This window comes from Hermetia illucens, chromosome 6 (assembly GCF_905115235.1).
Source record: "Hermetia illucens chromosome 6, iHerIll2.2.curated.20191125, whole genome shotgun sequence".
In the NCBI taxonomy this organism is placed as follows: domain Eukaryota; kingdom Metazoa; phylum Arthropoda; class Insecta; order Diptera; family Stratiomyidae; genus Hermetia; species Hermetia illucens.
The window spans coordinates 31,942,403-32,014,491 of NC_051854.1; the positions used below are offsets into that span (position 1 = coordinate 31,942,403).

The following is a 72,089-nucleotide window of genomic DNA, read 5'->3' on the forward strand; positions in this document are numbered from 1 at the left end:
AATCAATCACCAATTTATTGGCTCGAACGGCTTCCGATTTTCTTAAAGACTAAGCTCAGGGTTCAGCATCCCTGCGAGGATAGGACTTTTACCCAATAAAAGAGAAGACCCTGTGGTCCACCTCAGCACTTTCGTTGGCTTCGCTCAGTAGTTTATATCTTTAGACACCCTTGATCTTTGCTAACCTCACTAACCAACTGAACTTTCAGGTCCCTATGCAGATCCTCATTACGAATGAAGCAGGGAGTGTCTCCTATGCTTTTATGCCCCAAAACTGGATGCAGTGTGTCCATATGCGCCTTAGGATCTGATTATAAATTACCAGCTTGTTGTCCATGGTCGGCTGAGAATTCCTACCCAATAGCCAGTACATCTGTCTGTATCCGGCATTTAGCTTGTCCTTGTTTCTTAGGATGTGCACTCAGGCCATTGTTAGGCCCATTGTACTATCCCCGAAAATCGCCTATTCAATGGCTTCCCGCCTGAGACGTTCACAGGCTTTCGCGAATCTGAGAACATTTTCCAGAGGCACAGAATGTGCAGATTCTTCATTGGAGAAAACCTTAGCAAGGTGTCTTCGTCTGAGATCTGAGGAGGCCGGGCAGCTGCATAAAAAGTGCACGACCGTCTCATACTCCTCCTCACTTTGGCTGCACATAGCCGAAACCGCCACCCCAATCCTTTTCATATAGTAGTTTAAGGAGCACTGTCCCGTTAAAAGCCCTACTAGGGTTTTCATGTCCCACTTCTTAAAGGACAACAAAAATGCCGCTCTGGGAAGGCCAGATTCTTTCACAAGGATTTTCGCCTACCGGCAAGAGTTCAATTTATCCCCTCGGCTACGTGAATCCTTGTAATCTCACCTTCAGAGTAGACTTGAGAGCAGGTGGCCGGATTTCTAAAGCTGTTTCTGGCCAATCATTGTGGATAAGGACCATCGGCGCCAGTCAGCCTCCTCATTACCAGCGATGTTTGAGTGCCCCGACACCCACATCAGGAATGTTTCGTTCAGTCGATCAAGTTTCGGCAGCACCTCATGACAACTACACACCAACTGGCTTGATATGTCGTTGCTGTTTAGTGCTGATAATGCTGCCTGACCACCTTATTTTTGCCGCAGACATTTTTCTGCTGCCAATGAAATGGCGTGTAACTCTGCTATGGTCGTCATTTTTTCCGAGGGATCGGTCCAGTTCCATAATCGGATTCCCCGATAACCCCCGCCTCCGATCCGCCTTCTATGACTGACCCGTCGGTGAAGATTATTAAGTCTATAATCTGAAGAGACTCACGGCCATTTATCGACCATTCTTCTCTTTCAGTGATTACCGAAGTGTATGTCTTTTCAAAGTCGAATCTAGAAACCATATGATCGGCCGGCATCAGAGCCCCTGGATTTTCCAGGAAGACCAAGGAATTTCCAAATAGACGCCTGACCGCATGATTGGCCGCCCTTCCACGCTCCCATGGTATCGAGTCTACATGGGTCGTTGGCTGCTTTCCGTTTTACCTCGTAGTGAATGGGGGGTAGATTTAAGATCAAGTGCCGCAGTCGACGTAGTACTCATTGCTCCAGTAATATTTAGGCAACCAAGCCTCTGGATATGCGTTAGCACCTTCCTGTTGTTAGCAAAGCTCAGTCTCGGCCCCCAGACGATGCATGCATACGTCAAAATGGGTTTTATTATGGATTTATACATTCAATGTATTCGTTTTGGTGAAAGTCTCCAAGTTTTACCTATCGTATTCCTACAGCACAAGAGCAATCCACAGGATTTCTGATATTGTTCCTTGATATGGTGCTTCCACGTTAACTTGGAGTCGAAATGTACTCCTAAATACTTGACTGTTTGTACCCGCTGAATTTCCGCCCCTGCTAAGGTGGGTAGCTTATAGCTGCCCCACCTGACGTTCCTAGTGAACATAACTAGTCGAGTCTTCCTGGCGTTCACCGTGAGTCCCTTGCGGAGATACCAACTGTGTTTTCATGCAGAGTTGCATTCACACGGTCACATACGTCCGCGCCCACAAACGTGCTGGTAATGATTACGAATAGATCGTCCGCAAATGCTTGCGCGAAGACTGTTCTGTCCTCCAAGAGCCATAGCAGGTTATCCATTACCAACAGCCATAACAGAGGAGAGAGAACCGCTCCCTGTGGGCAGCCCCTAAGAAACCTGCCTCCATAAACTTCCGGCCGACCAATATGTGGATTTTTCTCCATTCTAACATGTGAAGAATCCAACTGATTAGCAGCTGTTCGATTCCATGCTGTATTGCCGCATGACAAATTGTCACGAATGAGGCATAATTGAGGGCACCTTCGATGTCCATGAATGCGCCTAAGGCCTACTCTTTTTCGGATATGGTCTTTTCAATTTTTCCCATGAGTTCATGGAGTGCTATTTCCGTGGATCTGCCTTTCTGGTAGACATAGTGCCCATGGTGCAGTGGCCACTTAGGAATATACAAGTCTTTCTAGTCTCGTTAGTAGAAAGAGCGCTAGACTGACCGGTCGGAAGCTTTTTACATCCGTGTAGGTGGGTTTCCATGGTTTATGAATAAATATCACCTTCATATCATGGAAGTTAATTGAAATATAAGCGTGTAATAGACATGTAAAATATATATTCCGAATATGTAGACCGTGGGCATCCATTCTCTCTATTACTAGCGCAGGATTGATGCCATCTGGACCTGCAGACTTGTATCTTAGGAATAAATTAAATGCCCATTTTACTCCCTCCAGTAATCAGCCTGAAAGTCTGTTGAGATCACCATGCAGAAGCGGGGTCGATCATTTGCATTGGCATACAACAGATCAGCATATGGGAAGTTTAGGTCCCTGACTACCCCACCAATAACCACCGCTCTTGTATCAGGTATATAAATGTTTTGCAGCTATTGATCCGACGACTGATAAGTCGATGCTGCAAATTTATTTGGGAAATATGGCACCTCATCTACGCTTCAAATAAAGATGCCGAGGGCTGCACGTCCTCCCCCCCCCCCCCTCCGGTTTAGGAGCCGACGTAACGTGACGGCCCCTAACCCGTAGTAGAGCCGGCAGTCCGATTGTTCCCGAACCTTCTTAACATCTGCTTCGGGAACGCCGATAATAAGGAAAGTACCCGGCCAATCGGCTCTCTCCAGTTTTGCTGCCTAACAGCATCCAGGTGGAGGTGTTGAGGTTATTCTGGACACCAAGTTGTTCCAGAACCTCAGCACCATAACGCCTTTCTTCTGGAAGCACTTTTTGAAAGATGCAGCTCAGAGACCCTTTTCAGGGTTAGTCACCACCTTCCCCTTGTTGAGCAATACTGCCCACTCGTTCCTGTCTTCGTTGCCAAAGTTTTGCCGTAACATTTTACTGTATACATCCACCAAATCAACGCAAAGCTTAATGCCTTGCGAGGCTGCAGTCCTTACAACTAGGTAGAGTTTCCTCCTAAGCTGTTCGCGCTGCTTAGTATCGTAGCTGGATGGATTAGAGTCGTCATACAAGACCCATCCATCGGCTTCGATTGCCGTGGCTGCATTCTCAGAAACTACTCAACCGCAAAAATCTGAAAAAAAAATCATGAGGCTACTAATATATGGTCCCTAAGCTCCAAAATACCCTGCATACCGATATCTGTTCAAATTAAGTTATTAATAGTAATAATAATAACAATAATCATTGCCGCAACAATCCATATTGGATCAGGGCCTTGAAGTGTGTTAGAGTACTTCATTCAAGACCGTAACGGTCCACTACAGGACACTGTAGGAGGCAATATGGTCAGCATAACTAACTATAATTTTGAGAAATTGGCCGCAAAACCCCCCTTAACCTCATCTTAAAATCAAGAAATGCGGCAATGTAGGTTCTAATATAGAGAATGATCCTACCCACCTAAGTTTGATGCAAATCCCACTATTACTAGCAAAGTTATAATAAGTCAAAGTTGTCGCTTCTGTTCAAATTCAAGGCTTTGAATATCAATATGCATATTACGTGCTAGGCTCTAATGAGACAAATGTCCACTCAAATATTTTTATAAAAAAAATACACAAAACCTTTCATACCTGAAGCGTCCAGCTTCCAGTTTCTCGACTTGTTTGTTTGTGAAGTTAGTGCACGTCAATTTGCTTTCGTTTAATTTTATTTTCCGTTTCCTGGTCCATTCTACAAATTTGTCAATAGCTGTTTGTAGCTTTACATTTGCTCCTTCCGTAGTTTTACTCGTGGTAAGGATAGCAGGGTCGTCCATAAATATCGCTATTTTGGCTTCTTCACAGCAACGATTATCATTGGTATACAGGAGAAACAGTGTCGGCCCCAAAACACTGCCCTGCTGCAATTTTGTTCAGTTCAGAGTAGGTTCCTTCGTATTCTACTCTGAATAGGCGCTCCGATACATATGATTTTAAGATATCGAAAAAATCCTCATTAAGGTCCCTTCGCAATTTATATAATAGACCTTGATACCACGGCTTATCAAACGCCTGGGGTTCATCGAGAAAAATGGCTGAGCACACCTGCTATTTTCAATCGGATTCGCGATCCGCGATTCTGACTAGACGCTTGTGCATCTAGAGGCTAGAAGGTACTTTCAGAACAAACCGATTGCCGTTTTTCTGTTTAATGAATGGAATTTGTTGTCTGGGTCTTTTCAAATGTTTCGCGGCCTCCCACATTTGTGCTGTAAGATTTGAGGACTCATTTCTGTATTTGTTAATTAAGCCTTCAGCTTGTTTGCCAGGAAGTTTAAGGTTTTTTCTTTTCCGTTTTGCGGTTTCTTTGCCATAGTTTGTGAGCTCTACGTTTCTCTTCAATTAATTCACTAACCTCTGGTGGACAGTCAGTATATTTTTTATTCAGAACATGATGAGCAGGAGTGCTTTTCCAAGCCACCTATTGTATCTTTATTGTTAGCAGATCGATTTCCTCCTCGAGTTGATAGGCGGTGTTGATTTAGTCATTTATGCAAACGTTTTTTTGGATGTGCTTTTTTAATACTGCCCACTTTGTCTATAGTCGGTTAGACAGTCTTTTCTCCTCACTTTTTCGCTAATCAGCGCGTAACCCGCGAATAATCGGACATTATATTTTCATTGTTGACAACATGGATGTATTCGTCTGAGACCCCTTAATTACAAAGAAATCAATAACATCGGATGTTTTTGTTATGTCAGTTGGCCAATATTTAGGCTTACCGCTGGAGTAGAAATTGCAATTTTGTGCTCTTTCTGCTTTAAATAATGCTCTATTTCTGGATGTCGTTAACCTAGATCTGCAGAATCCATTTTTGTGTTAAAGTCATCTCCTAAAATGAAGGAGTTTTCGATGAAGAAAAGAAGAGTCGTGCGAAATCTTCCTTTTTAACATCGTATCGCGATGGACATTATACTGAGTAGGTCTTTACAACTTTGTTAAACAGTTGTAGTCACACGCTGCATTTTTTCATCATCAATTGCCTGTTCTTTACGGTGTCTGATATTCTCTTTAACCCTAGATTCATAAACTATATTGATGATTACATTGTTCATAAACATATGTCTCTGATACACCTTACTTTTAAGGTCGCCTAACTTAAGTATTATGGAAGATATTTATAAAAATCTACAATTATTAGTTAGAAACAACTTTTATTGACAATTTAAACATGAAAAAATCAATCTGAGCTTTCTATGTGAAAACTACCGCGATTTTCCATACACATGTAACGTTTGCAGGAGGTGCAGATAAATCTGGTCACATATTTTTTTTTATAACAGCAGAAATTTCACGGTTGACTGGTACATCAGGCAAAGTATCGGCATCGATGTCCCGTTTTATGCAACATCTCAAATTTGATGTATCCAAGGCTCCATCATCTCATCTGACACTTCTTTGGTGAATGCTCGTCTTGTCAGTGGTTTTTTATTACTATGGCTATTAGTGTAGACATTGATGACAAAAGTCTTAACTATGGACATATTTACTTACCGTAAAAATAGCAAAGTGGCCATTGTTGGGTTTTTCTGTTACACAATATATTATGGCACATTTGATTAAAAGTGTCAACAGCACCTTTGGTTGAGTTATAAAACTCTATAATATCCGGCTTACCAGATGGCGCTAAAGTGCCAATTCCATGACCCGTGGATCGAAGCAAAATATTTTTTTTTTTTTGCCTGAGGTACTGAGACGGATATATTTGCATCTCTTTCGCGCCATAAGAATTCTTTTAATTGAGGGTGTATGGCAGACGTGTGTTTGTGAATCTAGGGTTAACGAAGGCTGTATTTCCCCCTCAACTGTCAACTGGCATGTGTTTCTTGATGCATGAGCAAAAGCCACAGATTTTAACGTTCGTAGGCCCCGCGAGGTGGCTTTCTGAGATAAGGCATATGTCTATTTTCTCAGTGTTAAGAAAGACTTCCAAGTCTTGTAAGTGCTGTCGTAGTCCGTTTGCATTCCACGTTATGATTTTCAGGACATTTGTTAATTTGGGTTTCTTGTTATATTTCTGTCTCCTTACCTTATACTGCTTAACTTTCTCAAAAATTTATTTGTTCACTATTTGTTACTCGTCTTCTATTTAAAATGTCAAGTCTATCCAAATTTGATTAACATCGTCCTTTTTTTGGTACCTTGCACCTTGCTTTAGCATCTGCAAGTATTCTATTTGCTCGGATCTTACAACAGGCATTGAGCTGGTTTTACGTGGCTCAGTTTCTCGCTTTTCAGGAGCAGCCAACTTTGACTGCAGCGGTCGTTGACGTCTTAGCTGCTGCAATTCTTTAGCTACTCCACAGCATCTGTAATTGGCTAGGTGTTGGCCCTTACAATTTACACATTTTGCCGGGGAAGCTCTGTTGTTTGGTCATTTTGAAACTTTATGGTCATCAGCACATTTCACACAGCTTCGATTTCGATTACAATACCTTTGTATGTATTGGGGTATTAGGTCGCTGGCTTTTCTCAATTCTTCTATTTTGACCTTCATATTGCGGATAGCTCTTAAGTTGTGAATTGTGTATTTGTCTTCACTATTGTCGAACGTAAGTATTATTGTTCTCCCTTTTCATTGAAATTTTATTCGTTTTTCAATATATTCACAGCGTCTAGAATTTTAAAACCCCTTTCCACATAAGTCCCCTAGCCATAACCCTGAGAGGTTTGTTGTTTTTCTCTTCATACATGTACCATTGGATTTTATCCATTCAACTTTTTCAAGAGGGCTCTGTAGTCATCAGCGTTTACAGTATGTCCTTTCCAAACATTGTGGTTTAGAGCAACTATTGTGTACTCCTCTATAATGGCGGCCGATAGGAGGCTTAACAAGCTACAAAAAATTCACCTTTCGATTATTTTTAATGATCCTAGTTTGCAAACTGGGATATGCTCCATACGTTAAGATGCCGTTTGTTCTTTTTCTTTAAGATAAGCAAAGTGCCCTCTAGTGAAAAGCACTTTTTTGGAGATGGGTGGATAAGTTGCCGCGTACTCCAATAACAAGCACCGATCGCGGAAAAGTTGCGAGAGAGGCGTGTTCGATTGCATGGTCATGTAATTCGTGCTAACAAGAATTCACTTGCCAAGATTGGTTTGAACATAGAAGTCGATGTCAAACGACCAAAAGGCAGGCCTAAACAACGGTGGCTTGATAAGCTGGATGGGGATTTAAAAGCCTCGAGATTGGACCCAGATCAAGCATTCGATAGATCCAAATGGCGAAACCGATCACGACGAGTCGACCCCGCTTGTGAACGGGAAAAAGGCTGAAGAAAAAGAAGAAGATAACTGAAGCCGGGATATAAATTAAAAAAGCGCCCTATAATCAATTCAACACCCAGTTAGAAACTGGTCGGTTTCGGTTGTCGAGTAGAGGTTTCGATTATCAAGTAGAGGCGATTTCATCAAATGTTGCCTCGCGCCTCCACCCTGAGGAGCGGCGTGAACGCAAACGCCTGCAGGTGGCATTTTGCTCTATTTGTTTTTAATTCAAAACCTGACAACGGTATGAATTATTGTTCGAATGTGCCAGGTTTGCACCTAGACTGATTTCACCTGTTACAACAAATACATCCTGAACCCGCCATTAGTAGCATTTTAATATTTAACTCAAATGGCAATTATTCTCATTACTTATGACGTCAGTATTTTATTTACATGGAATAAGATGCAGTAAATTCACGGGAAATTGATAAGTTTGAACTACTATAACTTTGATACTAATAGCCCAATTCTCACAAAATTTAACAGTATTGTATGCCATTCTGTCCTCTATCCTGCTGCTGGCTAACCTAAGACAAACTTCAGGGGGATCTTCCGGCCAACTTCAGAATGCTGGTAATATATCACAAGTAAGTTGAGTGGTCAATGGATAGTATAGGTTCCAGGGCGAAACTTCCATTGTATTGTATATAAAATCCAGGAAACGCATGCTGAACCAGCACCAACGGCTCTACTGTCAAACCCTATCCCCATCTCCATGTGGTGCCCACTGCGAGCTTTTTCTTAACGAAAAGCTGCAGAGGGAAAAGATGAAGGCGAATCTCCGCGCCTAAAAGCGGGACAAATTGTCTAGTCCTTCAGGTTGGCAGTTGGGTAGGGCTGACAACCCTACACGGAAAACAATCGATACGAAGCGACAAAAGTAGCCTCGGACTGGATTGACACGGAAGGACACGGTGCAGGACCCCGCAGACACAAGACCGATCACTTGCTTACCAACCCTCTACAAATTCATAACGTCCATTATTAGTGGAAGGATCAATGCGCACCTCGAGACCAACAACATTCTGTCCGAGGAGCAGAAGGGCTGCCGAGTTGGGTCAAGGGGTTGCAAAGAGCAACTCATCATCAACTCGGTAGCTGTAGACCAAGCAACTAGAGGTCAAAGAAACCTCTTCATTTGCTACATCGATTATGCCAAGGCTTTTGATAGCGTTCCGCATACCTGGCTAATCGACATCCTACATCTGCATCGCATTGATTCGAAACTAATAAAGTTTTTGGCGATAGTCATGGAAGGGTGGCATACCACCTTATCGATGCGTACATCTGAGGGTGCTAACACCTCAGGGGGATTCATTGAGTCGCCTTTGGTTTTGTTGTCACTGAACCCCCTTTCATGGCTACTGAATGATGCTAGAGGGCATGGTTTTGCAATAAAATATGGCCTACGTGCTAAGTGCGAATTGACACACTTGATGTACCTAGATGACATCAAGCTGTATGCTGGTACTGACGACCATCTTAGAAGTCTGTCGCGAATAATAGACATGTTCAGCCGTGATATTCGGATGGAGTTTGGATTAGACAAATGTCGAATCCAAACCATCCGCAAAGGTCATCACGAGCCGCATGCCGAACATAGCATTGGTGACCTCCACATCGAAGCTATGACCGAGACAGACTTCTACAAGTACCTAGGAATTCTGCAAGGAACCCATGCTCGAGTTGGTGACCTGAAGGATGCTCTGCTGTCCGAATGCCTGCGACGTGTAAAGCTGGTGCTGAAATTGCATCTCTCGGGGAAGAATAAAATAAGCGCGTTGAATGTATTCGCTATCCCTTCACTGGCTTATGCATTCGGAATATTGCCGTGGACGAAGACCGACCTGGAAAACGTCCAGCGGCGGATACGGACAACTATGTCCAAATTCCGAATGCATCGTCCAAAGTCTGCCGTGGAGCGGATGAACCTGCCTCGTGACGTCGGGGGTAGGGGCGTGGTTGACGTGGCGGCACAACATCATCGCCAAGTCGACTCGCTGCGCGCTTGCATGCGGCTGTCTGTAAGGAAGACTGTGGGCTGACTCCACTTAACTTGAAGGATCGATCTTTCAATCCTCTGAGTGGGGTGAAGTCGGACCAAGAGCGGATCGATGAATGGAAGTCGAAGGCAATGCACGGTAAACACGTGAATTGTCTTTGGCAGCCATTTATCGATTTGCATTTGTCGAACAGATAACTGTGTGCTGGGGAGCTCTTTACTGAAACGGAGGGATTCATGTGTGCCATTCAGGATGGCGTGGTTCCCACCCGAGCTAATAAAAATCTGATCATGAAAGAACGGGTGGAGAACGACCAGCGCAGAATGTGTGGTTCGGCGTTAGAGACGTTGGACCATCTCATTTCTGGTTGTACTGTTATGGCACCGGTGCAATACATCACCAGGCATAATGCTGTATGTAAGGTTATCCATCAAAACCTTGCATACAAGCATGGGCTGATCACGGGGATATGTCCGGTTTACCGATACGAGCCACAAGCAGTACTTGATAGTTCGGCTTACAGCATGTATTGGGACCGGCAAGTTCTGACTGATCGCCATGTTGCACATAACAAGCCTGACGTACTGTTAGTTGACAAGACGGGTCGCTCCGCGTATATTATTGATGTTGCTATCCCACACAATAGCAACATTGAACGGAAATACGTGGAGAAGAAGGTGAACTATGAGCCATTGGCTCGGGAAATCAAAGAAATTTGGTGTCTCGAGCGGGTGGTTGTAGTTCCCATTATATTGTCAACTACAGGTATTGCACCTAAATCCCTCACGGATTCCCTTGATGTCCTGAGATTTTCGCACAGTCTGGTTCATACCATGCAGAAGTACACCATTCTGTATACGTGCTAAATGTTGCGGGGAGTACTCGACGGATTCTCCCACTGACCTACCACCGGCCATCACCACCAGCGCCCCTTTAGTTTTCAAGTAGGTAGGATCGTCCGAGCCTAAATGCTTGGCACTTAGTGCTAGTATTAGGTAAAATCCGGCATCTGCCGAGATTGTGATAACTCGGAAATAATAATAATCGTTGGCGCAACAATCCATGTTGGATCAGAGCCTTGAAGTGTGTTAGAGCACTTCGTTCAAGACCGTAACGGTACACTACAGTAGACTGTAGGAGACAATGTGGTCAGCATTGCGCTCGCCCGAGATTATTACCCTGATTTGACTCAGTTACTCATTCACAGCTGAGTCGACTGGTATCCGACGTCAAATCACGATACAAATTCCACTGCCACCAGTGAGATTTGAACCGCGACCTTCCGTACGACAGCCTTGCGCTCTAACCACTCAGCTATCCGGAGCAAAAAATGTTTTATGAAAATTTCTCGTACAAGTAGTTCTCGAGTTACTGATGATCAATCATGTCGTTTTTTCATAATAAAAAGCATATTTTTAAACGGTTTTTCCCAAATAACTCAACAACCGTGCGTTTTTTTGTTAAATAATAAAAGCAGAAACACCAGCAGTAGCACAAGCAGAAATAATAAAAACAGAAAGATCTTTTTATTTTTTTGTAGGTGCAATATAGACTGAGTTACAGCTCGTCAAATGTAAACTGGTAATAGCTAAAAACAAGTCGGGAAAGGTTTTGTGTATTTCTTAGTACGTAACACGTAATATATGCATATATTATGTGAGAATAACCACTTTCGGATGGTAGTGAAATTCATAGTCTTGAATTTGCAAAGAAGCGACAATTTTGACGTATTATAACTTTGTTAGTAATATTGCAGTTTCCACCAAACTTGGTGAGGTAATGCTCTATGTTATACCCCATATTGTTGCGAAATTTCCTGCATGAACTTAAGGGGGGGGGGGGGGTTTGCACCAATTACCTAAAATTATAGTAATATACTATTATTAACTTTATTTGGACAGATATCGGTATGGAAGTTATTTCGGAGCCCAGGCACCATATAGTGGCAGCCTGCTGATTTTTTTCAGATTTTTCGGTTGTGTAGTTTTTGGGAATGACCCCCTTAAAGGTATGATCACTTTCAACCCCCCGCACTCCCCAGCTTTCCAAAAAATGTCAAAACTTCGAAAAGTACTAATCGAGACCTCTAATTTGATACTCCACATGAGTATATATATGAGCATGTATGGGGACCCCCCCTTAAATTCGTCGTAAAAGGATGTAACTCACTATACGCGGGAGCGTTCACAGTTCCCAGCTTTCTACCAAAGTTGGTGTCAATCGCTATAACCGTCTCTGAGAAAAATGCGTGTGACGGACAGACAGACAGACAAACAAACAGCAGGAAAAATGATTACAAAGCGTAATCGCCAAGAAGCGCTGGTGATGACAGCAAAAGAGGGTATCTCCTATGCTGTTTTTGCGAAGGGTTAAGGCTGATCCTACCCTAAAGGAGCTTAGCGACAATGTAACACGAATTAAACGAACAGAAAAAGGAGGATTGCTATTCGAACTATCGAAGGAAAAGAAGGATCACGCTGACTTTCAAAGGAATATGGACGCTTCACTCGGCGAGCAAGCGAACATCCGCGTAAGTCGGCCAATGGTAGCGATGGAATGGAAAGATCTTGACGTAGCGATAGAATGTAAAGATCACCCTTCAGGAGGAAATTTGTGCAGCACTGAAACACCAACTGGAATTGGAAGACGTGCAGGAAATGGACATCAAGAGCCTAAGGAGTATGGTGGAACGCAGACAGCGACCCTAACTATGTCTACGACCTCAGCTACAAAAGCACTGTCTCCAGGTAAAATCCGCATTGGTGTGGTCGTGTATAGGCTACGTGAGAAAATTCCACTAAAAAAGTGTTTTAAATGCCTCGGATTCGGACATATGGCGAAGGATTGCACTAGCACCATTGATAGATACAAACTGTGTCGAAGATGTAGAGAGGAAAATTATCTGGCGAAGGACTAAAAAACCCTCATTGACTTCTATGCAGGGAAACCAAAAATCACGATTGTAACCACATAACGGGTAGCCTACAGGATAGCTTTAAGTGCACTACGTAAATGAGAGTCATTCAGCTGAATCTAAATCACTGCCCAGCCTCCCAGGACCTGTTAGCACAGAAAGTATATGAAGAGGAAATCGATGTGGCTATTGTCTGCGAGCACTACAAAAGCCTCCATCACGGCGTCTAGGAAGCAGACGTAGGTGGAAAGGCTGCGGTGTGGGCTTACCGCAATCGAGTCTACACTGGCATGATAGCGAAGAATACACGCATAGCGACCACCAGGGCGATATATATTACTATTGAAAAGGGACTCAGAACAATAAATCCTTTCTTTCTTCAGAAACAAGTTGGTCATCAAGAGCTCTTGATGAGGATTCATTTCTCGAGCTATTGCAGTGGAATACCGAGTTTACTGGAACGGCCATAAGAAAAGCAACGCAGTTGTCCCAACAGATATATCGAGCATGTGACACTTCCATGCCAAGACGTGCACACTCTCAGAAGCGTAGCCAAAACTACTGGTGGAACGCTGAAATAGCGAAGTGTCGTACGGAATGCTTGAAGACCAGAAGGCGGAGCCAACGCCGAGAAAACTTGCCAGAGTATGAACAACGGTACCTCGAATATAAACAGGCACGAAAAAAGTTGCAATAGGCCATCATGAAAAGTAAAAATGATTGCTTCTAGCGACTCTGTGATGATGCAGACTCAGATCTATTGGGAAGAGCGTCCAAGTCTGTTATGTCAGCAATAAAAGGCAAAAGGTCCCCTCCTTTTATGTGCCCTACATTATTGTGGAAGATAGTTTTGACATTGCTCCCCAACATCCGGAAACAGTCTTTCCAATGATACCAATGAGCGCCGAAGACCACAGACTCCAGTAACCACAGAAGAAGTTTTGAAAGCGGTGAAAAGGGTCCGGGATGCGGCAGCCCCCGGCATGGATCGAATCCCCAACAAGGCGCTGAAATTGGCATCCTTCCCCACAGAGTGGAAAATACAAAAGCTTGTATTGATCCCGAAGGCAGGTAAGCCGATTGGTGAACCAACAATCCACTACCAAACAATAGACCAATCTGTCTTCTGAATACAATAGGCAAGGTCCTCGAGTGGGTGCCCTATAACCGGTTATATATAATAATTGATAGTGGAGGTTATTTATCGAATAAGCAGTTTGGCTTCCGGAAGGCTCGGTCAGCGGTTGATGCTACCAAACTGGTTTTTGAACTAGCCAGAAAAGCCTACAATGAAGGAAGATATTGCGCATTGGTGACTATTGACATCAAGAACGCGTGCAATTCTGCCAGATGGAACCATATCATCGAAGCGCTCATCGCAGCACAATCACCAAAATGCATATTAAATATGATCTTCGATTACTTCCGACAGCGGAAGCTACTTTATGTAATAACGGCAGGAGTTCCGAAGGGGTCTGTTCTGGGCCCTTTGCTATGGAACTTAATGTATAATGGCGTTTTACGGCTTCCAGTAGCTAAACAAGCCATTGTCGTCGGATTCGTAGATGAAGTTGGAGTGGTCATAAAATCCAATCTCCCCGACGAAATACAGATATATGCGAACGCGACTATACGGACGATCAAGTCTTGACTTAAAGACCACGGGCAGGAGTTTGCCGAACACAGGACAGAGTTGGTGCATCGAAATTTGCATCGGTGCACATGTTATTAGCCCTCAGCCATCGCTGAAATACCTAGGAGTAATATTCGACTCCAAGCTGAGCTTTAAACCCCACCTAAAGCTTACTGGGCAGAAAGCGGCGACAATCTGCTCAACACTGGCGAGGATGCTTCCAAATGTAGCTGGCCCGAAGTACAGTCGACAATTACTCTTATCGCGAGTCGTCAGCTCTATACTTGTATGGACGTGGGCGATAAAAATCGGAGAAAATCGTAAACAGCTTCAAGCTACATATCGATTAAACGCTCTCCAAACATATTGCGCCTACCGAACAACATCTTATGAGGCAGCATGCGTGATTGCAGGGATGATCCCGGTAGATTGTCTAACCGATGAGGCAAGTAGTCTGTACGAAAATCAGGAAGCAAACCTAAACAAGCAAAGTGAGCGTTTGCGGTCACTGGCTGCTTGGCAAACCGCATGGGACCAGGCGGAGAATGGCCGCTGGACACACAGGCTTATCCCAGACATAAGCATATGGACTATGCGGAACCACGGTGAGACGAGTTACGATCTGACTCAGTTCTTAACCGGACACGGTGGATACAGGAGTTACCTCTGTAGGTTCGGTCTAGATGAATCGCCCGATTGTCCTATATGTGAAGGTACAGCCGATAATGCATAACACGTTTTCTTCGCCTGCCCCAGATTTAAAAGCTCAAGGAAAAAGCTTGAAACAGAGGTAGATACCCGTTTAACGGTGGAAAATCTAATAAGGTATATGGTGCAATCAAATACAGCATTGGACGCGGTAGTTGCAATGGTGAAACGGATCCACCAGCAACTAAAAGCAGCAGAAGTACAGCGGAGACATAGAAGGGAAGCTACTGCAATTGACGCCGCGCAAAGCGGGAGCAGCTCGCTTAGAGTGAACAGCTAAGATCTGAACAGTCCCGCGGAGCAATACCGGAACGGTGGTCCCGCGGGGAGAGTCTGGAGAAAATCTGGGAGGTTTTAGTCGGTAAGAGTCCGGCATGTGTGTTCTAGATTCCAGATGCGTATCCATGATGGATTTCTCCCGGCCAAAACAAAAAAAAAGACAGATAAACAGTAAACCGATTTTGATAAGGTTAAAAATGAATAGCAAATAACGCAAACCAGGCACTTTTTCGTGGAAATTTAACTAAAGCTTTTCGTATTTCATAATTATTATAGTAAAAATTTTTTTCAACGAGAATAGTCGTATGGTGTAGTAAATAAAAGGTCTTATTTAGTATTTTCCGAAATCGATGTTAATTTTGACATTGGTTTCAAAGGGGAGGAGTGCAGGGCCCGACTTTGTACCTTGAATGTCAGTATCACGCTCAAGTGAATGGTCTGATAAACTAAAGACCTAAACATTACAAGCTAGATAAAAATGGAACAAATATCCACTTAAACATGCTGAAACATTTAGCTTCCAGTTTCCCGACTTGTTTGTATCTCTATCTATTATTGTAGGAGGTGAAATGCATTTACGCACAAAGTGTCGGGCTACTACCGCCTAAAACACCCCACTGGAGCGTCATAAACTCTGACCTGGAACCGTTTGACACAATGCCTCAGGTCAGGCCTATTCAGTATAGGAGCTAAACCTCGGCCGGGCGACCTTGATTTTCCGATTGTGTGCCTTTAGGATTGAAAATACCTACTCTGCTGTAGGTTAATTTCGTCTTTTTAAAAAGTAGAGGGTAATTGAATTTTTTACTACGTACACACGGAACTGTTATGCACTCATCGTTCCTCATTCGTACATTCCTACATAAACACAAGTTTGAATAACAGCTACATAGTCTATTATAGCCTGCGACAAGTCTTTCTCCAAAGCTAACATATTACCGAAATTTATGGCCCATAATCGTTCTCTTCTATGATGACGCTATGAAGTTTGAGAGTATTCTTAAATTCTTAAAAATATGAATTTCCATGAAATAATAATCAGCCGATTTACATGCAAACCGCGTCCACATATGATGTGGCAATTTTCACTGTTGTGGAATCATTTTATCGTTAAGATGAAAAACATCAAGAAAAATATATCAGAGAATTTCTTTATTACTCCACAAATAAAAATTTAATTTGTTGCCATGGAGCTTGGTACTGGAAGAGAAATCCTCTTCGGTGAGCAAAGCCTCAACATTTCGAATGCAACCACGTGTTCCTGTAAGTACAAAAATCCATATGTCCATGCACTTCAACTTTTATCTATAAAAATACCTTCACAAAAAAAAATATGGAAAAAATCGTAAATCAATCTGAATATCTATTGGATATTTGTGCAAGCACAAGAATTCATCGACAGCAGTCAAGACCTTTTTGGCACCATATGTTCCCGGTCGATTCGATGCGAAATGATTCAACGACGTAAACAATATTCTTTGCTCCTTTTTTCAATTCAATGAGTTTGCAGTTCGCTCGACTCCATATCGAAAAATACACAAATCGATGGATACTCAATTTGCAAATGTTCCCTATAATGTACACCTGCTGGACGACAATGAATGTGTGCCGACGAAGGACGGTCAAGGACCAAAAAAAGGTTTTGGTCAGACCCCACTTTTTCGGCTGTGTTTGATTTTCATATTTGTATCGATGATGAGGAAGGATGAAGTGTTTGGTGAAAATATTATGAAGTAATGTCTACGGCATTCAATAAATAATTCGAGAAGAGAAGCAGAACAATTAAACAATCACCTTTCATCGCTCATGTTGCATATGTGTACATACATGCTTCTATAAATAGATATTTGTTAAATGCGCCAAGCGGTAATTCTATAAAAATATGACTGAAGATCTCAGAATGAAAACGAGAACTGCATGCGGCTTCTCTGACATCCTTTTTAATTTGGGAACGACAAAGGATGGTCAAACCGACGATAGTGGTAAGTCGAAAAAAAAAATGGTGCTATAGGAATCAGTGACATTGTATAAGCCAATTGTCCAGAAAATCGCATACACTAAAGAACTGATAGAAGGTCCAATCCACGGAGAACTAGCTCCAATAAATAACAAATCGGAAACGGAAAGCACTTCAGGTATGAGAGGCTTTGTGAATTTTTTACGTAAGAATATTTCGGAACATGATAATTCCATTTGGTCATAGCTCACATGTCCGACTATTCACTTCAAAGTGATATTGACGTCTTTTTTCCTCGAATGAAGTAATTTCAAAGAAAACTGTTAATAATCAATCGGATTCCACCAAAATTTTTAGGAGTTCAGTAAATTCAAAAATATATTAATATACAATTACTATTTCTATTTGAGTAGACACCGGAATGAAGAGCATTTTAAGGGCTAGTAGTCATATAACCAATTCCATGACTCTTTTGTAAGTACATACACTCTAAAAAAATTATTTAAAAACCTTTAAAAAAATGTGATAAAGTAAAATTACTTTTTTATGGTGAATTGATTATTTTTAGAGTAATATTACACAAAATTTAGTGTAATTTTGAAATTATCATATACAGCAGTAAAGTTACTAAAGTTTCAGTACGTTATTGATTTTGCTCAAAGGTTCATATAAAATTACACCAGAATGTAACTTAATCGTAATTTATTCACTTTATTAAGCCAAACGTTCTGTGTGAGTTGATCTGTGTGGACGAAATCGTCAAAAGTCCAAGTGCAGCATTTGTAAACATTGAAAAACAATCGCTTGATAAGTTATAAACAACTTATAAAATCAAAAAAAAACAATCGTAAAATCAGGTGCACTTAAGTTACAATGATGGATCTATCTGAATTTTTCAATTTAACCCGAACGCGAATTAAATTATTCCTTTTTCAAAATGCAATATCTTCTTCTTTTTCTTCAGCCTTTGTCCCGTTCACAAGCATAGTCGGCTCGTCGTGATCGGTTGCGCCATTTGGCTATATCCAATGCCTGATCTGGGTGCAATTTCGAGCTTTTTAAATCCCCATCCAGCGTATCAAGCCACCGTTGTTTAGGCCTGCCTTTTGGTCATTTACCATCGACTTCGATGTTCAGACCAATCTTGGCAAGTGAATTCTAGTTAGCACGAATTGCGTGACCATGCCATCGAAGACGCCTCTCTCGCAACTTTTCCACGATCGGTGCAAACCCATAACGATCGCGGATATCCTCATTTCGGATGTTATCAAAACGTGTCACCCCACTAGTCCAACGTAACATCTTCGTTTCCATCGCCGCAAGACGCAGTTCATTGTCTTTTATAGTTGGCCAACACTCAGAACCATAGAGAGAGACAGGACGGAGGACATTGCCGTAGATTTTAGATTTGAGACGTTCGTTGATATGTCGATCACAAAGAACACCACTTGTAGAACGTCACTTCATCCAGGTTGCGTTAATGCGTGAAGCAATTTCATAACGCAGTTCTCTATTGACTGATAACGTTGACCCGAGGTATTTAAATCGCTCTGTTCTGGGCAGATCACTGCCGCTGACAGTGATTGTGCCTGTTTTATGGGGATCGGTCGTCAAAAATTCAGTTTTGTTTAGATTCAATCTGAGACCGTGTTGCATGAGGCGATCATTCCATTTTTGAACAAGTTGCTCGAGATCATTTTTGCTATCAGATGCTAGGAAAACATCATCTGCATAAAGCAGTGGGTAGGGCGCTGAACGTTGGATATCCCGTGTGACGGTGTCCATAAGAAGAACAAAGAGGAGTGGTGAGAGGGCGCTTCTCGATGAACACCAACAGAGACACGAAGCGGTTTTGATACACCCGCCATACTTAAAACTTTACTTTTCGGATCGTGGTAGAGCAGTTCTTCTAGTACTAAGTGTTGTCGTAAAGCATACCAGATGAGTTCGTCTGGCAGACGGTGAAACGCTTTCTCTAAATCCAGAAAGGCAGTGTAAAAAGGGCGATGCTTCTCACGGTGTTTCTCCATGAGTAACCGCGCAGCGTGTATTCCGTCAGTAGTTCCGCAGTTTTTCACAAATCCGGCTTGATTCACGGTTATTTCAAAGATTTCGCGAATACGGTTGTCAAGAATGCGTTCAAAAATCTTCATGGTATGGGAAAGTAATCGGATCGGACGGTAATTTGAACATTCTGCTGGACTCCCTTTCTTTTTCCATATTGGAACAGCGGTCCTTTCTTGCCAGCCAGATTGTGTTCTTCCTTCCAGAATAACCCGATTAAAGAATTCACTGAGCCGCAGTGTTGGGTCCCAGTTCTTCGCTTTCCAGAGTTCAGATGCGATGTCGTCAGGGTCATGTGGCTTTCCCCGATTTCATTCGTTTTATTGTCTCCTCGACTTCAGTTGCGCTGACAGTTAAGTCCTTGGGGTTTTAACGTAGGTACTTGTCGTGGAGACTTAATCATACGGTCTTCTTAAGACACGGATTGATTTTGGGACCACAATCAGAGCCCGCTGTGACAAGCAACAACGATACCAGTCTATACCAAGTGCATGGCTTACAATTCATACTGGTGGATGCAAGAATTACCTAAATCTCTACCGAACTAAGGAGTACGGCTTCCGTGTTGAAAAACAACGCCACGCCGAAGCCCGAAGGTCTCCTCTCGCTTGAGCATCACCAACAACCCCCATGAAGCTCCCACTAGAGGGCCAACCGCAAACAACCGAGCTGCACTCATATACGACAGGAATTCTCCCGAAGTATATGAGTCCAGGCGCTACCCCGGTTCCCATGGTACCAGTATACCGCTGGGAAGGTTTCGTGGCCGAAGCCACTTCAGATGAGTCCCCGTGCAGACTCGGGTCTGATCGCCCTAATTAAGCCTTGGAGCATTCGCCTAATGCATCATGGCCGGCAGCCAATGCGATACAGCGTTTCCCGGTGCCACGACGTGGAGGTTCTCCTCGGCCATTTGGTTTTGATTCAGCCGACAGGGTTGCCGCCCCGCCTTCCTCCCCGCCACCTCAGAGCACCCGCGAATACGGTTGTCAAGAATGCGTTCAAAAATCTTCATGGTACGGGAAAATAACCGGATCGGACGGCAATTTGAACATTCTGCTGGACTACCTTTCTTTTTCCATATTGGAACAGCGGCACTTTCTTGCCAGTCAGATGGTGTTCTTCCTTCCTGAATAACCCGGTTAAAGAATTCACTGAGCCACCGTGTTGGGTCCCAGCTCTTCGCTTTCCAGAACTTAGAGGCGATGTCGTCAGGTCTTGTTGCTTTCCCCGATTTCATTCGTTTCATTCAGGTGGAACTGGTCCAAATGATTGTGCAAGTGGAGAATGAGCAAATTCTTCAGTTGAAATCTGCTCGAAATATTCTCGCCACTTATTCGTTGCGGCTCGACGGTTGGTAAGCAAAGTACCGTTCTTGTCATTAACGCAACAGAATTGTTCGATATCCTGTGTACGTTCGTTACGGCTTTTAGCAAGTCGATACAAATCTCTCTCGCCATCCCGAGTGTCCAGTTTATCGTAAAGATGTTTGTAATGGTTTGCTCGGGTGACAGCGACGCTCAATTCGCAGGACAGCAATCAACAGCCGATGTTAAGATGCGATGGTCTCATATTGAACGGCTTTGCAATCATTGACAGTGGTAAAATATCTATTTGCATTTTACCTTTCCTACTATAAAGTGTGGGAAGATGAGACAATCGTTTGATGAACCATGTATTCATAAGTACAAGGTCATGGATGTCTGCAAAATCGATTATACACTCACCACCTTCGTTACGCGCTCCGAAACTCCTTTCCCCCATGGCACCTGCCTTTTCACCCACATGACCATTAAGGTCGCCGGCAATGATGACGTAGTCGTCAGCAGGCATGTGACAAGTCTTTTCATCGAGAAGTTGCCAGAAGGCGGCTTTCTCGGCATCAGGTCGACCTGTCTGTGGTGCGTACGCGCTGAAGAAGTGAATAGTGCGATCAGCTGATGTAATGGTAAGCTTCATCAGCCGATCATCAAATCGTTCGACTTCTTTAATGGCATCACGGAAACCCCCTGAGATGGCAATGCCAACACCATATTGAGTGTGTGGGCTACCAAAATAGAGAAGTTTATAGCCATTTTTACCTCGTTCGCGTTCAATGTCGCAGCTTCTGGCACCAGACCATCGGCATTCATGCAGAGCGCAGATATCAATGCGCCCTTTCTAAAGAGCTCTTGCGAGTTCCTCGGTCTTTCCAGTTAAGGTGCCAACATTTAGCGTCCAAACACGTATTTGTTTTGTTCGGACTAACTTGTTTACGTCCCGATGCCGTCCATGCGTCAAGAACCCTTGCCCATTTCTCGACAGGACGGGGACCCGTCCTGGCGCTTCGACTGAGGTGGACGCCATAGCAGGCTTGCGACTCAATCCGATCATGTTGTTTCTAACGACATTGTATGCATTTTCTTGGTCGGCCTGTCGCGGGACCTGTCACGAAGAGAGATCAGGATCAGTAGAATTTAGCATAGTAGAATAACTCCAACTATACTTTATTTATCTCTTTCCCTGATCTCAGTATTTTATTTTTGTTTCACTGAGGATAGTAGAGAGTACGTTGCCTCAAACCTTGTTCCTTTACCTGGGCTTGGGACCAGCATACTATGTTAATAGCATGGCGGAGTTCTACATCTGTATCGCATTGATCCCAAACCAATAAAGTTTTTGGCGACAGTCATGGAAACGTGGCGTACCATCTCTGAGGTACCAATATCTCAGAGCCTATCCATATATGGAGGAGTATCTTCCAGGGGGGATTCGTTGAGTCCCCTTTGGTTTTGTATGTCACTGAACCCCCTTTCATGGCTACTGAATGATGCTAGAGGGCATGGTTTTGCAATAAAGTATGGCCTACGTGCTAAGTGCGAACTTACACACTTGATGTACTTAGATGACACCAAGTTGTATGCTGGTACCGACGACCATCTTATAAGTCTGTTGCGAATAGTCGACATGTTCAGCCGTGATATTCAGATGGAATTTGGATTAGACAAGTGTCGAATCCAAACCATCCGCAAAGGTCATCACGAGCCGCGTGCCGGACATAGCATTGGTGACCTCCACATTGAAGCTATAACCGAGACAGATTTCTACAAGTACCTAGGAATTCTGCAAGGAACCCATGCTCGAGTTGGTGACCTGAAGGATGCTCTGCTGTCCGAATGCCTGCGACGTGTAAAGCTGGTGCTGAAATTGCATCTCTCGGGGGAAGAATAAAATAAGCGCGTTGAATGCTTTCGCTATCCCTTCACTGGCTTATGCATTCGGAATATTGCCGTGGACGAAGACCGATCTGGAAAACGTCCAGCGGCGGATAAGGACAACTATGTCCAAATTCCGAATGCATCATCCAAAGTCTGCCGTGGAACGGATGAACCTGCCTCGTGGCATCGGAGGTAGGGGCGTGGTTGACGTGGCGGCACAACATCATCGCCAAGTCGACTCGCTGCGCGCTTATTTTTACAGCAAAGAGCAGGCGAGTCCCTTGCATGCGGCTGTCTGTAAGGCAGACTGTGGGCTGACTCCACTTAACTTGAAGGATCGATCTTTCAATCCTCTGAGTGGGGTGAAGTCGGACCAAGAGCGGATCGATGAATGGAAGTCGAAGGCAATCCACGGTAAACACGTGAATTGTCTTTGGCAGCCATTTATCGATTTGCATTTGTCGAACAGATAACTGTGTGCTGAGGAGCTCTTTGCTGAGACGGAGGGATTCATATGTGTCATTCAGGATGGCGTGGTCCCCACCCGAGCTAATAAAAAGCTCATCATGAAAGAACGGGTGGAGAACGACCAGTGCAGAATGTGTGGTTCGGCGTTAGAGACGTTGGACCATCTCATTTCTGGCTGTACTGTTGTGGCACCGGTGCAATACATCACCTGCATAATGCAGTAAGGTTATCCATCAAAATCTTGCATACAAGCATGGGCTGATCACGGGAACATGTCCGATCTACCGATACGTGCCGCAAGCAATACTTGATAGTTCGGCTTACAGCATGTATTGGGACCGACAAGTTCTGACTGATCGCCATACTCTACATAACAAGCCTGACGTACTGTTAGTTGACAAGACGGGTCGCTCCGCGTATATTATTGATGTTGCTATCCCCCACAATAGCAACATTGAAGGGAAATATGTGGAGAAGAAGGTGAACTATGAGCCATTGGCTCGGGAAATCAAAGAAATTTGGCGTCTCGAGCGGGTGGTTGTGGTTCCCATAATATTGTAGCTACAGGTATTGTACCTAAATCCCGCACGGCTTCCCTTGATGCCCTGGGACTTTCGCACAGTCTGGTTCAAATCATGCAGAAGTACACCATTCTGCATACGTGCTCGATGCTGCGGGGAGTAATCGACGGATTCTCCCACTAACCTACCACCGGCCACCACCACCAGCGCCCCTTCAGTTTTTAAGTAGGTAGGATCGTCCGAGCCTAAATGCTTGGCACTTAGTGCTAGCATTAGGTAAAATCCGGCATCTGCCGAGATTGTGATAACTCGGAAATAATAATCGTTGGCGCAACAATTCATGTTGGATCAGAGCCTTGAAGTGTGCTAGAGCACTTCATTCAAGACCGTAACGGTACACTACAGAATAGCCTGTAGGTTGCAATGTGGTCAGTGTTGCGCTCGCCCGAGATTATTACCCTGATTTGACTCAGGTACTAATTCACATCTGGGTCGACTGGTATCCGACACATAGTCAAGATAACAAATCCCTCTGCCTGCAGTGAGTTTGAACCGTGTCCTTCCGCTACGACAACGCAGCGCTCTAACCACTTGAGCTACCCCGACACGGCAGACAGGATGTTTAAAATTAAGTATCATAAATAGAAACAATTAGTTAAGGGTAAAAATAAAAGAGTAAACCATGAGTAATATAAAGTTTCCTCAGCAATTTGTGTGTAAGTTATTAAACTTAATCATGTAAACAAATGAAATTAGCCAATCCCGCTTGTAAACGAGACAAAAGCTGAAGAAAAATAAGATAAACAAATGTAATTCGCGAATATTGCAAACACAAACTGTTGGGTTGTTCAAGTGATCAAAACTTTGCTAATTTTGTGGTAATTTTCCCACTATGCACTAAATCAACAGGACCGGCTTTTGGCATCAGATCATCCGGCTTCTTGAAAAACGCAAATATTAATGCGCCTTTTCCGAAAGGCTCTTGTAAGTTCCTCCATCTTTCCAGTGAGGACACTAATATTTAGCAAGCAGACACGTATTTGTTTTGTTCTGAATAATTTACTTACGTCCTAAAGCCGTTAATACGGCAAGAACCTTGTCCACTTATCAACGAGACCAAGGGCCGTCCTGCCATGTCGACTGAGGTGATCGCCCTATGAGTTGTGCTAGTTAAATTGCTGAGTTTTTGAAACAACCTTGATTCAAACCGTCCTCGCTGGTTTCAGGTAATACAAAATGGTATGTCGAATCTCAAGATCCATGCCTTGGGGAATGCTCTGGAAACTGTAGTGCTACCTTCGGTCATCGTGAGAAACCGATATTGGTTTTGCCCATCGTAGTAAAACATAGTGTTTAGATCGAGATGCACATGCTCGAATTTAGATGAGGCTTTCGCAAGGGTGTCGAGTAGCGTATTTACACGACGTAATTTTTTACAATTTTTGTAACCACGCGTCCAATTCCTACAGCCGGTTTTGACAGATTTACTATAATAATTTGTCGGTGGATTTTTTCTGGGTTTCGATAGACGGTGTAAGCTAAAGTCAATGGCTTTTCAGAATGAACGAATAATGTATGGTCGAATATTATCAATAGATACATCACCCCATACCTTGCAGCTGGCCATAGATCCTGAAATTGCTTTAGTCGGAAGGCTGCGCCTCCTTCTTGCAGCTCTTCGTCAGCCAACTTCAAATTTATTTTACAATAGCATTACCCAATCTTTGGGAAAATGTTGTAAATAACGATGAGCATTATTTTTAATAAATCTTTGCTTGGAATTTTGATATTTCGTTCATTCTCCAAACCTAATAATTTGTAGGGAAGATGACTATGTATATACGTACAATAACACACTAATAAATAAAACGTGGAGCCCGTTCAATAACAGTTCAAAGTTTTTCGGAACAAACAACGCTAAAGCGGTTTTTACGACCAAGAAAATTCTATCACTGCATACAAATTGAAGTTTTATTTCAGTTTACACCCATCAAAAACAATTTCCATGGAAATTCCTTTTGATTCGTTTTCATAGATGGCAAGGAAGTCCCTACACACACTCAGTCATACGTAGGTACACATATGTATGTAAATATGAACACTTTCTTACATACTATATTCCCATGGAAATTTGAATTTGATTGCAAAACTCACGGAATAGATATGCGACTTGTGGAACAATAGTAATAATGACGCCACATCATTTTTATTACACATAGCATAGTGTACAGGGTGGTTGGCTATAAATGTAGAACGTAAGGTTCAGAGGAACGCTAAAAAAGACTCAAGTGTCAAATACTTCATAATATGGATGGACAACTCTAAAACACCGGAAATCGAAGTTTCTTGTGCACGATCATTCGATTTATATGTAGCCAGAACTGTAATTTTGTACTATTTTTCAAGACTTGGTTAGACTCGACCCCGTCCTTTGGCGACGGTTGGTTGAGCATAAGCCCCTCGAGATAGTTGTCCTGTGATCGAATCTTGGTCGTCATGAATATTTGTGTTTGTATTTGTGCTTGACCTGCTGCTGTAAGCTTACCATTTCCTCAGAACTAACTGTTATTAAAAATAAAATGAAGGCAGCAATAATTCCCATTCCTCCCCTCCATCTATTTAAGGACTATCCATTCAACAAATGATACTTAACGTCGACCTCCTTTCAAGAACCAGTATTTTGATTTGATTGTGACACTGGCAATCTTTGATGTCGTACGGGTGCTGTAAATTCACACGAAAAGCCCGATTTTAACCAACTAGAACTTGCTCAACTAGGGCACGATTCACGCCAAGCTTTTCAAAATTGTATCCTGTGCTTATATTGCTGTACTCAAAAGTTTTCCAGTAAATATCCAACATATCATAATTTATTATTATTTGCTTTATTTTCTAAACTATAGTTTTAATCAGCCTAGAATATTGAAGCCGGTTTTGAAAATTATGAAGAGTGCTGATTTACCTCCTCTGGATAAAATTTGTGTCCTTTCATTCGATGAAATGAAAGTAAAATAGGCATATGGTTAGAACCATTATTATACCATCATTACAATAAATTATAGGTAAATGACTGGTTCGACGTTCTAAATGTAAGAGTTCCAAGCGCTGATTGCAGAGATAGAGTGAAAGCGTTCGGTCTAGCGAATTAAGTGCAGAGCAAAATCGTGACGGACTTGAACCGGACAATGCAGGACATGCGTGTAAAAAGAAAGACAACACCACTCCCTTCCCAAAAAGGTTCTACTTTGTAGAAACCCTGTAAAGTAAAATAAAATGTATATTGCAAACGAATAAAGCATTTGCCGAACTATTCTACTATTTGCAGCAAAAATAGGACAGGAAGTATATCCTTACCTCCCTGTTAAATCAAGATGTTTTGGAAAACTCCTTTCGACTCTAAGAAGTAAAGGCGGTCTTAACGGTCATTCTGAGCAGTTGCAATTCGAGTACAGACTCCGACTCTATGTTATGGGCCATAAAGAAGGAGCCGTGTGCAATTCGACACCGACATAGACGATAATCCTGAGTAGGATCATGTAGTTAAGGGTAAAATTTAAATTTACCTTATAACTTCCGACATCTTTACTCATCTTACATATCTTTTCTGGTAACGTGCTCCGCTCTTTAACACAGCTTCTACCACTGGTGGAACGATGATTTCAGTGAGTTTGAGTACGATGGACTTGAAAACTTGGCAGGCTTTATTTGCCATAAAATGATTACCTTAAATTCAGAAATTTCTTCATTTTATTAAATACATTAAGTCTGGAATTTATTTTAGAATGAGGACTTTCTTCTCCTTTTTTCAGTCTTTGTCCCGTTCTCAAGCGGTGTCGGCTCGTCGTGATCGGTTTCACCATTTGCGTCTATCTATCTCAATTGGCTGATAGCATTGACTCGATATATTTAAATGGCTCCGTTTTGGGCAGGTCACTGTCGTTTACAGTAATTGGGCCTGTTTCATGGTGATCGGTTGCCAAAAACTCAGTTTTATTCAGATTCTATCTGGGACCGTGTTGCATGAGGCGATCATTCCATTTTTTGACAAGTTGCTCTAAATCATTTTTGCTATTAAACGCTAGGAGAACATCATTTGCATAAAGCAGTGTATAGAGCGCTGGACTTTGAAAAGAAATATAATAGAAAATAAGAGTTTGCTGTCTAAACGAAAATTAACATTAAGTGATGATGCTTTTTCCCTTCACATCTTGTTTATTTATCGTGTTATCTTGCAAAGTTCCATTACTTAGTTTAAATACCCTCTCATTAACTATAAACTCAGAGATCTCACATTCAGCAGCTGATTTAAGGTTTTTAATGACGTCACACGCAGAACGATGACTGAATTTTGCCCGAAGTGTCGCGCTCTGGTTTTCTTTGATTCATGGGCAACTACCAGCCAGGAGAGCTTCTAAAATGCCTGATGAGCGAAACTCACGACTGGAAATAGAACGAATCAGATCATTTTTTTAGATCGGCTGAAGCATGAAAAGAATAAAACCCACGCCGAAAATATAGCTGGAATAAAGGTTCTACTTCATCAGAAACATCGGAAAAGCGAGATGCATGATTTGACAACAAGCGAGTTTGAGCTTTTACTTCAATGGCTGCCGAAGTATCCCAACAGCATTGTGTACGAATTACAAAACTTTAAGCAACAGCGTCTCCTTGCTGCTGCAATTTTCAAAAAGAAAGACACACTGCGTAAAGCTCATGGCAGGCTCGAACAAGATTAAGGATCGATCACAATAAAGCGGTTTTCAATTACAATGGAGACTATGAGCACAAAATGCATCGAGATGTCCTCTTTGATCTAATGGCTATATTGTGCTTACATCGTCACACTTTGAAGTCTCAGTAAGAATTTGCCACCACTGACCGGTCCGCTAGATACACTTCTAAATCATATTGCTGGAGCTACTCAGGAATCCAAACATTTTTTACAGCATATTCGGAAATACAATGCATGCTTTCAAATGGCGTTATTTGGAGCGACGAATATTGCAAAATGTGGTAATTTTACACCCACATTCAAGCTGCCAGGGGGGGTTTCACGTAAGAGCCTCTTCAGACTGATTGATTTGGAGACCATCATCGGAGTCCCCTCGATATTAGCACTGAGGTACTGGTTTATACTGAGTGTGTGAGAGGCGTATATAATACCTCTGCCGCAACTAAGCTGTAAGGTGTCCGAGTTGTACAGTGCAAGTCCACGCTGGAGCGCACAAGGAACTCTGTTCGCGATATGGACACAACCACAATCACCTTGAAGCCTTGAGACATCTCTTACTGAAACTTCCAAGCGCGATAATGTAAGCACCATAGAACCATTAGATGAATAAGAACATTTAATCTTCATTGTAATTGGATGCTGCTTTATCGGGATCGATTGTCAATCTTGATTGTGTCTTTCGTGAGCGTACAGCTTCAAGTCGTGTGTCTTGCTCTTCGGGAATTGCAGTAGTCCTGAAAGCAGATGCCTTTGCTCGAAGAACTGTAATTTGTATACCATGTTGATGGGATGCTTCGGCAGCCCTTGAAGTGAAAATTAAAACTTGCAGGTTTTCAAATCGTGCATTTTGCTTCTCTAATTTTTCAGTAGCTCTTGAAATAGAGACTCTGATCCATCTAGCTAGCCTCATCCTTCAGGTATTGCAGCTACTATATTGGCTGGCAGATGCCGTGCATGTTCGGTTGATCCTGAGTGGTATCTTCAATAATTTCCAGAATGTAATGCCTTAGCACTACAAGAACGTTAATGGGACCAAAATATTTTCCATGAAAACATCCATATATACACAAATTTTCATGGTCATCGGGTGGACGGTGTAGAAGTTAATGCATCCCAGCATGAAACCAAAATAGTTTCCATGGGGAAGTACTTATATATATCAATTTTCGGGGCAATCAATTGAATGGTTTCAGAGTCTATCAATCACAAACGGATATACATACCAACAATTTCTATTTTTAAGGTTTTCTTGAAAACAAAACCTTACTAAAATTGGTTCACTGTCTATCTGTCAAACCTACCAACGCGAAATTTAGTAAGAAAGTGGCATCCGCGAAACCCCATACATATGGTCAATTACATTATTCCAGGTTGAACTTAAGGGGATCCCCATACATAAAACAATTCCCCGAATATAGCCATGTAGAGTATCAAATGAAAGATGTTGATTAATAATTTCTGAAGCAGAGAGTTTTGATGCAAAATGAGGAGTACGGGGTCCAAAAGGGGTTAATTAATTCTACCCATTCTCAGAAACGACCCTACTGGTCCATGCATATTTATTATATTTAGATATTTAGGCCTCAAAATTGTATAATTATATTTTGAAAATTTATCACCAAACCCCTTATGTTCACACCAGATACATGCAGTGGTAGGGTTCCACGTGAAGCACGATACTGGAAAGCTTGATGGGGAAATTCTACTCTTACTAACAAAGGTATAATAGACTAAAGTCGCCCTTTCTCGTCAAATTATTACTCCCTGGATCATATCATATCCCTCCCTAAAAACAATGGCCAAAATGTGTTACATTATGAAAGAGACAGTTATTATATTTCATATTCTATAGCTTAATCTAGTTTTATAAAATTTGTGTACTTGCAAAAGAGAAATGTTATGATTCCACTTTATGTTGAACACAATGTTACATTTCATCAAAACACGTTATTCTACAACTTCAAGATAAGCAGTCAGTTCTAAAAGGAATGAACTCCACGCCTCTCAAACAATCGTCAAAACTATCAGCTTTGGAAAGTACTAACTGAGACCTTTCATTTGATACCACACATGAATATATATTGGATGAAATTACACCCTTACATGTATGGAGACCCTTTCAATTTGACGTGGAATGATATAACCCATTGTTTACGTGAGCGTTCACAGTTCCCATGAATTTGGTGTCAATGCTTATAACCGTTTCTGAGAAAAGTGCGTGTGACCGATAGACAGACAAACAAACAGACGGTAAACCCATTTTAATAAGGTTGTGTCTATGGAAGAAAAAGAAGACGATGCACACCCTGCCTGAGATGGAGCGATGGCGTAGGTCAGGACGCCAGACAGCTTTTAGGGATATCGAATTGGTAGACCTCGGCGCAAAACCGGGATGTCTAGAGTTCCTTACTAATGCAGGCCTAGACCGGATACCGGTTGTTGCGCCGTTGAGAATGATGATCATAGGTTAAAAATTTTACATCCCCTTTTGCATGTATGGAGAGCTCCCCTTTAGATTCCACATAAGTTTATGTCACTCACTATATGCGTGGGATTTCATAGTTCCCTACTGTTCACCAAGTTTCGTTCGGATCAGTTTAGCCGTTTTGGAGAAAAGTGCCTGTGACCGACAGAGTGAATCTATTTTAATAAGGTTTTGTTTTACACAAAACCTTAAAATAGGAAAAATAAAGATATTGGCATACTCATAGTTCATTCGTTGACAATACATGTGTACAATAAGTGGTAGGGATTTCAAAAGACTGGGTGAAACTTTTTATCTGATGACTCCGCTCCCATCCAAAGCATTATTAACGTTCAAAATATAGGCCACCTTTTTCTTTTGAAATTCAATATTGCAGTACATTATAGTTGTTTTCATTCGCATTAATAACTATAATAATAATGCCCGAATTTTTCGGAAATCTTACTACGATTATTTTCCATTTCAAATTTTTAAGCCTTTGTCCGTTCATCGCAATGGGTTGCGCCATTATTCTCCATTAAATTCCTTATCTGGATGGAACCGAGAGGGTCTTTTTAGTGGTTTCCCATCGATGTTCAAACCAATCTTGGCAAGTGAGTTTACACTACAAACAGTGAGGAAGTGATTACTCGACAGACGCTGAACAGCAATGCCAGGTCTGCCTTGATGAGATGAGCATCACAACCATATCGGTAATCCTTGCTGTGGCCTAAGAGCCTTAAGCAATTATCCTAAGGATTTTTGCTATACTTCGACCCAACATATTTTTTGGCCCGTCGAGCCGGATCCGGCATCTGAAGACACAGAATTTCTACGCTACGTTGCGAACATCTACATTTAGTTGGCGCAGTTAAGTGGATCATCGCAACTGCGAAGGAAGTCCTAAAACCGACTTAGGATTTCCAACATACTACTTCGTTGATAATTGGAACCATCTACAAGGTTCAACACGTAATTTTACAACTACTTTTGACCGTGAGAGCAGCGTGATGCCAACCAGCAGCGGAACGGATTCGGCCATCACCGTCCTCCGGAAGCACAATCTGGAGGAGTTCCTCAAAGTCATACGGAACTTCAAGAAGGATGCTAAGACTCGACATAGCGAGCTTTACTTCCAAAGGAAATTGGAAGCACTCAATCGAAAATGGAAGTCATGCGAAGACAACCATTTCTCAGCCAAACAGAACTTGGCTCAAACTAAGGAGCTTCTGCAGATGTATCTGACGGAATACGACGAAGCCGAGGCCGAATACGAAGTGTACAGCATCGAATTTGCGGAAAGGCCGTCAGAGTTCAGGAAGCGAGCGGGGCACACCAACGACTCAGCCGATGGAACCTTACAATCAGTAGAACCAGATGCGGTCAGACTGGAGCGGATTAAGGTTCCAACGTTCGATGGAACTTGTTCAGCTTGGATTTCGTTCAGAGACCTCTTCAAATCTCTTGTCCACGACAACGGGAGACTGTCAGGGGTGCAGAAGCTACAGTATCTTCGGGCATCAGTAAAGGGAGAAGCGTCTCAGCAAATTAGGCATCTTAATATGTCGGATGCCAACTATTTTGCAGCTTGGAATCTCATGACGAAGAAACGACACCAAGCGCATTATTGCACAGTCACTTTTGGCCCAGTTTTGGAACATGAAAACTGTGGTAAACGCCGAAGGCATCAAAAGAATGATTGATACGACCAACGAGCTGATCACGAATTTCCAAGACTTGGAGGTTGACCCATTCGACGCAGTCATGATATTCATTCTGCAGAGCAAGCTTGATCCAGAGTCGAGAGCAGAATGGCAACGGAAAATTGGCGCTACAGCGGACGTACCTACCGTAGGGGCATTCCTAGAATTCCTAGAAACCCAGTGCCACATCATTGAAGAAGTTAACAAGTGCTCCTCCTCTAAGAAGTCCAAGAAAGTGGGGATCCATACTGTTACCCATAACGAATATGAAAAGTGCACATTGTGTAAATCAGGCCACAGTCTATACAAGTGCCCGACGTTCCAAGGCTACACCATAGACAAGCGAAGAGAAGTTGTTAAAGCAAGCAACTTGTGCTTCAACTGCATGCGTGCGCATCGAGTGTACGAATGCACATCAAAGGCAGCGTGTAAAACTTGCGGAAAGAAACACCATTCTATGCTGCATCCTACGACTACGGACAAGTCTGAAGCTCCGAAAAAGTCAAACCCGAAGCATTCTGACCAGTCTCAGCGCAATCTCGTGAATCAGGAAAACATGTGGACGGTGCTATTGGCAACCGCAATAATTGAGCTGCGCAATGTCAACGGCGACTTCATCAAACTGCGCGCGCTAATAGACCAAGGCTCCCAGAATTCTTTCATTACGGAATACGCTGCAAATTTATTGGGGTTGAAACGAGAGCGTGCCTCAGTGATCATATCCGGAATTGTAAGTGCAACCAGGAAATGTAGAGGACAAGTACCAATAACCATGAAGGAAAAATGGTCAAATGGTGAAATAGGTACCATCGCATTAATCATTGATACTATCACGAAGCCTCTTCCTTCGGCGACGATATGCAATGATGGTGACATTGGGCTGACCCCCGTAGACCTAGCTGATCCAGATTATAGAACTAAGGGCAGAATCGATGTTCTCCTTGGAGCAGACATATGCGGGGATATTCTATTGGACGGAATTATTCACGGAACCCCAACAGCCCAAAAAACGAAGATCGGATGGATTCTCTCTGGTCCGATAACAGCCTCACCAAAAGACAATATTAGCATCAGTTTTGTAAATACCAACGATTTGGACAAAAGACTTGAAAAATTCTGGATTCAGGAAGAGGTAGTTCCCAGAGGAATGCTTAGTAAGGAAGAAGAGGAATGTGAAGCGCACTATCAAGCGACCACCAAACGATTGGAAGATGGACGATTCGAAGTGCAGCTCCCACTCAAAGCTGACCCAAGGACAAACCTGGCACCATCGAGTAAGACTGCGATTCTGAAGTACGAAGCGCACGAGAAGGGGATGCTCAGAAACCCAAAATTGCTTCGATAGCACAACGAATGCTTGCAAGATTACCTAGATTGCGGGCACATGGAGGAAATACCAAAGGATGAAATGTGTTTCCCGTCATATTATCTACCACATCATGCAGTCATCAAGGAATCCAGCACAACGACTAAGGTGCGAGTGGTCTTCAATGCATCAGCAAAAACTGCATCTGGGAAATCCTTGAATGACTTGTTGATGATAGGGCCAACCATACAAGATTCAATAATCGCACTTCTTTTGCGATGGCGTTTGTATCCCGTCGTGCTAACACCGACAAATACGAGTCCGAAGTAAGGATGCAGATTTCCAACGGATCGTGTGGCGCCCAAACGAAGCAGATGTAATTCGTCATTACCGGTTAAAGACAATTACTTTCGGAACCGCAAGCGCCCCGTTCCAGGCTACCAGAACACTGCACCACTTGGCCATGAACGAGCAAGATCGATTTCCGAATGCAGCAGCATACCTGCAAAGGGATTTTTATGTTGACGACCTAATAACCGGAACAGACACTGTCGAGGAGGCGGTAAGCCTCTACACGGAATTAACCCATCTGCTTAGAATGGGTGGGTTTGATCTGCGCAAATGGAACTCGAATCTAGATGAAGTGTTGGAAGCCATACCAGAGCATCACCGGAGATCAGCACACCCACTTAGTTTCAACAAGGAAGATCGCGTTAAGGCGTTGGAATTGCAACGACATCCTCAACGAGACATGTTTATGTTCCACATTCATGCAAAGACCCTATCTACAGGCGGGCCAACTAAAAGGACAGTGGCATCAACGATCGCATCTTTATTTGATCCACTCGGATGGTTGCAGCCCATTATGATCAAAGGACAGGTCTTTATGCAAAAAACTGGAATGGGATGACAAGCTACCGCCAGAATTAGCACAAGAATGGCAGACATATCTAGCGGAAATTACAAATCTTCGAGTTATTGAAGTGCCAAGATGGATTGGGACTACCTCCAAGCACCGAATCTAATTACATGGATTTTGTGACGCATCGAGAACGGCTATCGCTGCTGTGATCTACATTCGGATCCTTAAGCACTCGGAAGGGCCCAAGGCTAGATTACTAACGGCTAAAACGAAGGTAACACCGCTTGCTGTACAAACCATACCACGACTTGAGCTCAATAGCGCAGTATTGTTGGTCAAACTGATGAATCAAGTTAAGGCCTCAGTTGTCAGTTGGACTGATACTGCCACCCACTACTGGACAGACTCAACGATTGTACTCTCTTGATTAGCCGACCATCCAGCTCGATGGAAAACTTATGTCGCGAATCGAGTGAGTGAAATTCATGCAAGCAGCACACCGGAACAGTGGCATCATGTGGGGACGCACGAGAACCCTGCTGATTGCGCTACACGAGGATTGACCCCATCACAGCTAAACGAATTTGGGTTATGGTGGAATGGCCCAAAGATTCTCACATCCGATACTGTTAGCTTCCCAACAATGAAGTGCATTGAACCCATGGAGCTAGAGAAAAGAAACACCCTACACACGTTACGGACAGAAGAACAGGATCTAGTGATCGATAAATTCTCCAACTATACGAGGCTAATCCATGTAGTCGCATACTGCAGACAACTATTGCCGAGTAGTAATGGTTATCGATCCTGTGGCTATCTCACCGCGGAAGAACTGCGAACAGCCAGAACTGCGTGCCTTAAGATAGCGCAAATTCGTTCATTTTTACCCGAGATCCAAAGATTAAAGAAAGGGCAGTCGATCGATAGTAAATCACGAATCATCCAATTACGTCCATTTATTGATTCCTGCGGTATCCTCAGGGTGGGCGGAAGGCTACAGAATGCCAACAACGTCAACAAACATCCCATTATATTGGATGGTAAATGCAATTTCACTGAGATCATTGTGCGGCATGCTCATCATCAAACGATGCATCCATAAATACATCACCTGTTACAAAAGTAACGCACAACCACAAGCTCAATTGATAGGAAGCTTACCATCCTCCAGAGTGGTACTAAATCGACCATTTTGGGAAACCGGGTTGGATTTTGCAGGGCCATTAAGGATTAAATGGTCAAACGGTCGAGGAGCAAAGACTGCCAAGTCGTACATTGCGGTATTCATCTGCCTTGCGACGAAAGCTATGCATCTGGAGTTAGTCAGCGATCTCACGTCAGCAGCATGCATAGCAGCGGTAAAACGATTCGTATCCAGAAGAGGAAAATATAAAGCCATCTACAGCGATTGTGGAACAAATTTCATAGCAGCTGGAAAGGAGATAAGGACCATGTTTCAAACCATGACGCAAGAAACGCAAGCGTGGATGACGGAGTCAAATCGGTGAAACGACACCTCTTGAAAACCTTTGGAGAATCCCTTCTAAACATCGAAGAGATGTACACCGCCCTCGCTCAAGTAGAAGCATGCTTAAACAGCAGGCCTTTAGCACCATTAAGTAGAAGATGCGCTCACTCCTGCACACTTCCTAATCGGAAGTTCTATGTTTGCACTACCAGATAAAACACCGGACAACGTCAAGGAACTATGACGGTGGCAGCTAACACAAAAATTGTCAACCGAATTCTGGAACCGATGGCATCAAGAATACCTGTCCACATTACAGGAACGTCCAAAATGGTTAAAACAAATCGCCAATTTACAACCGGGCATGCTGGTATTGGTGAAAAGTGAAAAAACTCCTCCCACAAAGTGGCCGCTGGCACGAATAATCGACGTACATCCAGGACAAGATGGATTGGTCCGGGTAGCAATGATTAAAATGAATGGACATATCACAAAGCGACCAGTAATGAAACTGTGTCCTTTGCCAATATACGACGAATACCCACGAGAAGCCATTAAACCTGTACAAGAGGCAGATAATGACGAGCACCACGAACCACTTCCTTAGAAGCGAAGACGTGGAATAACCAACCATTCTATTACGCCCTCGTGGACGTTAATGTTAGCAACTATAATATCACTCTGCGTATCACATGTAACGGCCATCGTGGGCGTGAAAAATTCGAGTGGAGGTTTCTACCAAGAACATCAAGGAAAGGTCATGCTAAAAGCAACTCAGATGTTAAATGACCCTAATAACCGAATCACCACCCAACTTCAGCATTTCAACATACATCTAAATGAGTGCATACAGCGAATCAATGAGTTCAAAAAATGGTATGTTGCGGTCGACAAGAATAAAATCCATGTTCATTTCCTGAACACATACCTAAAGGCTTTGAATTTTTTGAATGAAGCACTGGCTAAATACGATTGCTTGTGGCGAATTGTATCAAACCAAGCGTCCAGTTGGGAATGTTCGCACATAACTGAAGTAGTTGCAACATTGAACCACACTATAAGGCTGCTAGCACCATCGGTACAGATTCATCATCAAACCAACGCAGCAACCCAGACCAGTTACGACCAGCAAAAAATCACGATACAAGGATATTTGCCAATATTCGACGTACATCACTATGATTTTATACAAGCATCTGCAATTCCACAACGACTCAACAATAATCTGTTTGTTATACCTGAAATTCATGAAGGTATCCTCGGACTAAATTATGACGAGCAATTGTACTTCGAAATCAGCCGGGAAGAACTTGACAATAGCTTCGCATTAAATACGACAAGTTATATGATTCAATTACGGGCACTTTACAATATACAAATGAATTGCCTCATCACTCAAGTGTACAATAGCTACGAAGGAAAAAATTGTTCCACGCAACACTTTCAAATGCAGTCTATAATTTTGAAAAAATTGTACACCCCGAACCCCTGGATATATGCAACACCGTCACCGACCGTTGCGTACGCTCTGTGTAACGGACAAAGAAGCGAAATCGTCCTCAAGGAGGAAGGGATCATCCAATTGACTTCAGATTGTTCCCTAACAATGAAAGAGATAATCCTTCTTTCCGAACAAAGAGACTTATCAGCAACTCTGAAGGTATATTTTAAGCCTTTTGCGGCCAACATCAACTCATCAGTGGCAATCAAAACAGTGCCGATACTCAATGGATCAACTCTCCTTGAAGCGACAGGGTCATTCTCCACAATAGTGCAAGAAGCATATAAGAACCAGGAGTTAAGCAAGAACATGGCATGGAAGGAATTTCGTTCCCACGCATTCAATTTTCCAATAAACCTAATTATCGTCATTGGTTTAACCAGTATCTTTATCCTAATACTCATAAGAAAGAACATCCAGTCATTCTGTAAGACGCAGCAATCATCTCAAACCCAAGAACCAAATTGGTACGATCCCACACCAGCAGCCAACAATGAAACAAGTATCTAAGAACCCAGAGGTTCTTGGTGGGCGGTATGTTCGAGAAACAGATCATCGAACAGTTTTCGCTGCAGAAATCAAAGAATTAATCCACAACAAGAAATAAACTGCATGAAATGCAAAATGTAAACAATTAATATCTACTGCAACAATTCTTACCGAGTACTAGCAAAATCCAACAAAAATTGCCCAAGAAACAGATCATCAAACATTTCTTGCTCCACAGCAAAATGTTTATGATGGACACACGACACCCACACAATGCCCATACTCAAGTCAGCGACCTTCACCTTGCACCACAAACGTGCTAACCAGGTAATCGACCCATATCAACTGTGCCTGCAATAATATAGGGAAGAAAACGCTGACGGAAGTTCATCACGGTCAAGGCGACCGAATTACACCTAAGAATTTTTGATGAATATGCAATTTAGCTTTCATGAAGAATTATAATTTGTCGATAAAGCATTTTAAACTAAGCAATAATTTTGTATATAAATCAGAAAGAAATTAATAAACCAGGCTAGTCATAATCAATCTGTGGTTTTTGATAGTCTCATTACCCGTCCCAAGGATCGGTAATCTTTGTTGTGGCCTAAGAGCCTTAAGCAATTATCCTAAGGATTTTTGCTATACTTCGACCCAATAGACGGATTGATATGTTATGATGATGTCATACACGTTTTAGAATGTCCGAAATTCACGCAAAATGTAAAAGATTCACCTTCTATAACTTTGTTAGTAATAGTTGGATTTCCTTCAAACTTCCCAAAGTTATGTCATCCCTTATACAAGCGCCAAATTTTTTACTTCTAGCATGAAGTTAAGGGGATTTCCGGCAAAATTTTTAAAATATGCTAATAAAGTACCGGCTTTACCAGCGGCATGGAACCGTGAAACTCGGGACCGGTGTACGGCAATCGAGAATGCAGGGTGGGAGTCCTTAAATGAAATTTTTTAATCTAATCCAACAATTTCAGGAAAAAAAATAATAACAAGTCGGAAAACTGGAAGCTGGACGCTTTAGATATGGTTTTGTGTTACGTTATGTGAGGAACCTTCAGTACACGGCAGTTTCACTTGTACATACACTATTTCTCAAGAGCCATTTGCACAAATGATTTGCTCTGGAAGGTGCAGCATCGACAATAGTCAATTTCATACACTTCATAACATTATTAGTAAGTATGCAAGTGTGTGAATTCCTCGGGAAACAGATACAAACAAATCAGAACACCTTCAGATATAAAAGTTTTGTGTTCATCTAACGCATGGGTGCATCTTTTTGAACTGATAGCTAAGTATAGAAAATATTCCTTCATATATTTCCGAACTCCAGATACATATCTATACACATTAAAGACTTAAAAACATAAATAGTGTGCTTATCCTAAATAAACAAACATTGAATATTATCGCATACTCGTGCATATATATTGTATATATGTATACTCATTAAAATTGCGTGCACAAACCCATACATACTTCTCTTTCCTCAGCCTTTGTCCCGTTCATAGGCAGGGTCGTCTCGGTTTGTCATTTGGTTCTATCAAATGCCTGATCTGCATGAATTCGCGCGGCTTTCAAATCCCCATCCAAGGTGTTAAGCCAAAGTTGTTTAATGTTCAGACCAATCTTAGCAAATGAGTTCTCGTCAGCGCAAATTACGTGACCATAGCATCGAAGACGCCTTTCTATGATCGGTGCAATCCCATATCGATTGCGGATATCCTCACTTCGGATGTGATCAAAACGTGTCACGCCACGTCAGTAGTTCCGCAGTTTTTGAAAAATCCGACTTGATTCACGGTTATTTCAACGATTTCGTGAATATGCTTGCCAGGAATGCGTTCAAACTGTAAAGAAATTTCAAAATGGATTTTATATCTAAATTTCATAACGCATTATTGTAACTATATGTAAGTTTAAAGCAAGCCTGCGAAGTTGATAAAAGTTGCCTCATTATGCTAGCTTTCAAATAAATGAAATGATGGGCTTAATTATGAAAAATTTAGGAATTCTACGTACTAAATAGGAAAAAGCATACCGAGCAAATTCACCTAAAAATGGTGGCTTAACTTCGGACCTAACCCTCCGATCTTTATCAAATTTGGTGAGGGTATTTTTGACATAATGTAATGAATATGAAATAAAAGCATTTTCTATTTCCACGACCATCATAACTGTACATAACCCCTTAAGTGGGGGTGTAAATATTTTTCTCACCGGGTATAGCTGTGGGCATCAAATGAAAGGTATCAATTAGCACTTACCAAAACCGATATTAGTTTTCACATTGATTGTAAACGCGAAGAGTGCGGAGGTCAGAAATGGGTCAGATACATCAAGGACCTGTTCTCAGAAAAACTCAGCCTAAATATCAGAGAAAATATGGTGGTCCATGCACATGGTAACACATCGTTCAATAAGTCCCGGGACTAACTATGAAAAGAACATTTTATCGGCAAAATTCTTTATTATTCATCAACATAATCTCCTTCAAGGGTTATACAATCATTCCAACGCTTCTCTAACTTTTCAATGCCATGTTTGTAGAACGATTTGTCTTTTGACTCAAAATGAGCCTCAGTAGTAGCGATCACCTCCTCATTTGAGCCAAATTTTTTCCCCGGAGCATCTTTTTGAGATCCGCAAAGAGCCAGCAGTCGCTGGGGGCCAGATGCGGCGAGTACGGAGCATGAGGAAGCAGTTGGAAGCCTAATTCGTTGAATTTAGTCATCGTTTTGATTGACTTGTGGCACGGTGCGTTGTCTTGATGAAAGATGACTTTCTTCTTCTTCATGTGTGGGCGTTTTTTCGCTATTTCGGCCTTCAAACGATCCAATAACACCATGTAGTAGTCGCTATTGATGGTTTTTCCTTTTTCGAGGGAGTCAATGAAAATTATACCATTCGCATCCCAGAATACGGACGCCATCACTTTGCCGGCCGACTGTTGTGTTTTTGGACGCTTCGGGCCGCTTTTACCGGTCATACGCCATTTAGCTGACTGCCGACTTGGTGAAATGGCGAAATGGTGAATCCATGTTTCGTCCACTGTCACATATCGATGCAAAAAATCCTGTTTATTGCGAGTAAACAGTGCCAGACAGCTCTCCGAATCATTGATACGTTGTTGCTTTTGTTCCATTGTGAGCAAACGCGGTAGCCATTTGGAAAAAACCTTTTTCATAGCCAATTTTTGGTGCAAAATAGTAAATGCACTACCAGTTGATATGTTCACCATCTTAGCTATCTCGCGCACTTTCATTTTGCGGTCACCCATAACGATTTTCAATACTTGCTTGGTGTTTTCGGGAGTTACTCCCTCATTTGGCCGACCTGAACATTCCGCATCATTTGTATCAGCACGTCCGCGTTTCACGTCGAAAACCACCGACAAATGGTTGGTTTCGACGGAGTAGAATCGCGGTAACGTTTTTCAAGCCATTGCTGAGCTTGAACAGTGTTTTTCCCTATTAGAAAACAATGTTTTATCAACACACGAAACTCGTTTTGGTCCATTTTTTCACGATTGCAAAGGTAGCGTCAGTTTAACCACTATAGCTTTCTTAGTTATGTTTCGAATTACATCAAATTTTGACACATCTTATCTGAAGGTTGGTACTTCTGAACCTTTGTATATAAATGGCATTATTAGCGCCATTTCTACGCTAGTCCCGGGACTTATTGAACGATGTGTTATCTAAGGCTAAAAGTACTCCCCAATTCAGTATCTGTTTAAATACAGTTAATAATAGTATGTTACCATACACGTTATACACATATTTTTTATAAATTGACTGTGGGGTTAAGTTCATCCTCGAATCAAGTTTGTTGCAATAAAGATAGAGCATAATATTACCAAGTCTGGTCAAAATCTCGCTATCACTAACAGAGTTATAATAGGTCAAAATTACCATGTGCAAATTTATTGCATAGGTTTTTAATGTGAGCATCATACTAAAGTGAATGATCTGACAAACTAAATGCATAAACATAGTTCGTGTACAAATGGGGCAAAAACCCACTCAAATATACTTATATCATATATATATACAGGTCCCATTCACCCTTTGGTGGGATATAGGGCGTAAAGACACCTATGCGTCATCGCTCACGGTTATTTGAAATGCTTTTGAGTAACAGTGAGTTTACTTTCCATATATCCATCCATAGCACAGAGCAGTCTCAGCTTGATGCTTGCATTTCTAGATTTTAGACAGGGCAGCGGAAGTACTGTTAATGCATCGGGCAACATCTAGCTCGATGCCGGCGTTGGCAGAATCCTTGCTTCCTAACTATACAAATTGGTCGACGCTTTCGATGCTCTGCCTATTCATGCAGATAGAGAAAGTGCGATGACCCGAATGACTGAGAACCCTAGTTTTGTTGGTGTTTATCTTCAGTCTAACTCTATTTTCCTCTCTATCTAAATCCAGAACTATTTGTCCAGAAGACATGATGGCCCTGCTGTGGCCCACCCCAACCTAAATGTGTAGCTCTTGCCACTTCACACATAATGGGGGGAACCCTAAATAAACACGAGGACTGACGCTTTCCTGGGTAGGGAATTGCAAAACAATTTATCTTCTATTCACGCTTATCATATTTATATATACTCAGAATCCATTCTTTTTTTGTTCATTTCCATCTTCGTTTATACTTCACATGCAAACCGCCCCAGGTTAGTACTGGAAACTCAGTACCGACCGTCTGTCGAACGGACTTGATGATGTGTACGGATAAGCTTCCCCAATACATTCCCAAGTCCGGTCCATTGGTTCTGGGTACAGCCTATTAGATATACTGCCACCAACCCAGTTGCGGATTCGCTACTCCCGGCGTAAACATTTCTCATGAGCAATCTAGATTAGATAAAGCAGTGACCGAATCGCGAAGTCTAGGAGTATGAGAGAGATTCTGTTTTCCAGGTGAGATTTATGGCCATCAGTCTGTTAACTCACAAAAAATTGACAAAAATTGTGCGTATTTGTGACATATAGAAGATCACGCGCCAATGCAAAGCAGAAATAAATTAACTCGCATAATTGCACACACAACATTATGGACTCGGAATGGTCCATCAAAAATAGATAATGACCACAGGATCATATATGAGCATAACAAACAACAAACTTCTTCCGCCAAGATTGCTCCAACTGTTCGCTGATGATCTGATTTCTCACCACACGCACTCGCCTTTCTGCCTTGAGGACGTCTAACTTTCTGGTTGTTTTTAATTGTTCGCCAATATGGCTGTATGCAAATATTTCAGAACATTACTTTCCGTAGAGTTTTGGTGCGTTCGCGACACGGCTTTCAGATTCCGAAACAACTGCACCGAAGTTAGTTCTCACTCTTCCGACGTAAAAAATGTCCACTTTCAATCTTCTCCCATCTCTCTTCCCTCCTCCAAAAGTCCGCCGCCATGTTACATGGCAACGCGGAACACTGCAGCGACAATATTATGTAAATTTCCCCTCCTTGGCCGAAGCTTGACTCAAAATTGAAATTTCAAATTTGAATCTCCAAACCTCGAAAGCGAACAGGAAAATTACATCGATGTAACACACGTCCGCCATCACTCATAGTGATCAGTAGGGCCTTCAATCCCTTCCATTCATCGATCCGCTTCTTATGACGTCCCTTCGGGACGTGGCCAACCTGTGCAGCACCCGGGAAAAGAGCATTTTTCATGGCGGCCCAATGCTTATAGATATTGTCAGGCGTGTTACTCAGTAGATCTGCATTTTGGTCAACAAGATAGCTCGCCCATTGTCGAGCGACAGCTGGGTCGTATAAACAGTCGAGGTTGAACTAAGGGTTCCACAACCCAGGAAGAAGTGGTGGACGCAACACGCAAGCGAACGTAAGCGACCATCAGATGGTGATCCCTTTTGAGGCCGACGTCAACGCCTCTCTTGTTACGCACATCCAGCAGACAACTGCTAAATCTACTTCTAATCATGAAGTGATCGATATGATTGCTCATACGGTGTCAGTCAGTTGAAACCCAACTGACCTTATGGCAGGCTCTATGCTCGAAAAATGCGCCATCAATGACGAGAGAAATCCACGAACCTCCCATCATTACCGTGTGTCCCCATCACATGTCCGAGCAAGGGTGATCATCACGACCTCAATGTCACTTTTAGGAAGTGTTCCCTGAACCGCGTTTGATTGTTCGTCGAAAGCATCCTTCTGCACTACATCGGAAGTCTCCATTGGTACATAATATTGTACAATTGTAATCTAGACCGAAATCTTGCAGTTAGAACCCTGTTAGAAACCAGTTCCCAGCCTTGGGGTAGAAGTCAGAAGCAACCCGACACTGAATTCGCGTCTGCTACCGCTCCCCTTTCCATAATACAAAAGAACATTGCCATTAGTGTGGCAAGAGGAAGAAGAGTTCTCTCCAGAGTTCCACCATCTTAATTCGTATAGGCCCAGAATGTCCAGTTTATATCGCTGGAACTCCAGCTCAAGTTGGAGAAAGTGAACGTTCTAAGAACCTTCACTGCCGTTCCTAAGAGATTAGATATTGTCTGCTATTTGTAGTCGCTATCGCTACCGCACATTCCAAAAACCGATCATAGTCCGTTTTCGATAGCCAAAGATCGTTGCCATGAGGTCAGTTCCTATCCGAAGCGTTGTTGACGTTTTGATAGCTGTAAAGTTTCAAAATTTGCAGGTTGCCAACCCACAAATTTTTAACCCTTTTTGTCGCCTCTTACGACAGGCAAAGAAGACTTTGAGTGGATTCTTAAGCTCCAACTAACAGGGCACAAGATATAATAAAGACAATTCTACAGAGCATGATATTATCAAGTTTAAGTGGAAATCCCACTATTACTAACAGAATTATAATAGGCGTCCTTTCTGAACACTTATGTATTTCTTACGATGGTATCCAGATTTAAATTTTGGTCACTGTATGTTCGATAGTAGCGAAATGTTCGATAACATTTGCTATTACCCGCTCAGAAAAAACTAAAGTGTCCTGTTTCTCCTGCCTCGCTCTTCCGTCCAAATTATTGCATAGATCGTCATCAAAATTTTTATCATCTATCCACTAGCTCTTTAGGTAAGTAAGATACTAATAATAATTGTCCTTATTAAAAAACCAATTGCGCCTACAATAAAAACTAACTTCATTAACAACCACAATCAAAATGTTCTTTTTCCACATAATCAAAAGCAATTTTGCGACAGTAATCAACGAAACTGCTATAAAAACAACCAAACATTTCAACATCCTGACACCTCCAACCTCTCAAAAACCATAGAAAACATCTTTCAATATAAATCTTTCCCCTTGGCGTTAAGACCGCAAAAGTGTCTGCTGTCAGCGATTTCCTTCTTTCCCTAAATTGCCTTGTTTTTCTCGAAATAGAGGCGTTTATCGCATTGTACCCAATGTGTTCCTGGCGCAAAAATGGCCGGCGGTCAATTTTATATAGTATGGTGTGCGGTGTTCACAGTATCTCAGTAGATGGTGTAGAAAAGCAGTTCGTCTTCGTCGCCTCTCCTTATTCATTCTCGGGGTAGATTTAGCAGAATAAGCAGATAAGATTCCTGCGTTATTGGTGGCACTGCTGAACAGAAGTACAAAAGACTCATTTTGACCAAGACTGGACTGAATAGAACTCATGAACATAAAAACCAATTTTCCGACCGTGATAGAATCTTTCCACATTATGCAGACCTAATTTATCGCTTCTAATAAAATATTTTTCGGGTGATTCGATAGGGAAAATTTGTATGTACATCCGTACTTGTAGAATAAAAATAGGCATATGGGATAGAAATAAGTAGATTGCTAATTTAGAGTAGAACTCCGGGCCCGGCGAAGAATTCCCCCTTTCCAAACCCTTCTCGTCGTGCCTAATGAATATGAAACATTACCACGTACTTTCTTCTGATTTCCCTAAAACTCAAGGTCATGGCCATGATAAGAAATGCATCAACAACAATAAGTCAAATTCATTCGTTTGCAATTACGCCATGCAATTAGACCAGCTTGAAAAATGTAGCTCCGAGAAAAACGCGTTTCAAATCTTCGGTATGTTCGCATCGGACTAAGAGGAGCTTCGAAAAAATCCAAAAAAAATATTTAGAGTACTTTATCAGGAAAAAGCATAAAATCGATTTGTAAGGTTTTGTTTTAGACATTTTACATATTAAACTTGATTCACTTTCTCTCTCTGTTTGTCCATCACAAACACTTTTCTCCAAAACGGCTACACCAATTTAAACGAAATTTGATGGACATATGGCAACTATAAAATCCCACGCATATAATGAGTGACATAAATTAACGTGGAATTTAAAGGATTAGTCCCCATACATGCAAATTCTTTTTCCCCGAGTATAGTCATGTAAATCAAAAGTCTCTATTAGTGTCTCCCCATACTTGTGAATGGAGGGTGCGATTTTTTTTCCACAGAATGTAGCCATGTGGGGTATCAAATGACGGGGCTCAAGTACTTTTCGAGACTGGCCCCATATTAGATATCGGGTGAAACGTAGGGGAGTGAGGGCTCAAAATATGACCCACAAAAAGTGTAATAGGTCTCGTTCTCAGAATCTATTAAGCCGAAAAATCTAAAAAAAAAACCCAGGGGTGTATCTAAACGAAATCTAGGCCTCAAAATACACCCCGTTCCGATATCTGCATAAACAAAGTAAATAATAGTATATTAGCATATTTTAGAAATTTAGTCGGAAACCCCCCTTAACTTCATGCTAGAACCACAAAATTTTACATTTGTATAAAGGACGACATAAGTCATAACTTGGTCAAGTTTGAAGAAAACCCAACTATTACTAATAAAGTCATAGAGGGTGAAACTTAGCCATTTGTTGTGAATTTCGTGCATTCTACAACGTGTATGACGTCATCATCCCATATCAATTCATCAATACCACAATAAAGTGAGCTCACATGAATGGGGGATCACAGAGAAACATTTTAAGTTTTTGGGTCATTTGTATATGAATATTAATTACTCCAGACAGACATGTGTGTATGTAACATCTAATATGTAAGCATATCTTGAAAACGCCTTACGGTATTATCACAAAATTTGTGAACATGTCGTATGTATATTCCTTTACTATACCAAGCGCCGCCATTTTCTATTGACCCCATACATGCGCAAGAGGATGTCATTTTTTTTCTCAAAATACGGTAACGTGAAATGAAGGAAAGGGCTTGATGAGTACTTTTCGAAACTAATCTTATTTCTTCTATTGGGTGTAACGTAGGGGAGTGAAGGCTCAAAACATATGTCCCGAAAATGTAACAGGTCTGGTGCTCAAAACCTATCTAACCAAAAAATTTGAAAAATATCACAATGAAGCAGTCCTCCAAAATACGTTCCGGTAATAATATCACAATACAATGTTTTAGAAATTTACCCGGAATCCTTCTCTAAGTTCATCCTAGCGGAATAAAATTACCATTTTAGGTAATAATAAAGTGTTTTTCATAAGTATAACCCCACTATAAAACTAATCGTTTTATGATCAAATTTACATCGCACTTCAAGAAAATGATACTACTGCATTCTACCACTTGGTGGTAAACTTAGCCATTTTAAAAAAATATGTCCTAAATAAAAACGAAATTTTAGTCGTTTCATAATTATAACTTCAATATTAGAAATCCAAGTTTTATCAATAAAACTTAACCACTAAGCATTAACTCGAAAATTGTAATAATCAGCTAAGTTACGATGATTATTAATAACTTGTTTAAGGAAGTCAAAGTTATTGTAAAAGGAATGTTTTCAGGTACAGATCATAACCTAAATTCCTGATACTCAAAAACCTCTCGTTATTTCTTAAACTTTCTTTCATCATTGAAAATAACCTAAAATATTTAATAATAATATTCATTTAATGTTTAACTTTTAATGCTTCATTCTTGATATAAATAAGTAAACTTTTTTTACATTATTCAAGTTTTGACCCATCTTAATTGCACCAAATTGCCTATAGTCACCATAAACCCCATTGTGGTCATAGCGGGTCAACCTTGCCTGCACGCCATCGTTGACGGTTTCTGCAAATGTGTTTGAGCCACTCCCCACCTCCCTCCCGGCCTTTCCGAGAAGTTTACAGCAGAGTGGGGCTGCACCATGTGACTCTATCTATCTATCTCTATCTCTCTCTATCTATCTTTATCCTGACACGCATTCTTTTAGTTCGTCCTAGTTTTCTGTACGTTCCACAATAACTTCATATCTTCTACCAAACAGATGTATGGGGATCGGAGAATCAAAAGGTATTGCGAAAACGGGATTCAGTTGTCTCAATAACTCCTCCAATGATTTATGCCCCACGTCCGTTATTTCCCCATAGATCTAATCGAATTAATCTATGAGCTGGTCTCATTGCAGTGCTCTGAATAATTAAATCCAAGGGCTACAAACTGAGTAATTCTTTTAGAACTGCTCCGGATTCTGTACTCATAGCTCCGGTAATACCTAGACACACAGTGTGTCATCATATAACATATCATATGAACGGCGGAGTTAGATATATCAAGAAATATTTTGAATTTTCAGCTACTTAGGAATGGAAACCATGCATAGGAAAGTTGACAGTGTTCCTTTTCAAATCCAAAGCGCTAGAGACGGAGGATTTTATGAGCGTCCTAATTTCTCAAAGTGATGACCTCGATACGGGATTATAGAGAGTCTTCAGAAGGAAGATGGAGAACAAAGGTAAACTCCTAACGATTGGAGTAGATGGCACATCTCTGGATGCAATTAAACTGCAAAATTCATCAACTATAGATTTGGCAACATATACACAGGGAGAAGCCACGGAAAAATACTTCGGAGGAGATAGCGCATGGAAAACAGTGTTGTGCATGAGTTAACTAATTTAATTCAAAATACATATGTCCTTCGTGGCTGTCCAAGTTTCTCTCCCGGGGGAAAACTCAGGAGGCAGTCGTGGCTACTTCCCAGGAGACGGCATCTAGATCCCACCGGACCTAGTCACTAGACTACTGAAATTCTGTGACAGAAAAGCACTACCATTTCTCCTTGGCTGCAATTCCCTCGCCTAACGTATCTAGGGAAGCAGTGACACTAATCGAAGAGGTGGGTACCCTCTTGAATTAACTCTTATCAAAATAGAAGAAGAAGACACAAGAACAAGATAGAAATATATAACATACGTAACACTCCAACCTTCATGACCAGCACTAGATAAGAGATACTAGAGGTAGCTCTGGAAAATACCCTAATGAACGGACTGGTCAAAAATTGGAGGGTGTCGGATGAGCCCTTTATGTCGGATTACATTCAACATTGAGGGAATCTTCGAAATAAAAAGAATAATAAGGAATCCCAAATGAGCAAATGAGCAAATGAGTTACACTCTGAAGCTAAGGTAAAGTGGGCAGTGGAAGCGTTTGAACCACTCAAATCGCCCTAAGTAGATGGCATATTCTAAAAACTGCAACAGAGAGGCCTAGAAATCATCTTAGAGTCTCTTCTTAGAGCAGTCTTGGGATATATATCAAAGGCATGGAAGAGGTAGGAGAAAAACCCATTCCAAAAGCAGGTCAAAAAACCCTTTTCAAACTAAATCTTTGAGACCAATTTGTCTAACATCGTTCGTACTCAAAACGATGGCGAAAGTCATCCCCTAAATCAGTGTCAACACCCTTACCAGGCAAGAGGGTCAACCAAAACTTTCTGTATTACCTGCCAGTTGTAGCACGGGATGCCGTAAAAAAAACAAAGAAATAGCACTGTGTGCCCCACACAGAGATACAAAATGCTCTCATCCGCCATGGAGTGGGAAACAGCCTGACCTTCTGAATGGGCAAAGTGTTAGGGAGTAGGCAAGTACAAATTCTATTGTCGTGAACACTAATCAAGGTTGTCCACACGGTGGGATACGATCACCGCTTATGTGAAGTATGGTAGTGGATGAACTCCTAGGAGACTAAATACTAGAATGCAAGTCCTGGGTTACGTTGACGACACTGTTTTAATCTGCAGGGGACAAATATTTGGGAATTACACTAGACCGAAAATGATGCATGCTGGAAAAACATGTCGATACGCTACTAGACCTCTGATGACTTGTAGGTCCATAGCGGGGAAAAAATGGGATTTCACCCCGAAGATACAACTTTGGATGTACACTTCAATAGTAAGGCAATGATTACTTATCCGGGGGTAATCTGGGCAGGAAGAACTGAACTCAGCACAACAGCCAGCATATTACATAAACTTCAAAGACTGTATATGAGTTGTGGTTTCGTCCAGGGCAGAGGCAACTCATCACGAACCGGACCAGTGTTGATGGCGGACTTAGGAATCCCTCAGTTCCCAAACAAAATACTAGTTTAGCCTCGACCGGCTTAAGCCCGAATTTTACATTTTACGCTGATCCACCTGGACGAAATGGTAAATACTTTTTTGTAACTTTGGGGATATGGTCAGACTTTTCGGATAAGTGGTTTCTGAGGATAGATCCTTGATATGCCCACTTTATAAGTCTTACCCTTTACCGTTAACATTGAAACTAAGGCTTAATTCGAAAAGTACTAATCTAGACCTTTCAGTGGTTTTTCATGGTTTTGTTTGAAAAAAGGGGTTTTACACCCTTCTCTTTATGTATGGAGAGTCTTCCTTAAGCTGCCTGTAAGATGATTATACTCGCTATAGCGTAGGCGCTGTTAATTTCAAAATCCTCAGCGAATTTCGTAACAGTGGATGAAACTGTTTCCGCATACACTGAGAGAGTTTAGTGGTACCCAGTGACGAACTGGGATAATGACCTCTTAATGTGTAAATGTGCATACATGCATTCAGAATGAAGGTGTCCAACCAGACCCAGTCAAGGTGCAAACGATTTCAAGCTTCCCGCTTCCAAAAACCGTTGAAGGTCTCAACAGGTTTTTGGGCATCTTAAACTTCTATCGTCGTTTCCTGCTCAAGCCCGCCAACCATCAATCGATAATCAACGCCTTCCTGTCTGGGTCGAAAACCAAAGACTCCCGTCTGATTGTGTAGTTGCCAGAGGCTGTCCAGGCGTTTGAGACCACTAAGCAACAGCTGGTCGATGCTACACTTTTGCCGTTGAGCTTCTTCTCCCAATAAATCAACCCCGCTCAATCGAACTACGGCACCTATGATCGTGAGTTACTCACCGCATCATCATCATCATCAACGGCGCAACAACGGGTATCCGGTCTAGGCCTGCCTTAATAAGGAACTCCAGACATCCCGGTTTTGCACCGAGGTCCACCAATTCGATATCCCTAAAAGCTGTCTGGCGTCCTGACCCACGCCATCGCCCCATCTTAGGCAGGGTCTGCCTCGTCTTCTTTTTCTACCATAGATATTGCCCTTATAGACTTTCCGGGTGGGATCATCCTCATCCATACGGATTAAGTGACCCGCCCACCGTAACCTATTGAGCCGGATTTTATCCACAACCGGACGGTCATGGTATCGCTCATAGATTTCGTCATTGTGTAGGCTACGGAATCGTCCATCCTCATGTAGGGGACCAAAAATTCTTCGGAGGATTCTTCTCTCGAACGCGGCCAAGAGTTCGCAATTTTTCTTGCTAAGAACCCAAGTTTCCGAGGAATACATGAGGACTGGCAAGATCATAGTCTTGTACAGTAAGAGCTTTGACCCTATGGTGAGACGTTTCGAGCGGAACAGTCTTTGTAAGCTGAAATAGGCTCTTTTGGCTGACAACAACCGTGCGCGGATTTCATCATCGTAGTTGTTATCGGTTGTGATTTTTGACCCTAGATAGGAGAAATTGTCAACGGTCTCAAAGTTGTATTCTCCTATCCTTATTCTTCTTCGTGTTTGTGTTTGACCAGTGCGGTTTGATGTTGTTGGTTGATTCGTCTTCGGTGCTGACGTTGCCACCATATATTTTGTCTTGCCTTCATTGATGTGCAGCCCAAGATCTCGCGCCGCCTGCTCGATCTGGATGAAGGTAGTTTGTACGTCTCGGGACGTTCTTCCCATGATGTCGATATCGTCAGCATAAGCCAGTAGTTGGGTCGACTTGAAGAGGATCGTACCTCTTGCATTCACCTCAGCATCACGGATCACTTTCTCGAGGGCCAGGTTAAAGAGGACGGATGATAGCGCATCCCCTTGTCGTAGACCGTTGGAGATGTCGAATGGTCTTGAGAGTGATCCTGCTGCTTTTATCTGGCCTCGCACATTGGTCAGGGTCAGCCTAGTCAGTCTTATTAATTTCGTCGGGATACCGAATTCTCCCATGGCCGTGTACAGTTTTACCCTGGCTATGCTATCATAGGCGGCTTTAAAGTCGATGAACAGATGGTGCAACTGTTGTCCATATTCCAACAGTTTTTCCATCGCTTGCCGCAGAGAGAAAATCTGATCTCTTGCTGATTTGCCTGGAGTGAAGCCTCTTTGGTATGGGCCAATGATGTTCTGGGCGTATGGGGCTATCCGGCCTAGTAAGATAGTGGAGAATATCTTATAGATGGTACTCAGCAACGTGATACCTCTATAATTGCTGTCCCATACCTTGAGCACAAGTTGATGAACCACTTGGTGTAACTGGTCGCCTCCATATTTAACCAATTCGGCTGTAATTCCATCGGCTCCTGACGACTTATGATTTTTTAGCCGATGAATTGCACGGACTGTTTCTCCTAAACTTGGTAGTGGCAGTATTTGTCCGTCGTCTTCAGTTGGCGGGACCTCCAACTCGCCGATGTTCTGGTTGTTCAGTAGCTCATCAAAGTACTCAACCCATCGCTCTAATATGCCCATTCTGTCGGAAATCAGATTTCCCTCTTTGTCTCGGCAGGATGAGCATCGAGGTGTATAAGGCTTCATCCTGCTGACTTGTTGGTAAAAGTTCCGCGCCTGGTGCCATTGCTCCCTGTACTTTTCTAGTTCATAGACTTGTTGGTTCTCCCAGGCTTCCTTTTTCCGTCTGTGAAGTTGCTTCTCCACTCGTCGGAGTTCGTGATAAGTCTCTGCGCGTGCCCGCGTTCTTTGAGAATGCAACATTACTCGGTATGCGGCATTCTTTCGTTCCGTTGCTAACTTACATTCATCGTCAAACCAGCCGTTCCGACTCCTTTTGCGGCTGGGGCCAAGTATGGTTGTGGCCGTATCCATGATAACGTTCTTCAGGTGATTGTGAAGATCATTTGTTGATGCTTCATCTCCAGGTCCTCTGTTGACTGCGGTTATTGCGGCATCCATTTCCCTCTTATAGGTGTCGCGGAGGGTTGTGTTGTGGATGCCTTCAGTGTTCACTCTCACCTGATTGTCAGAGGGGATTCTAGGTGGTATTGTTATTCGAGCTCGGAGCACCATGCCAACGAGATGGTAATCCGAGTCTATATTGGCCCCCCTATATGTTCTGACATTCATCAAGGCTGAGAGGTGGCGGCGTTCGATCAACACGTGGTCAATTTGGTTGAAAGTGGTCCCGTCTGGAGAGGCCCACGTATGTTTGCGGACCGCTTTCCGCGCAAACCAGGTACTTCCAACAACCATTTCGTGTGACCCTGCTAATTGAATAGTCCGCAGTCCGTTATCATTTGTTTTTTCGTGTAAGCTATGGGAGCCAACGTATCGCCTGAATACGGGCTCCTTCCCTACTTGGCTCTTAAAATCCCCAAGTATGATTTTGATATCATATTTGGGACAGGCTTCGAGGGTTCGTTCTACTGTCTCGTAGAAGGTATCCTTCTCCGACTCTGCAGTCTCCACTGTAGGGGCGTGAACGTTTATGAGGCTTATACCTTGCATACCTTGCAATTAAATACTTCCGGTATTCCCTTGAAGGTAGGTCGTTCACATTGTCCATGGACCAAAAGCCACTCATTTTTGCTTTACAGCAAAAGCCCGATAAAGTGTCCCCTCCCCAACTTCGGCACTTGAACTTCACTAGCCAGTTCACTTCCGATATTCAACACGTGTCTGAAAAAGATAACGTGTTTGTTGACGCTTTGTCACGTGTCCACCGCCGTCGATTTTCTGGCAATCGGCGGGGCGCAGTTTTCTAGAGCTTGAGAACCAACCCCAAATACACATTTAGGGAGCTTTTAGCAAATTGGTTTTAAAGGAATGCGTCAGCTTCGAATGCATATGCTTGCCGCACAAGGCTACTGTGTGATATGTGTTGATTCGCGCGGATGTATATTGAGAAGTTTCATCTCAACTAATTAACTCGTTAGTTAAAGCGAACAAACCGTATCAACTTCAAATCTATCCCAACGAACGTCACTCATTAAGAAATTTGGATGCTAGCCGACATTATGAAACGAAACTACTTTCATTTTTACAAAATAATTTACGAGTTTAATATATTTATTTTAGACCAGAATAGTAACGAACAAGTTAAATTCAAATAATATCAAAATCAATAACTCAATATTCAGAAGAAAACATAATAAAGCTAATTTTTATTATAAATTTAAGAGGAAACGCTCAACTTTATTTAGTCACGAGCGATGTGACGTTATGTATGTCTCGCGCCGCGGTTGGATACAGAAGAGACCGACTTATTTCCATGCGGTCCTTACTGTCCCAACCAACGGCATTTCTTTACAGCTGGTTCTCCACTCCCCTGGTGCGTTCTGAAAACGAGTGAGTGGAGAGTTTCTGAGTTCAGCGCCATCTACCCGTCCGCATCCGCAACATCCGAAATAAATTTCGGATGCTGCAGATCCTGCCGCGCCACATCACTCCGCCCCCAGACGAAACCTAGGGGGTTTCGGCGACGGATCCCCGAACTTCGTTCGCCGTTAATCCTCAAAGCGGACACGACGTTGCTTCGGGGCGCACACGGGCTTCAGCCTGGACAAAGAGACCGCCTTTTTGTGACCACCGATCTCGAGCTGGAAGAAATGTTCTCCCCGCTCGAGAACGCGGTACGGGCCCTCATATGGAGGCTGCAGCGGTTTCCGGACGGCATCCGTCCTGATCAGCACGTGCGTGCACGTGTCCAGTTCCTTGGGCGAACAAGCAGGTATGGACGAGTGTCGAGTGGGTGGTGGCGCTTTGATGCGTCGGAGATTGTCCCTCAGCAGACGCACCAACCCCGACTCCGTGAGACCCGATCTCTTGTCGAAGACCGGATCGCTTGGGAGTCTTGGGTTCTCCCCGTAAACCAGCTCCGCGGGGCTGGCAGCAAATTCCTCTCGGCGGGTTGTACGATGGCCGAGTAGGACGAGAGGCAAGACTTGAGTCCAGGACGGGTCGTCGCGTGCCATAATGGCGGCTTTCAGCGTCCGGTGCCAACGTTCTAGCATCCCATTGGACTGCGGGTGGTATGCAGTAGTCCGCTGGCGTTTAAAACCCAGGAGTTTGCCTAACTCGGAGAAAAGGGTGGACTCAAATTGCATTCCCTGGTCAGTGATGATCACTGCAGGGACGCCAAAGCGAGGTATCCACTCTCGGCAGAGGGCTTCGGCACAAGATTGCGCCGTAATGTCCTTCAGAGGTATTGCCTCAGGCCACCGCGTGAACCTGTCGATGATTGTGAGGCAATACTTGTAACCGTGCGAGTCTCGCAAAGGCCCTATTATGTCGAGGTGTATGGTGTGGAAACGCTTGGTAGTGCGGGGGAATGAGCCCACTTCTTTCCTTACATGCCTGGAGACTTTACACTTCTGGCATGCGATGCACTCTCTGGCCCAGGAATTGATATCCTTGTTCATGGAGGGCCAGAAGTATTTTCCGGTGACTAACCGGTTTGTTGTCCTGATGCCGGGGTGCGCCAAGTCGTGAACTGCGTGGAACACTTCCTTGCGAAATGTGGCCGGAATGTATGGCCGAGGTCCCTTTTCCGAGTCTTCGCAGCAGAGCGAGAGGTTTGAGCCGAAGATAGGCAACTCCCGAAATTTGTATTTGGGGTTGGACTTGAGGCTCTGAAGTGCTGCGTCATCCACTTGCGCCTTGGCAATAGCCGAGAAATCGAGTGAGGCGGGGATGTTAACTTCGGAGACACGAGACAAAGCGTCAGCAACAATGTTGTCCTTCCCGGACACGTGCTGGATGTCTGACGTGAACTGGCTTATGAAGCTCAGGTGTCGAAGCTGACGAGGGGACGCTTTGTAGGGCTTCTGTTTCAAAGCGAACGTGAGAGGCTTATGGTCCGTGAACACTGTGAACGGCCTGCCTTCTAGGGAGAAACGGAAGTACTTGATGGACAGGTATGCGGCGAGCAGTTCGCGATCGTAGGTGCTGTAGTTCCGTTGAGCGGGATTCAACTGCTTCGAGAAGAAGCTCAACGGCTGCCAAACTTGGTCCATCTTTTGGTGAAGGGCAGCACCTACTGCGATGTCAGAGGCATCAACAAAAACGGCTAGGGGTGCATCTTGTAGAGGAAATGCCAAGAGTGTAGCGTCAGCCAGTTGCTGTCTGGATTTATTGAACGCGCAGACAGCCTCTTCAGACCACACAATCTCTCGTGTGTCTTTTGTTTTGGGGCCAGACAAGTACGCGTTCAAAATGGACTGGTGATGGGCGGCCTTGGGCAGGAAACGACGATAAAAGTTTAGCATGCCCAAGAACCTCCTCAACTCCCTCACTGTTTTTGGACGCGGGAAGCTTGTGATTGCTTGCACCTTGTCTGGATCGGGCTGTATTCCTTCAGAGGAAATGGAGTGGCCGAGGAATCTCACCTGTTTTTGAAGGAACTTGCATTTCTCAACGTTTAGGACTAAACCGGCCTCAAGGAGACGTTGAAAAATGCACTCGAGATGGGCTAAGTGCTCAGACTCAGTAGAAGAAGCGACCAAAACATCATCCAAATAGACGAAGCAGAAATCGAGGTTTCGCAGGACTGAGTGAATGAACCTTTGAAAGGTTTGCGCCGCATTGCACAATCCGAAAGTCATTCGGGTGAACTCGAAGAGTCCAAAGGGTGTGCATATTGCCGTCTTTGGAATGTCTTCAGGAGCTACAGGGATTTGGTGGTATGCCTTGGCTAAGTCCAAGGTCGAAAAGATGCGGCAATTCGCGAGGTGATGCGCAAAGTCGTGGATGAGTGGAATCGGATATCGGTCAGGAACAGTCTGTGCGTTTAGCCTTCTGTAATCCCCACAGGGACGCCATTCGCCATTTGGCTTAGGGACCATATGTAAAGGGGAAGACCAACAGCTGTTTGAGGGCCTGCAGATACCCTGTTGAACAAGTTGTTCAAATTCTTTCCGCGCGATAGCCAGTTTCTGGGGTGGTAGAGGACGCACCTTTGAGAAAATCGGGGAACCAGTAATATTTATGTGGTGCTGCACATTGTGCTTTACTGGTTTCGAGAGACTACACTCGGTAGTTATCTGGCTGAACTTTTGGAGGAGTGTCCGAACACGAGAGTCGGAGATGTCTTCCAAAAGAACGGAAAGGTTATTGTCAGCGTGAGATACCATTTGGCCCGACGAATTTAGTTTGGTTGTGGGGTCTATAAGGGACTTATTTTGCAAGTCCACCAGCAACCCATAGTGACACAAGAAGTCTGCGCCTAATATGGGGAAGCTGACATCCGCCAGGATGAAACGCCACGGAAACGTCCTACGCAAGCCAAGACTCACGTCCACTTACCTGTACCCGTATGTATTGATGCGGGAGGAATTTGCTGCCGCCAGTTTGAGGGATTGTGGAAATAGTCGATGATGCTGGGGTACGGGAAGAACCGAAACCTCCGCACCCGTGTCGACGAGGTAGTTGCGCCTGCTGAGGGGGTCGAAAATAGTTAGGCGACGTGGCGCTGCGCTCTGGGTGGCCGTCGCCAAGACCCCCCGCGGACCTAGTTTTTTGCGGTAGGCGCGAATTTGCAAGGTAGCGTACATCTTGTCGCTTTATCTCCGAACTTACGATGATACCAGCAAATACCTTGGTACGCAGGCTGTCTTGACGACCTGCTACCCGAACGCCCTTTTCGTGTGGCAGACCGTGAGCGAGCTCGCGACCTGGCACTCGAACGCTGAGCGTCCAACGTCGCCCGCATCTCGGCCACGCTGGCAGTTAAGGCCGCGATCTCGCGCCGTAAGTCGCTGACCTCATCCGACGGTGGTTGAACGGCCGCTATGGTTGGGCGAACGTACACCTCCTGTACCTGGTCGGCCGTCGCTGCTAGTTCCTCCAAGGAACCGGAGACGCAGGCTAGGATCGCCTGGGTGCCCTCCGGGAGCCGACGCAGCCAGAGCGACTTGATCAGATCGTCGCCGATCTTGCTCCCACCCAATTGCCTCATTTCACGAAGCAATTGGCTGGGAGTTCGATCACCCAACGTTAAACCCGCCAGCAAGTGGTCTAATTTTGCCGACTCGCTTGCCGACAGGCGCCTGATCAACTCGCTCTTGAGCTGAGAGTACGATGCCGACTTCACTACGTCGGACACCAGAAGTATGGACTCTTCGTCCAGGCCGACCACCGCGTAGTTGAAACGGGTCGCGTCCGATGTGATGCCGGACATTTGGAACTGTGCTTCCAAATGCACGAACCACAGCTCGGGGTTCCGCCGCCAAAACGGAGGAACGCGTACGGCGAGGGCGGTCACTTGTGGGTCCGATGGGCCTGCCGCGTCTTTATTGTCAAACGACATTTTTCTTACCGAGAAGTACGAGATTGAGATGCAAACGCGGTGAGTTTATACTGAAACGCGGTGAACTTTACACCGACACGGCAGGCCGCACCCACAAATGCACGCACGAAACGAGAAAAACAACAACCGAAGCGGACGCTCTCCAGCGCAGACCAAAAACACCAAGGAAATGTAGAACCCGCGATGCGAAACACTTCAATGCCGTCTCTTGCAGCGATTTTACTTTTATTATCACTTTTTCTTTAAATAATATTTCAATTTCAAACAATTATTTTGACAGAGATGCGGCGAATTGAATGCAATTGTTGCAACATGTGTACACACAATAAAATAATAGAATGTAATTAATCAAAAGGCAATTTCTTCGCCCGGTCCGGTCACGTGAGGCTGATGAGAATACGCAAACAGGATTTTGAATTCGACTTTGACTTCTTCAATTGAAAATTTATCGATTTTCCGCTCGGCGCAGCGTATCCGTAGGCGCTTCGTCGGCTGCAAGGAAGCAAGAGTTCCGGAATGCGTTGGCTCCGCTGCTGCTGCTGCTTAAGTTGGGCGAATGACGGCCGGACAGCTCTCCGATCTGTTGATTCCCGGCTCAGGCTGGCGTGAATGCGATAAGCAGTCGCTACTGCTGATCGTTGCCGCGGCTACTCCTGTCTCTGCTACGTGACTCTACCTGCCGTTTCCTTCCTGTGAGTTCCCAGTTCCGCAATTCGACAGTTGATTGACTTGACCGGCCGAGCAACGAGGAAGGGGCGACGAAAATGTCCGCCGGTGGCACTTAGACAGCTCGAGCCGTGGGCGCAGCTTTTCCTCGCTCGGCTCTACTTGGGCGCGCTGGGTGATTAGCTCGCGATGCGATGACTGAGCGAAATGTTTTCGTACTATCCCCGACGTTGTAGCGACGCAGCGAAAGCAAGACTCGTTTTCGGGCGAGAAAAGTGCAAATCCGTTGAATGTGCTACGCGCACCGGGCTGAAGATCGAGATTTTGGGAAAACACTGCGATCCTTTCTTTGTTGTTTGTTGCGGAGCAACTGGTGGGAACGATTTATTTGGGATCGCTGATGCTGGAGTTCCCAAGGATGCTGTTCTTCGGGGTCACCACTTTAGCAAATTGGTTTTAAAGGAATGCGTCAGCTTCGAATGCATATGCTTGCCGCACAAGGCTACTGTGTGATATGTGTTGATTCGCGCGGATGTATATTGAGAAGTTTCATCTCAACTAATTAACTCGTTAGTTAAAGCGAACAAACCGTATCAACTTCAAATCTATCCCAACGAACGTCACTCATTAAGAAATTTGGATGCTAGCCGACATTATGAAACGAAACTACTTTCATTTTTACAAAATAATTTACGAGTTTAATATATTTATTTTAGACCAGAATAGTAACGAACAAGTTAAATTCAAATAATATCAAAATCAATAACTCAATATTCAGAAGAAAACATAATAAAGCTAATTTTTATTATAAATTTAAGAGGAAACGCTCAACTTTATTTAGTCACGAGCGATGTGACGTTATGTATGTCTCGCGCCTCGGTTGGATACAGAAGAGACCGACTTATTTCCATGCGGTCCTTACTGTCCCAACCAACGGCATTTCTTTACAGCTGGTTCTCCACTCCCCTGGTGCGTTCTGAAAACGAGTGAGTGGAGAATTTATGAGTTCAGCGCCATCTACCCGTCCGCATCCGCAACATCCGAAATAAATTTCGGATGCTGCAGATCCTGCCGCGCACAAGCTTCCGATCTTCGGCTCAATATCCAGTATATGCTGCGAGACCTCAGACTAGGGGCCAAGGCCATATATTTCGGCCAATTTCTGAAAGGAAGTATTTCGCGCCCTTCACGATCTGGCGCACCCAGGCAACCGAACGCGCACCTCGGAAGCCACTGCAGCTACCTTATGAGTGAAGTCGACATTATTATAGCCTCAACGTCGGGGACACAGTCAAACGGGTCTCCTTGGCTCGACTAAAGCGCTTCATCCAGAAAGAAAACGCGAACAGGGCGAGAGGCGCGCGGGGCGTTCGTTTTGACCTGCAGCCGCTGAATTGCCGTTTTGAGCCTCTCTGAAACTCCCTTTGGTTTCAGTTGTGGGCGGAGTATTGTGGCGGAACGTGCAACTTGCGTGCCATTCGCAATCAAGCGTGAATCGTGGCAGCCATGATATCGAAAAACAATTGTTGCCAGCGAAAATTGTTTTTCGGTGTCAGCTGGGGTTCGAGACCAGATCAGATACAAATTAAGAAAAAGAAATTAATTAAAATTTATTAATTTTCAAAAGGTGTAAAATCTTATTTTTGCCATACACTCCTTTGCTCCCTTCCTTACATCGTCGAACCAGTCGTTCCGACGTTTTCGACGTTGGGCAGGTATATTTGGTAATGTATCTGGCATTAACATAGACAAACTCCTGGTTCATATAATTGATTGGTTCTGGGAGCGACCTATCTTCAAACCCGGGCTTCCTATTTTTTCAGTTCAGAATGATCAATTTATGCCACATTTCCTTCAACAGTGCTAGACCAGGTGCCGGTTCCTCCTTTTCTCCAGTCATATTCCATTGATAGCCTTGGCTTCTTTCATTATAAGGTTGTCTGTGTTGCTACATTTTTCGTTGCTTTCCAATAATATCACAAGTAGCTCTTGGCTATCATGAAAAGAAACAAAAGGGGTTTCCTTTGTTCTCCACAATTTTCTTTATCAAAACAAATACCGCGTTTTGGGAATAAGTTTTTCCCGACCTTGTCTCTTTTTTGTCTTTAACAGAATGTACATTGATTATACTGTTGTTTTCCATCGATATAGCTTCACTTTATTGTTGTTTTCCGTTTCCTACTGCTTTAAATTTGATCAAATCAACGCCGATGGTTTTATTTGTCCAAAACTCCTAGTGTCTATTTCAAAAAGGCTATAAACAGGAGCATAAACTCCCAGCGCTTTGTTTGCAATTTGATGATGACGGAAAATCTTGCACATCTTCGACCACAATGGGAGTTGCGCGACCAAAATTCCGCACATAAGGGCTGATGTTAGTGCCGTGTTTGTGATACAGTGCATTAGTGGGCGCTCACGTGCTTGCAAGCACATGACAGCATCTGCCATAACAATAAGAAGAAGCGAAATGTGAAGTTTTGTCAAATTAACATTTGAACCACACAAATACAAAAAAAACTTGTCGGCAGAAAAATGCTTACTTTTCCACAATGAAAATCGATTTTATCAATCAATATCATGCCATTCTGACACATTGCGCAGCTATTTATGGCTACCCATATCCCAGCAGGAACCAAACTCAGAGTTTCCTTGAAGATTGATTTCGAATTGATGGTAATGGATTTTAATGGAATCACTGAGCCAATGATGCTCCAAAATTCCTCTATAGGAAGCTTGGTGGATGCAGCACACGCAATATTTTCTGGAATTGATCTACGTTTGCTTTCATAGGAAGTGAGGAAATAAGTAAATGTATCCAGGTCAATCTTTTTTAGACGACATCGCGTCTCGAGCCAACTTCAAAACAACGTCTACGGCGTCGATCGTTGAGTGGGCTTGACGAAAATCAAATTGTCGCTCCGATAGTCCATCCTTATATTCGATGATAGGGAGCAGTCTGTTGTAGATGACCCTTTCGAGCATCTTTCCTGCCGTGTCGATAAAGCAAATCGGTCGGTATGATGATCGGTGTCCTGGGTGCTTATTCGGCTTTGGGAGCAAAACTAGTTTTTGCCTCTTCCACCGGTCGGGGAAAACTCCTTCTATCATGCACGTTTCAAACACGCTGATAAACCAGTCGGGTCTGGTCTTAACAGCGAGCTCTCATCTTCTTCATAACTATCCTGTACGCTGTTCCCCAGGGGCTTTGGTCTGCCTCTGTGCAAAGTTTCTTCAAGCATTCTCGCTTGCTGGTCCATATAGCTTGCTTAAGCCTACCTCGAAGGTTCACATGTACTCGCCGTTTCTCGTCGAAGGCTGGTCTTACTCTAGATCGTTGACAGATCCTTCTAGCACGAAAACATGCATTCCGTAACACCGCGATCTCTTCATTCCACCAATAGTTTGAGCGCCTTTTTGCGAGAACTCGTCGCCTCGGCATAGCAGCGTCGCATGCTCTCGTTATGCGTCCCATCATTTGCTCTACCTTTTCCGTAGCCGCACCACCGGGACTTTGGCCTCCCAATAGCATCTCTATGAATGCATACTCCTCAAGCCCTTTCACGGACCAGCCACGGTTTCCAGCCTCACGGGAACACACATCAACACATGGCCATATTCGATCTGGAGGAAAATCGCCTGGTGGTCGCTGTGGGTATAATGCTCACTGACAAGCCATGTCATTCTCCTCGCCAATGTGGTACTCACATATGTCCATATGTCAGATCGACTATTGAGCCCGACCCTGTCCCACGAAAAGTGGAAACGTTTCCCGTGTTGCCAAGCACCAAATCTAGCTCCGCGAAAGCCTCGAGCAGGATACGGCCCCTGGTGTTCGTAGTGCGACTACCCCAATCCACGGCCCACGCGTTGAAATCACCAGCTATCTTAGGGTTTCGACTTCTTGCATCCGAGTCTAGCATACCTAGCATTCCTTCGAATTCTGTTATCGTCGTGCTTGGTAGAGCATAGCATCTATATATATAGATACCAGCTATTTTTGCCCTGACGAATCCAACTTCTGGAAACTCCATCACTTCTTGAATGGCTTGATTTCCACACGTTCATATTGCCGCCTTGCCAGTTTCATCTGCAGTCCAGGCACCGCTCTTATTGTTGCGATAACGCTCGCTGATTATGGCAGCTTCGATTCCCTTCTCATAGATGGTCTGCGAGAGAAGGTCTTGCGCTGCCTCGCAGTGGTTCAGGTTGATTTTTATCAACCTCATTTTTTTACTGCATTCAAGGCTCTCCTAAACACTGGGCATCTGCTGCTGCCTGCAACGTGCCGACAGTCGACGCCCTTTTTTTCCTTGCAGAGCATGCATTCAGGCTCAGCCTTGTACTCCCTGAACATATGGTCTTCTCCCCCACATTTTCTGCAACATTTTGACCTGTCACAGTCACCGGTGCATTTCGCCGTCTTTCTGTCTGTCTGTCTGTCCGTCACACGCATTTTTCTCGGAGATGGTTATAGCGATTGACACCAAATTTGATACAAAGGTGGAAACTGTGAACGCTCACGCATACAGTGAGTTACATCCTGTTACATTGAATTTAAGGGGGGTCCCTATACATGCAAAAGGGGGGGTGTACAATTTTTTTTCATCAAATATAGTCATGTGGAGTATCAAATTAAAGGTCTTGATTAGTGCTTTTCAAAGTTGGTCTTAGTTTTGACATTTGTTGGAAAGGTGGGGAGTGCGGGGGGTTGAAAGTGATCATTTCTTTAAGGGGACCATTCTCAGAAACTACTTAACCGAAAAATTTGAAAAAGAATCAGAAAACTGCCACTATATGGTGCCTGGGCTTCAAAATACCTTCCATACCGATATCTGTTCAAATAAAGTTAATAATAGTATATTACTATAATTTTTAGTAATTCGCTGCAAACCCTCCTTAGGCTCATCCTAGCACCACGAATTTTGCAGTGATGTAGGCTATATATAACATGATCTTACCAAGTGTGGTGGAAATCGCACTATTACTAACAAAGTTATAGTACGTCAAAGTTGTTGCTTCTTTGAAAATTGAAGACTATTAATATCAATATCACCCGAAAGTGGATACTCTCACATAATATATGGATATATTACGTGCTACGTATTAAGAAATACACAAAACTTTTCGTACCTGAAGCGTCCAGCTTCCAGTTTCTCGACTTGTTGGTTTTTTTGGTTTGACACCATTCAATCTAGAGATTTTTACAACGCAAGTTTGTTTTTGTAACGACATATTTACTTCAATGAATCCTTCTAAATAGAAACTAACAATAAGTTTCCAAGCTTTCAAGCTAGAATTCAGATGTAATCCTGGCCAGTGCTATAGAGTACATTATTCAAAAAGTAAGATTAGGGATTAGTCTAGTTAACTGACAAACATGCCCTTATTTGCATTCTAGAATGATCATTTTTTAATTGACTGACACTATGCCGTTGTTGCAGTCTCCTGGCTTTGCGGGCAGGATGGGAAGCTAACCTTCCTTTGTATTTCGTCACCCGGAATCAGACCCTCTCTTACAGTCGCAATTTTAAGGTTTCTGTGGTTGTTTCCACTTTTCATATAGCGAGGTACGCCATACCAAGTGAACCACCGTTGTTTTAAAGCATTATTGACAAAATAAAATTAATAAAAAGGAATTTTTATATATTTATATTATAGCTGTGTATTAATGTAATCCAAAGGGAATTAAATCGCTAAATAAAATCACGAAGATAGGCTTGTTACTTGATACCAAAATGTGGAAAAAGCGTAGCGAGGCAGCTTTTCTGGTCCTTCATATGTTGTTTACCTGAGTTGATCAGTACAACTTTTCATATTCACTAAGCAATATCGAGCAACTCAAAGTAAAATATCACAGAATATGAATAAAAATAAGGCAGTGGTACTTCTAGAGGACCATTTTCTAAAGCGCGTAAAGTGAGCAGTTAGAAGTAAACATGAGTGGCTATGTCCGGGACAAGAATCATTTTCTTATTCCAATAATTTCGTATTTTTTTAATTAAATAATTGGTAAAAACTCGATTTCTAAAACTTCTCTTTCGAAAACGCGCCGTTGTGTCAATTTTCATTTTTTTAGTACCGGACATTACCGTACTCATACTGATTAATAATTTTTTAGTCTTTATTTTTCTGAAAAATAGAAGAGCCAAAATGATTAACATCGTCCAAGTCCTATTTTTCGGGAGGGTCAACTTCAGCGGCATTTTTACAATAATTTGTTTTTATATTTAAAATTAATGTGATAATAAGTCCAAAAATTGAAATATCGTTGTTTCTTCTTTTTACGATTAAAGAAAAATTCCACAATATACCTAAAACTTTCAAGCTGTAGACCACCGAAATCCCTTAAAGGATTAGATAAAGTTAATCTCAGAGTAAAACAAGTCGGGAAACCGGAAACTTTGTTTTACACAAAACCTTAAAAACCGTCATATTTATAATACTTTCCATGTCGAACCTCATGGAAAATTTCCCGGACCTCAATACTTACTACGATGAAGAGTGAATGCTCCTGATTTATTGATGGCATCCATTCTAAAAATTGTACCACTTTCCAGTATGCCTTTACAAACAGTTCTCTTAATTCTAGAATCTGTGAAAGTAACCGATGCCGTACCCCATTAACAAATCACATTTCTTCAAAAGTTGTTCATTGTGCAATTCAAAACTTTACAGTCATTCCGGCAGAAAGCGGCAAGGACGATACTATTAAAAGTCTTCCAATTCAATCTGTCTGTACGCGGAAGATGTGGCGCCGGCAAGCAAAACAAAAGCAAACAGAAATTACATTTCATATTCCCTGGGGTGCAGCAATTTTTAATTGTTTAACAGCTAACTTACATAAACAACAAAATGAAATTACTCTTGATCTCATTTTCGACATGGAGCCAATTCTAGGGACATGAGCCGAATTGCTGGGAGTGGAATAATGGAGGACGTTAGAGGAGTAAGTTCGCCCTGAAAGGGTTATTTGCGAAAATGTTTTTCGGCTGTGCAAATGCATGTATATGAAAGTGGGCATCAGAAGTAGATATCATATATGCATATACGTATTATATATATATATATACTAGAGTCTATTTCAAAAAAGGAATAATTCAAGGACCAAGTGTGACAATGGTCAGCGAAATGCGACTTATGATTTTATGATTAGATGAAAGCCTTTTATACAGCACGAGTGCAAAAGTATATTTTTGATAAGCAAAAATACATAACGTAGTTCGTGGAAACTTCGTCGAAACTTTGAGTGTAAATGAACATATCATAATCGCCTTTATTACTTTATCGTACATAGCCAATATATAATTCCCATTGTATTAAATTTCCGTTAACCATCTCTTCAAAGAATGGCCTCGACATCCCTTCAAATACCAAATTTCCTTCAAACATTTTCCACACATGTTTCCACCATCCGCAACGGAAGCGATATATTTTAAATCTTCTCCACCCATGGACCCATTCATCTTACAATTTGTCGTCTATAGAAAGCAATTTCTCCCAATGCAGCGTAACATGTGTGTAATAAAATTATTGCCTTTGCCGCAACACGCTTGTTTATAACCACCATACACAAAAGAACTAATGACACAAAGAAGTTCCCTGGGGTTTGGGCTAAGAAGTCATACGTGCTGTAAAAGTTCACTTTCGGCGAAATGTCTTGGAAAATTTCGGGTTCAACTAGGAAATCGTTAGTAAAATTAATTATTCATAACGCTCCGTTAGAATTGCAATTTAGGACAAAGTTTTAGAGCATAAAACTTTGTATCTTAGAACAATCCACATTTTACGTGTGGTAAGTAGGCATATACTTATGATAAAAATGAAAATGTAGTATTAACCTGGGACGAAAATGACCCTTGATTGAATTAGTTTTTGTGAAAAGATGTTCAATTATTTACCGTCATCGTCAACGACACAACAACCAGTATCAAGTCCAGACCTGCCTTAATGAGAAATTCCAGATATCCCGGTTTTGTTCCGAGGTCCACCAATTTGATATCCCTAAAAGCCTTACGTCATCGTTCCATCTGAGGAAAGGTCTGCCACGTCTTCTTTTTTACCGTAGATCTTGCCCTTATATGCTTCCGGGTTCGATCATCCTCACCCATATGGATTACGCGACGCGCCCACCACAACCAATGAGCCGGAATTTATCCACAAACAGACAGTCATGATATCCCTCATAAATTTCATTGTTATATAGACTACGGTATCGTCCACCTCCTTGTAGAGAGCCAAAAATTCTTCGAAGGATTTTTCTCTCGAACACGGTTAAGAGTTCCCAATTTTTTCTGATAAGAACCCAGGTTTCTAAGGAATACACGCCAACTGGTTAGGTAATTGTGTCGAGTGGAACAGTTTTTATAAGCTGAAATAGTCTCTGTTGACGGTGAACAACCATGGCGGATTTCATAGTCATGACTTTTATCGGTTGTGATTTTCGAAACTCCCTCCCCGACCCGCCTCAGCGCCATTTGATGTTGTTACTTCTTTAATTTTTGAGAATGACGTTGCCACCATATATTTCATCTTACCCTCATTGATATGCAGCTTAAGATCTCATGCCGCCTGCTCAATCTTAATGAAGACAGTTTGTTCGTTCCAGGCTGTTCTTCCTATAATGTCGATATCGCCAGTATAGGCCAGTAGTTAGATGGTGCCTGTCGAAATTACATCACCATTACAGATCACCTTTTCCAGATTAAAGACCGGTCTTAGACCGTTGTTGACGTTGAACGGTCTCTAGAATGATCCTGCTGCTTTTATCTGGCTTCACACACTGATCCACCTAGTTAGTCTTATCAGTTTCCTCGGGATACCAAATTCTCTCATGGCCGGGTGCAGTTTTACTCTAACTATACTATCATAGGCGGTCTTGAGGTCAATGAATAGATGATTGTACTTTTCGCCATATTTCCACAGTTTTTCCACTGCTTGCCGCAGAGAAGAAATCTGAATACCCTAGTTATCAGGCATTGATTCTTCGTCCCACACCTTGAGCATCAATTAATGAGCCTCTTGGTGTAATTGATCGCCTCCATAGTTAACCAGGTCGGCTGTAATTCCATCGGTTCCTAGCGACTTATAATTCTTAAGCCGATGAATTGTACGGACTCTTTCTTCCATGGCTGGTTGCCCGTCGTTTTCAGTTGGCAAGCCTTCAACACGCCGACATCTCGTTTATCTAAATACTCAAACCATCGTTCCAATATCCATTCTGTCGGAAATCAGATTTCCCTCTTTGTGCCGACAGAATGAGCGTGTATATGGCTTTATCCAGCTGATTTGGTAAACTTTCGCACTTGGTGCAGGTGCTCCTGTATTTCTAGAGTTCTCAGACTTGTTGGTCCTCCCAGGCTCCGTTTTTCCGTCTGTTAAGTCTCTTCTTCACTCGACGAAATTCGTTGAGTGCAACATTACCCGATATGCAGCATTCCTCCATTCCGTTCCTAGCTTACATTCATCGCCGAACCAGTCGCTCCCATTTTATTCGTAGCCACACCAATGATAACACACCACTGATCTTCCGGTGATGGTAATGACCATTTATCGATCATTTGCCCCCAAAGCCTCTGTTGACTGCGGTTATTGCCACATCCAGTTCCCCTCATAGGTGCTACAGAGGATTTTGTTGTGAATGGCTTCAGTCTTCATTCTCACCTGACTGTCAGGAGGAGATTTTAGAAGGTGTTATCATTCGTACTGAAAGCACCATGCCAAAGAGGTAGTGATCCGAAAAGTCAATATAGAGCCCCTTTATTTGTTATGATATTCATCAAGGCTGAGAGTTAGAGGTGTTAATTTAGTTAAAAATGATCCCGTCTGCAGAAGCCACGTTTGTTTGTGAACCGCTTTCCGAGCAAACCAGGTACTTCCAATAACCTTTTCGTACGGCACTACTAATTGAATAATGCGCAATCCGTTAGCATTGGTATTTTTATGTAAGCTATAGGAGCCAACGTATCGTCTGTGTAAGTATGACTTTGATATCATACCCGCAGCCAGGCTTCAAAGATCCGTTCTACTGCCTCGTAAAAGGTATCCTTCTCCGACTTTGCAGTCTCCTCTGATAGCACGTGAGCGTTAATGAGGCTCATATTTCGAAATTTGTCCTGCAAACGCGGATTGCATAGCCTTTCCATTAAATATGGAAAGCCGATAACAGCTTATTTTATTTTTTGGCTCACTAAGAAACTTACTATGATGAACTTATTATGATGACCTCTGTAATATATGGTGTTGTGGTTCTTCTCCAGGAAACCAGTCCTTGTCTAGCGCATCTCTTGTAGTGCTATTACATCGGAAAAGTGATCGGCTAGATGCTTGGCAGCTCCCTTTCGACTTGCGCAAATCGTTCATCCAGTCCGAGGCTCTTTTTGTGGCTTCGTAACTTCGTAAGGAAGGACCAGTTGCTACAATTTGTCCCGTTTTTAGGCACGAGTCTCTCGCCTTCATCTTTCTCCGTCTACAGTTTTCATTTCCAAAAAAATAAAGAATTTTTGAAATTTTTTTAAGGTGTGTAGCGATTCTTTTATTACATTAAAGTTATAATTTTCTGATAGTACAGTTTTTTTTTCAAGAAAAAATAAAAATAATTGGCGGTGTTTTGGCAGTTTCCGAAAACCCTTTTTTAAGAGGCTTGCAGTGATAACGATGAAAGTACAATAGGTCAACAGAAATCATAAAACCCAAAAGATTTCATTATTATAGAGGTATTCCGTGTCCTTGAACGATTATTTTTATAATTTTTTTATTTTTTCCGCATTCGGGAAGGTTTTTCCCAAAAACTCAATCTTTTGAGCGAAAATGAAAACAAGTGATCGTTCAAGGACAAGCAATGTTAATAAACAAACATTAAACAAGTCGGAATACCGGAAGCTCGCGCTCACGACATGAGATCTCATTTTCGGAAACTACCCAACCCAAAAATCCGAAAAAAACCAGGGTAGTGTGCTTGGATGAAATTTAGACCTCAAAATATGTGCCATTGCCATACCTGCTCGAATAAACTTACGAATAATATATTGCCAACATTTAGAAATTTGCTAGAAAACTCCCCTTAAATTCATCCTGGGACTACCAAATTTCGCACCAACCTACAGCATACACATGCCAAATTTTATGGAAATCTGGCCATTAACGCCAAAGTTATAGCAGTTCAAACTTAGCTATTTCGCGCGAATTTACTGCTTCTAAAGCCATACAGATAAGATGGTAACGTCATAATTAACGAGAATAATTGACATTCGAATGAAATATTAAAATTCCATTCATGAAGAATCTACTCCCCACCCCTTTTTGAGGTTTTGTGTAAAACAAAACCTTATTAAAATCGATTCAATGTCTGTCTGTCTGTCTGTCTGTCACACGCATTTTTCTCCAAAACGGCTAAACCGATCCGATCGAAATTTGGTGGACAGATGGAAGCTATGAAATCCCACGCATACAGTGAGTGGCATAAATTTAGGTGGAGTTTAAAGGAGGGCTCCTCATACATGCAAAGGGGGGATTCAAAAATTTTGTTCACCGAATATAGTTGTGTAAGGTGTCAAATGAAAGGTCTCGATTGGTACTTTCCGAAACTGATATTAGTTTTGGCATAAATTGCAAAGTGCGTGAGTAAGGAGTCAAAATGTACGCACTTGAAGTGAGACAGGGCTCATTTTCGGAAACTAACCAACCTTAAAATCCAAAAAAAATCAGGGTGGTGCGCCTAGATGAAATCTAGGCCTCAAAATATGTCCCATCCCGGTATCTGCTCAAATAAACTTACTAACAGTATATTACTACTTTTTAGAAATTTACTGAAAAACCCCCTTAAATTCATCCTAGGACTTCAGAATTTTGTACCAGCATAGAGGACAATATTTCGTGTATACGCGCTAAATTTCGTGGAAATCTGGCAATTCACGCCAAACTTATAGCAGTTCAAACTTAGCAATTTCGCGCGAATTTACCGCTTCCAAAGCCATGGAAATCAGATGCTGACGTCATAATTACCTGGAATAATTGACATTCGAGTGGAATATTAAAGTCGCATTTATGAAGAATCTATTTATCTGTAGCCCTTTTTAAGGTTTTGTGTAAAACACTTATGGGAAATCTAATCTTCGAGAGATGTCCCATTCCGGTATCTGCTCAAATAAATTTACTAATAGTATATTATCAACTTTTAGAAATTGACTAAAAAGCTCCCCTTAAGTTCATCCTAGGTGTACCAAATTTTGCACCGGCATAGAGGACAGTCTCGTGCATACACATCCCAAGAATGCCATGAAAATCCAACTATTAGTGTCAAAGTTATATGATAGAAGTTCAAACTTATGAATTTCGTGCTAATTAACAGCAGCCTAAGCCATACAAATAAGATGATGACGTCATAATTAACGAGAATAATTGAAATTCGAGTGAAATATTAAAATTCCATTCAAGAAGAATCTAATTCTCCCTAGCCCTTTTTAAGGTTTTGTGTAAACACAAAACCTTATTAAAATCGGTTTACTGTCTGTCTGTCTGTCTGTCTGTTCGTCTGTCCGTCACACGCATTTTTCTCGGAGACGGTTATAACGATTGACACCAAATTTGGTAGAAAGGTGGGAACTGTGAACGCTCACGCATACAGTGAATTACATCCTTTTACGTCGAATTTAAGGGGGGTCCCCATACATGCAAAAGGGGGGTGTACAATTTTTTTTCCTCAAATGTAGTCATGTGGGGTATCAAATTAAAGGTCTCGATTAGTACTTTTCAAAGCCGATCTTAGTTTTGACATTCGTTCGAAGGGTGGGGAGTGCGGG

At 42.7% G+C, this 72,089-nt stretch overlaps 1 protein-coding gene across 1 annotated transcript; it reads left to right on the forward strand.

Moving 5' to 3' along the window:
- The first annotated feature begins 36,684 nt into the window (after positions 1–36,684).
- On the forward strand, positions 36,685–38,037 carry LOC119659075. The gene has a single exon (XM_038066988.1). It carries the CDS (start codon positions 36,685–36,687, stop codon positions 38,035–38,037), a length of 1,353 nt encoding a protein of 450 aa, XP_037922916.1.
- Positions 38,038–72,089: the final 34,052 nt, after the last annotated feature.

Excerpts from the sequence above, each read along its gene's own strand:
- LOC119659075 (XM_038066988.1), top strand. The coding sequence starts at position 36,685 with ATGTTAGCAACTATAATATCACTCTGCGTATCACATGTAACGGCCATC.